Source organism: Varanus komodoensis, unplaced genomic scaffold (assembly GCF_004798865.1).
Source record: "Varanus komodoensis strain SLA01 unplaced genomic scaffold, ASM479886v1 scaffold18_3, whole genome shotgun sequence".
Lineage (NCBI taxonomy): Eukaryota > Metazoa > Chordata > Lepidosauria > Squamata > Varanidae > Varanus > Varanus komodoensis.
This window is the reverse complement of record NW_025335549.1, coordinates 9,597,180-9,653,464: the sequence shown is the minus strand read 5'-3', so window position 1 is coordinate 9,653,464 and position 56,285 is coordinate 9,597,180. Positions and strand designations below refer to the sequence as shown.

The 56,285-nt window shown below is 49.0% G+C and overlaps 3 protein-coding genes across 10 annotated transcripts; 2 read left to right on the top strand and 1 right to left on the bottom strand.

The window, feature by feature from the left end:
- Window positions 1-3,087: 3,087 nt before the first annotated feature.
- Window positions 3,088-22,560, bottom strand: CSTF2 (cleavage stimulation factor subunit 2). 3 transcript variants are annotated; one of them, XM_044427249.1, is made up of 16 exons: window positions 22,483-22,560; window positions 22,054-22,329; window positions 17,643-17,721; window positions 16,756-16,925; window positions 16,496-16,632; window positions 15,592-15,711; window positions 15,318-15,479; window positions 13,214-13,337; window positions 13,016-13,060; window positions 10,891-10,950; window positions 8,795-8,936; window positions 7,285-7,454; window positions 5,472-5,896; window positions 4,305-4,430; window positions 3,484-3,620; window positions 3,088-3,283 (listed from the first exon to the last, which is right to left on the bottom strand). In XM_044427249.1, the coding sequence occupies exons 2-15, from the start codon at window positions 22,109-22,111 to the stop codon at window positions 3,498-3,500; spliced, it is 1,941 nt and encodes a 646-aa protein (XP_044283184.1). In that variant the 5' UTR covers window positions 22,112-22,329; window positions 22,483-22,560; the 3' UTR covers window positions 3,088-3,283; window positions 3,484-3,497. The 3 variants fall into 3 exon arrangements, with proteins under 3 accessions (XP_044283184.1, XP_044283187.1, XP_044283186.1); XM_044427252.1 differs by lacking the exon at window positions 10,891-10,950 and having other exon boundaries at window positions 22,483-22,559; XM_044427251.1 differs by lacking the exon at window positions 22,483-22,560 and having other exon boundaries at window positions 22,054-22,452.
- Window positions 22,561-22,674: 114 nt separating this feature from the next.
- Window positions 22,675-31,048, top strand: TRMT12 (tRNA methyltransferase 12 homolog). 3 transcript variants are annotated; one of them, XM_044427253.1, is made up of 8 exons: window positions 22,675-22,732; window positions 24,295-24,395; window positions 25,411-25,579; window positions 26,250-26,448; window positions 27,995-28,145; window positions 28,939-29,048; window positions 29,567-29,724; window positions 30,189-31,048. In XM_044427253.1, the coding sequence occupies exons 2-8, from the start codon at window positions 24,322-24,324 to the stop codon at window positions 30,807-30,809; spliced, it is 1,482 nt and encodes a 493-aa protein (XP_044283188.1). In that variant the 5' UTR covers window positions 22,675-22,732; window positions 24,295-24,321; the 3' UTR covers window positions 30,810-31,048. The 3 variants fall into 3 exon arrangements, with proteins under 3 accessions (XP_044283188.1, XP_044283189.1, XP_044283191.1); XM_044427254.1 differs by lacking the exon at window positions 22,675-22,732 and adding an exon at window positions 22,745-22,815; XM_044427256.1 differs by lacking the exon at window positions 22,675-22,732 and adding an exon at window positions 22,781-22,798.
- Window positions 31,049-31,137: 89 nt separating this feature from the next.
- SYTL4 (synaptotagmin like 4) lies at window positions 31,138-55,599 on the top strand. Of its 4 annotated transcripts, XM_044427246.1 has the most exons (20): window positions 31,138-31,341; window positions 31,450-31,560; window positions 33,032-33,281; window positions 36,553-36,607; window positions 38,727-38,893; window positions 40,019-40,234; window positions 40,873-40,982; window positions 41,756-41,870; window positions 42,808-42,927; window positions 44,300-44,405; window positions 44,947-45,025; window positions 45,876-45,979; window positions 46,896-46,985; window positions 47,807-47,985; window positions 49,690-49,792; window positions 51,503-51,664; window positions 53,536-53,641; window positions 53,949-54,048; window positions 54,565-54,773; window positions 55,025-55,599. In XM_044427246.1, the coding sequence occupies exons 5-20, from the start codon at window positions 38,787-38,789 to the stop codon at window positions 55,165-55,167; spliced, it is 2,049 nt and encodes a 682-aa protein (XP_044283181.1). In that variant the 5' UTR covers window positions 31,138-31,341; window positions 31,450-31,560; window positions 33,032-33,281; window positions 36,553-36,607; window positions 38,727-38,786; the 3' UTR covers window positions 55,168-55,599. The 4 variants fall into 4 exon arrangements, with proteins under 4 accessions (XP_044283181.1, XP_044283180.1, XP_044283183.1 ...); XM_044427245.1 differs by having other exon boundaries at window positions 31,138-31,560; XM_044427248.1 differs by lacking the exons at window positions 31,138-31,341; window positions 31,450-31,560; window positions 33,032-33,281 and adding an exon at window positions 35,400-35,496.
- The last annotated feature ends 686 nt before the right edge of the window (window positions 55,600-56,285 follow it).

Sequence of the window (56,285 nt, the reverse complement as noted above, 5' to 3'; positions counted from 1 at the left end):
CCTTGACTGTTGTACTCATCAGGAGATACCCGCCTCCTGGTACTCAAAATTTTGAAGGTTGGTAATATTATGGCTCAAAATGGATCCTTAGCATCATAGTGCCCCCTTCTCTGGGAGACCTTAAGTGCTGCAAATTAAGGAAGCATCAACCCTTCAGGGTTTTCAGTGCCTGCTAAATGTTACAAAGTTTTGTCTAACTATATCTTTAGTGGAACTGGAAGCTTTAAAACCTTTTCATCATACCCACAGAATATTTGTATAGAATTCTGTAATAGTGGTACCTAACTTCAGTGAAGCTGAATTGTACAGATAACAAATATTCCAACTTAGGTTGTAGATGTGGTTGAGAAGTGGGTACATCTGAATATATAAGGAAGTTTTGGAAAGAGGTTTTTAAAGAGAGTAGTAAAATACTAAGTTTAATATAGAAATATGTCCTGAAATCACCAACTTTCAGTATTTGATAAGAAACAAGTGTTGGAATAATAAGGAATTATTAACAAATTTAATAACTGCTATGATATTAATCACAGCTAAGAACTGGAAAGGAAAATATTAGCAATTGTGTGATTGGCACAGAGAAGTTTGGAATTTAGCTATTAACAATACATTAACCTGTGATATTAAAGTGAGACAAGGGCATATAAAGGAAAACAAATTAAATGAAATTCGTGGCATGTTTATTCAAAATGTGAATAAGATTTGGGGCACATTTATTCTTTTTGAATGTCTCCCACACTGGAGACATTCAAAAAACCTGGACAGCCATCTGAGTGGGATGGTATAATGTAGTGTCCTGCAACAGCAGGGGGTTGGACTTGATGGCCTTCGTGGCCCCTTCCAACTCTTCTATTCTGATTCTATTGAGTATGGTGTTTAAAAAAGGGAAAGGATCTGAGCCATCAAAAGAATCACTGCCATTCTTGAAGGGGGAAATGTCCTGAAATGATGTTTGAGTGAGTTTTTATATGTGTAACGCATATCCTATGGTCCTGGTGAGCACAGTATTTTTAAGAATTATTTTAATTGCTTGTTTTTTATGTTTTTATTTTAGTTGTATTTTTGGTTACATTTTACATGAAAAAGTAATTTTTAAAAAATTAAGACATTTTTCTGTCTAAACATGCACAGGCACGTACCTTTAGCAGCTTTTCAACTGGTTATTTCCCCCTCCACATAATGGGTTTACCTAATGGCTGTTGACTATTCCAGCACTAAAAGCATGCCATTTGAACAAACCTTCCCAGGAAGGCAATCTTGTTCTCTACATATGGGTTAGAGATGTGCTTAATAGAACCAATTAGTATGTAAGATAGATGAACTATAATCGTTCATCTATACTGGGAGATAGATGAACTATTAACATGACTAGAGTTAATCTAAGGCACAAATCACCAAAACTAATTGGCAAACCTACCTTCACTATGACCAGGATTAGACAATTACTTTGAGAATGAAGAAAAAATCTGCAGTAGAGATTCTGGGGCAGTTTCTTTTTCTGTGCTTTTCTTGCACCTGCACAAGGACTGGCAAATACTTTTAGTCTGTTTGCCAGAAACTGCACTGAGGACTTTCCCAGAAAGAAATACACCTGAACTATAAAAGGAGATTGAATAATACCCAATCTATTGATAATGAAGTCAGATATTGGATACCACACCCTGCAAGTTAACAAGCTCTGAGTAAGTCTATTCTTGGTCATGAGTAAATATTTACTTGTGAGGAATCCCATTTCCTTAAGTGGGCCCTTCTGTATCAGGCAGCTAACTGAAGCTGAACTTTTAGAACCTTGCGTTTCCAGGGGGCCAGTGCCTTCCTCCAAGACTTGGAGGGGGTTAATCCTATGTTGAAGGTTGGGGTCTTTCCAAAGGGCCCAAGAGCTCCCTGATCTACCTCAAGGTCCCCAGACATGGGTAATAATTTGATCTGGGAGTACCTGATCATCTTCTGAAGAGGGAGTCCTGCAGAGGGGGCATGACAGTACGCCTCATATACCTAATCTGCTACATAACAGGAGAGGATAAGTTGCCCAGATCTTGGATGGGCAGGTATGGGATCTACAGATGCACACCCCCATCCTATGTAACCCTCCGCATGTCCCTGTGTGGCAGGGGGCAGTGGACGCCCACAGCTCTGCACCATGTTGCATCCAACTGAGAGGCTCGCATGTGGGAGAAACAGTTGCACCATACAGCTGCAAATGCGCTCCTCTCGATACGCATTAAGGCGGGGAGGGTGCACAGTGCAGCGTGCTTAGTGGCTGTGGAAATTTCAGCCATGGCGTTCACTTTCACAAAACGCAGCAAGGGCAACCAACTTGGAGGGATTTAAAAAGAGGTTAGGCAACTTGATGGCCGAGAAGGCTATTGATGGCTACTAGTTCTGGCGCATCTCCCTTTGCTCCAGGAGGAGGCAGTATGTCTCCCAGTGCCGGCTGGTGGAGACGATGAACAGAAGGGCACTGCTGCACTCGTGTCCTGTTCCAGGGCTTCCCACAGGTACTTGGTTGGCCACTGCGGGAACAGAATGCTGGGCGAGGCAGGCCTTCAAGCACTTTCGTGCAAAGGAAGTGCGCGGTTTAAAGCCACAACAGGACTTTCAGATCCAATTTATGTACTCACAAGAGACCTTCTGGTGCTACATGCTGGCTGGCAACTATACTGAAGAAACAAATATACCACCGACATCATCTTGTCCTTCTCCCGGATTTCCCTCTTGATTTTCCTCTTGATCAAGCACCGTTTACACAACAGGAGGGTGCTAGATTCTGCTCATGGCTAGGCTCCAGGAGGATTTCCCTTGGTATCTGTTCGGACACTGTGGGAAGAGGATGCTGGAGCAGGCAGGCCTATTGTTCAATTGAGCACAGCTCTCCTTATGCCCTTAAACTCACCTTCCAAAGTGCAGTAAGCTTCTTGCCTGGGGCAACTTTTGCCTTTTGTGATTAGGCAACAGGAGAATTTCAATCTAAAGGAATTTTTAAAGGAAATGTAAACACTGGCAGGGAATGCCCCCAGGCATCTCAGCTGAACTTCGCCCAGAGAGAGAAGAAGCCAGGTAGTATAAGGCAGATTCATGCTGCAGTGGTTTACTCAATCCAAGATAGTTTTATTTGAAACATGAGGAGGAACAAAATGAGGGGAGAATGAAAATGAACAATCTGGGCTGGGGGAAAGGGAGAACCTTCCCCTTGCTGCTGTTGTGGCTCAGACAAGGAAAGGGCATGTAAGCTGCCTTCAGTGCTATCTCCAAGGAGCTGAATTCCTTCAGAGGACTGTCCAACCTAAGAAAACAAGGGGACACCATTAAGAAGAGAGATGGGCCACCTGACCTCAGTTCCTTGCAGAGAACGAATCAGCAAGCTAACTAACTGGGAGCCCAGACAGAAGCAAATGTCCCCCCTCTCCAGCTGGGCTTGGAAAGATCTGATGCTATTGCACAGAGCTGACTGCAATTTCACCATCCTCTTCGCTTGCATGTTACCCAAAGAATGCAGATCATGGGGCACCGGTGGACTTCTGTATCTGCTCTTTCAGGATCAGAATGCTCTGCCTTTGCTCTGGGGGCAACATAGCTATCTGGTCTGCTGTCAGTTGGAGGACCTGCATGATGAGCGCAGCCTAGGAAGAGATGGAAGAAAACGGTACAGATGCATCCAGGTTTCAATGGATTTTTAAAAAGTCTGAAAAACAAATGGTCTTCTGTACAGAACATCCAGTCCTCTAGAATGTTCCCTTTCCTTGGATGTTTCAGAAGTTTTCTCCTTTGAACACTTCTGGCTTCTTATTTCTTCTGCCTGCTCATCCATATATGGGATGCATTGCTGTAGACCAATTCAGCCCAAAGTAAAAGGTGGAGAGTGTTAACCACAGTCATGGTTAACTGAGATGTTCTCACTGAAATCAGTAGGGAAAATCCCAGTCCATTTATTTGCGATTGCATTTAAGAACTCCTACCCTACCTAGTTTCACACTGAGGGTGACTAACAATCAGCACAAAAAAGTGACCATAGAAATCAAGCAACAATAAAAATGATGCGCTAGAACAATAGCAAACCACCAAGACCAGCATATTACATGCTAAAGCAGAACAGAGGACGCTTAAAGCAGATTTTCCTGGAAGGATCTGTCAGGGATGCTCTCCCACACCACACCACAGGTCAACCTGAACCAGAAGTTCGAGCCCCAGACTCCGGTCCTGACTGCTCCCAGCCTTCTCCAGTCTGGTGGGGGTCACCAGGCTGGGGAAGGTCGCTGTAGCCAAAGGAATGCCAAGAACACCCTCCATAACAAGGCCTTTCTTACCTTTTCATGATCCTGGGGTGTTACTTGGTTTTGGCCAGGGCTAAAACCCCCAGGCTGGGCAGCTGCTTGTACACTTGCTCCAGGAATGCCTCCAGCCTGCATTGCTGTTCCAGGCATGTTTGGAACCTGTGGATGTTAAAGGAGACCTAGTCAACTTTATTGTCCCCCTCCCATCAAGTAGATGCAACTGCCTACATGCCCACGGCGTCTGCAAATAGCTCCAGAAGCGACTGCTGCGTTAGCCCTGCACTCTCAAGGCAGTCATGTGGGTTCTTTGGCCCTGGAGGGCACGCTAGGTGGTGCCATGGGCCCGTGCATGCAGGCGCTCTTCCATACACGTGAAACACAAGCCTGAGCTTTCTTTTGGCAGCACTACCAAGGGGAAGCCAGCAATTGCAAGGGAACCATTTATACAGAATTGATGAGAGAATTTTGCCAGTTATCCCAGGAGCAGCAGCAATCTGCTAAATCCAGCCAATTTAATTTCTGATCTCAGTGTTGAATGAAATTAGTCATTCCGTCCCGCCTGACTCTCTGATCAGTGTTTTTCCCAGCTCCTTACTTGAACAGGATAACTAGGGTTTTAGTGCTATTCCCACTGCTGTTGTTATTGTTGTGTTGCACTTATACCTTGCCTTTTTTTCCTCTTGGGGCTTACATAGCTCCATTCTATCTTCGTAACAGCCACTGGTGAAGCAGGTTAGGTTGAGAGTGGGTCACTGGCCGAAAGTCACCCAAGTGAGCTTCCAGGCTGAGAAGGGACAAGAACCCCGATCTCCCCAGTCCCCATTCCAACGCCAACCACCACACCACACAGGCTAATGCCTGGCAAAAGCTGGGTAGAATACCAGGAAGCCAAGATAAAAGAAGACACAAGGCTGGCCCACAGGCAAGGATATGAAGTTTCTACGGTCACCACCCCACCTGAAAGAATGGTGTCTCCTCCAGCTGAGCTTCGATCTCGGTACCATGAGGGACAGGGACCTGAGGCACACTTGCCATTCTCTAGCAGAGGCCGCACCAGGCGTGCCAATCTCTCACAGGAACCAGTGAGAATCATCCCACCAGTGCTCTTGGCAGGACCAGCAGGGCTCTGCAAACGCTGCTCAAGGGTCTGCGCTAGAGGCCCTTGGGGGAAATGCAATCCTGAGGAGGAGGTTCACTCACCTGCCGAGGCCCCTGAGGGCCAGCTGCTCCCATGCTAAGAGGCCCAGGGCCTTGCATTCCTCCACTCATGGGACCTCTGGGGCTGGGGCCGGGCCCCCTTGGTTCCAGGACTCTGGATTCCAGGCCCCGGGGCTCCATGCCTCGTGTGTCCATGCCCCTTGGCGGTTCCATCCCTCGGGGCTCCATTCCCCGAGGGGGCTCCATCCCTCGGGGCTCCATGCCTCGAGGGGGCTCCATCCCCCTGGGCTCCATGCCCCGAGGGGGCTCCATGCCCCGAGGTTCCATGCCACGAGGTTCCATCACTCTGGGCTCCATGCCTCGTGGCTCCATGCCCCGTGGCTCCATGCCCCTGGCATCCATCACTCTGGGTTCCATGCCTCTGGGTTCCATGCCTCTGGGTTCCATGCCCCTTGGATCTCTCCCACCTGTGTTGGAAACAAACACAACTTGCAGTCCATTCTATAGTTAGAGAAACACAACTGGAAGTTACCTCACTGAGATCATACAAAGAACTCAGGATTACTACCCAGTCCTTCCAGATCGAAGACTGGCTCTCTGTCGCATGATTCTCATTTCCTTAATTCTGAGCACATTCAATTTGTTTGCTTTCACTTAAACCTGATAGCTGGGTTTTTGCAGGACACGCAGAATCTGTAACAAAGACTGGCGTGAAGGTAAGAGGAGGAATCAGGAAGGTGGCGGGAAATGTTGCCACTTGTTTTGTACCTATACTTGGGAGTAAACTATTAACAATAGTAATGAATTGTTATTCTCCAATGTCATGAAGTTCAGAAGTGCAGAATTCCAGGCCTAGATAGGCACCGTTTGAAGTGGAACCCCTGTATAATCTGGCATATATCTACCCCACCAAGACTTGTAATAGACAGAGATGGTAGCAGAGACAGCAATTACAATAATGGCTTTGTTTGTAAGCCGTCCAGGGATGCATAGTGATTGGACAGGCTAGAAATCTCCCAAATAAATAAATAAATAAATACATACATACATACATAATAGGAATAACAATTCCCTTTGTCAGTGGGTACGTTTACATCTTTTAAAATGGCTTGACATGCATTATGTCTAGATAGGCTATACAGACTGGTTAACTTTACTGTATTTTGAGTTCAGGCAGTTACAGAGAGTTCAAATATGCTTATCTCTCTCTCTCTCTCTCTCTCTCTCTCTCTCTCTCTTTTTTAAAGATTTTAGGCTTGATTTTCCGGGCTCTATGGTTCCTTAATAGGGAGACTTTTTAAAAGTTTTTTACTTTCACTGTACCTATTTCAGAGGGCTGTATAAACAGAGAGGAGAGAGGCCATTCTATCAGGCTACTTCATTTTTAACTCTTCCCTTCCATTTTTTCTCATGTATTGTGTCTTTTAAGTTTCTAAGTCTATGAACAAAGAATGTCTCATTTTATAAATCACACATAAGCTGCTTTGGGAGTCCTTTGGGCTGAGGAATGGGATAAAAATACATCACATACTTACCTACTTCCTTTTACTTTTGGAGAGGGGTACAATTTTGTTTTAAACATTTCTATTTTTGTACATACATACAAACAATATATACATACTGTATACATAAAACAATATATCATTTTGTATATTTCTTTTGTAAAATGTTTGCCTCTTATATCATACTATCTTATGTGTATGAAGAAAAGATATTTCAACACTGTCATTAATCTTAACTCCTTATTTGTATTTTTTAAAAGATGAACAATTCCCTGAAGGATCGCTTCCCCTGCTGTGGTTTACGCTTTCTGCACTACTGTGTTTAGTTTTGCTTGGCTGATACCTGCGCTTACCTCGGCCATCCATCAAGGGTCCCCGAGGCTCTCCCATCAAGGGTCTGGGCTCTCCCATTGGCCCGCCTCTCATTTCGTGGGGGGGTATCCCACGGCTGTCATGGCCAGGGATATGGTGCATGGGAGGTCCCTGGTGCGGTGGCCCCTGGTGGGGTGGTCCAAGGTAGCCTCTGCAGATGGGGGAAGAGAGAAGAGAGAAAGTTGTCGGACCCCAGGATGAAACCCACATCCAGTCATCCCAGCCAGCCAATCTAGTTTACTGAATGTGACACACTGAGGGCCAGTGTGGTGAAGTGATTAAAGCACTGGACTGGGGCTGGGGAGATCCACGTTCTAGTCCTCAGTCAGCCATGAAGTTCACTGTGTGATGCTGGGCCAAATGCTGACTCTCAGCCTAGGCCACCTCACAGGGTTGTACTGAGGATTAAATGAGAGGAGGAAGGGAATGGTTCCGTAAGCCATCTAGGGATCCTTGCAGGAGAAAGGTGGGGTATAAATTTAATACATAAGCAAATAAAAATCTGTGTCTGGACTTACCATTCCAAGCAACTGGAGGAAACTCGTATTACACAACATACTTCCATGCAAAAACTAAACCGACATCCTGCACTTTGGGTGGAAGAGCGCTCCGGCAGCCAGGCACCCAACAAGCTACTTTATGCTTCATTTGTGGGAAAGGATTCAACTGCGGGAATGGCTCTGCTTCCGCTCTTGGTGACGCCATCTAGACACCTCTGCTAAGAAGCACTGCAGCTAGAAATGGGATCCCTCTGCTCTGTGTTGGGCTGCCCCAGACCGCAAGCCACCAGCGCTGCAGTTTGGAGCCCCTCCCAGGACAATTAATTATTTCCAGGCTTTGAACTGGGCCTGCCAGCCCCTGAAAATGATTGACCTGCAAATATGTCCATTAGTCTGCTAGGAATTCTGGCAGAAGGATGTCTGACATCTGTGCTCTGCTCACCTTGCAGCCGTCAGCTGCTGGGTGTGGAAAAGTGGGACTGCCTGCTCCGGCAGCCCACTTGGCTACAGGGGAGGGATGGGGTGCTCCACCCTCCTCTGCCAGCCTGGTCAATCACCTGCATGGCACTGCTGACTACCGGGAGAGAGCTTAAATACAAAGCTGAAACCTTCCGGTTCGGGGTAGGCCTCTGCTTCCAGGCTTCCCTGTTTGGAGTACGTTTTAGCTGGATCAACAACTCAGTTCCTTGCTCTGACTCTTTGGCACCACTCCTGATGGGCCAAGCATGGCAGCTGAAGAGCATGTCAGCCCTCACTTGAGTGACAAGTGGCACAGTCTGGAGACACAGCTGCACTGAGCAAGAAAGAGGCCACACTAAGATTGGACCACACTAAGATGACGCTGCCACCTCACTCCTGCAACAAAGAGGGGAAGAGGGAGGAGGAGGAAGACACACCTTGCCCCCCACGTGTATTTTCAGACTCACTGCAAGGACTCTGGCTCTGCCAGGTGGAACCTGCAGCTGCACAGACTCTGCTCCATTCTGCTTACCTGGGCTCCACTTCTCCGGTGACTGAGAGTAAAGTCCCTCCACGGGGGTCATTGGGGGCATCTCCCAGAAGGCCTCGAGGGGGTGGCCCGCTAGCTGGCATTGGCCCACGCTGCATGGGAGCCCGTGGGTCTGGCATGGGCACTGTCAGGAAGGCAAAAACAAGGCCATAAGAGCTTCAGGAAGAAATGTCAGGAAAACCAACAGGTTATCACCACTGAGGTGGAAGTACGTTCCTTTTGCACCCGCTTTACTGGGCAACAGCAGGCATTAGGATGAAGCCACAGAGTGGCTAGACCGAAAATGCTGGCTCCAGTGCTCTCTTCCCCCACGAGGCCACGGTCCGTCTGCTCAGGGAGAGACAGAATCAAGTAAAGCAGAACACACACACAAAAGGCAGGAGCTGGGGATGCTTCTTGCAAGATGTGCTGCACTTTAATACAGAATAAGAGACAACATGGCTACCACATCACCTTGGAGGGGATGACAAGTCCCTTTAAAATTCATGCAAACAGCAACTGACAAGGACCAAGGTTCTACCTGCGTGTGTTTGAAAGAGAAAGTTATGATGTGTATGTATGCACACCCGTCTTAGTGGCATACGTTTTAAGTTATTGATTTAAATGCATGCTGCTCTTCCAGAGAGATTCTCAAGTGTTGATTCTGTGCAGCAGGTCCCACAGAAATTCTCCTCAGAACGTCCCTAGAACATTTTGTATTGCATGAGTCCCTAAGCAACAACGAATGGATGCTGCGTGCAAATGCAGGGAGGCAAATGCGGCATTTCACAGTTACCGCTGAGCACTTGTAAGTGCAGCAGGCCAAGTTCTTTGGGCTGCTGAATTTATTCATGTGCTGTCCTCAATATTTATGTATTTATTACTTCTGGTTTATTACTGAAATTTAAAGAATGTATGGGAAGTACAAAGCTGCCTTATGTGCCAAGTTGTGAGAGAAAGGTAGCAGTACAAATAAAATAAATCAATTCTCATTCTTATTTTTTTCAAGTATTTAAAAAAATCTATATATAACATTTACATCTCATTAAGTTTGCCTTAACTTGTCATCAAATATTTCAGTCCAAATATTGGGGGGGGGGGTGTTCAGGGATGAAAAAATCACATTTAACCCTACCCCTTCCCCCTCTAAATTTGATCATTCTCATTTTCGTCTTACCGGCATTCCTAACCATTGGCCACACAGGCATGGGCTTCTGAGATACCTACAGCATCTATTACATTAGGACGCTGTGTTTTATTCTATTTTGTCTTATTGTTCAACTGTTCCGAGACTATGGGGTAAGGGACAGTCTAGAAAAGTTTTAAATAAATAATGTAATAAAGAAATACATAAATAAATAAATATTTACTTTCTGGATATCTACTTTCTGCTTATCCCTATTTTAGGGCTTCAGAAAATGTTCTTATGCAAACTAAAATGGTACAGATTAAAAAATTTCCAGAACGGCCCACATCATTAAGTCTGGTGTCCTATTAATCACATGGCACCAACAATGTACATAGTAAAGAAATAAATGAAAACTGACTGAAACCGAAAGAAAAGAAATGAAACAAGGAAAAGAAAAGATGACAAGGCATAGGTTCCTGCCTCAAGGAGTTCACAATTCAAATGTTAACATTAAAGTGGGGAGAGAACAACAGGACGTGGGAAGGCATGGAGTAAGGCTTAAGAGGAAGTCAGGATACACAAGTACAGCTTCATACACTTCGGATTAGCTTCAAAAGCTTTTGGCTCCATAATGGTAGCCAGACACAAAAATGTCTCGAGAGATGAGGCCCTGATCTTGGCTAAGAGCTTGGCTAGCAGGAGGCAGCCAAAAGCTAGCAAATGATCTTGTTCATCTACCATGAAGCACCTCCTCTCGGGACAGCTGGCCACAGACAATTCCTGCACGCAGAAAAGCGTTCCTTCTTCGCTTCCCTTCCAGTTCCTGCCCACACATTTTGTCTTCCACTTCATCTGCCAAGCTACGGAGCCTTGCATTCCTAAGCAGCAGTGGGAGACAGGGTACCGTATCTCACACTTCCCACACTGAGCAGCAAGGGCAAGGCATAGGTCCAACAGCAGCAATAGGTACCTTGAACTCGCTCAATAGAGGCAGGCCTGGCAGGTCCCACGGGAGAGAGCTGCAGGTTCCCTGACCGAGCAGCAGGAAGAGAGGGAGAAAGACCAGTCACATCAGGAGATGCACTTCACACACTCACGCACACCTGGCTAGAGCATCCCTTCCTTCCGCTCATCTCTGCAGAAGCTTCCCCAGCTCAACAAGGAACAGGAGTTAGCTTTCCTTCAGAATATGATTCCATCAACTTCAACCTAGAATTTCATTAGGAGTTTATCTTGACCTCCGACACAAAAACCAGTGGATCCACCCGAGGGCCAATTTCCACTTCAGAAAAGTTATTGGGAGGCCATGTTCTAAAGCGGCGGGGTCAAAGTCACAGAGGTGGAGCCAAAATACCAGCATCTTTTAGCTGAAGGCACAATTTAAAGAGCTGCTTTTCGCCGTGTAAAGCCCCAAATGGCATGGAACGATGACATCTGAAGGACAGCCTCCTCCCATTTGAACCAACCTAAGTATTAAGATTGTCTATGGAGGTCTGAAGGACTCTTTCTCTTTGGAAGATGGGGAGCTTCCAAGGGTGGGATCCTCTCTGTGGTGGCATCTGGACTGTAGGGACACATCTGGAGGGTGACACTTGGCGAAGGCTGCAGTAGCCACTGCATAGCACCAGTTTCCTATTTAAGCCATTTTAAAGAAGGGGTGAGCAAACTTCAACCCTGCAGGCTCTAATTTGCTGCTTTGCCTTTACTAGAATCCTAAGATCTTCAAAAGCAAAAAGTGGTGCAGGTAACTTACACACAGAATTAAAACTGGGATGGGCAAGTTATGGCACTCCAGAGGTTTTGGCCTATAACACCTGTCACCCCTATGCTGGCCAGGGTTCTTGGGAGCAGTAGGCCAAAACCTCTGGAGGACCACAACTTGCCCACCCCTGCAATCGACCAATTCTGATCCCAGGAAGATGTTTATAGTACAGGGTACCAGAAGGGGGTGATTTTGTGGCTGTTGATGTTGAACTACTGGAAGTCAGAAACCAGTGCTGGTCTGTGGCAAATTGCCCAGAGACCTACCAGTATGATCTTGTCTCTACCCCTGCTTTAAGGACACAGTCCATAGAAGACTCTCCTCCCCTCCCCAAACACAACACAATAACAACACAACAACTGCAATGAAAACAGACCAGGGCCCCACACCTAATGTGCCTGGAGACATTTGGGGTATGACAACAGAGATGTGAATGACCCAGATGCAAACCCCCGCTCAGCAATGAAACTCACTAAGGCTGCATTTCTTAGCTTAGTTGCTGAAGACCAAGCCACGCCAAACTCAGTGGGGCTTCCTATGGGGTAAGCATGCACAGGATTAGGCTGCAAGTTCCTCTTTCTCAGTAAGCTATTATTGAGAATAAATAAAGGCTAACAGCAACTCTGCAAATCGCCCTCGGAGAACGGGCAGGGGAGAAAGCTAAATAAATACATCAAGACATCTGTGTTTGCATATGATGGCCATCAGCATCATGTCCTGCTTCCCAGGTATCTGTTCTCAGGGCCTAAGGGGGGAAATGGGACTTTGGCTTAATCTGGCAAGCAAATTTTGAAGGGTTTTGCTCCTGGGCAGAACTAGAGATGCATTTCAGTGCAACTGGGTGGAAAAACATGCAGCAACATCTCCAGACACACACCTCCTTGGCCTCCATCACTAGAACAAAGCAAGCCCCAGTTACCTTGCGCGAAATTAAAATGAAAGCGCGTTTCAAGGGGTGGTGACACCCTCTGCTGGCTAAACTAAAGAAAGCAGGCGGAACGCAGCTCAAGTGCTACCCAACCAGACCGTGGAGCCCAACCAAGGGGTGGTTTGTTCCTGTTTTCTGCAGTGCATGCAAAGTACCTGATGGAGCATTACTGGGGAAAGCCGCACTCTCATTGTCCACTAAGCGCAAAGAGAAACGGAGGGACAGAGTTACAGGGAGCCTGGGAGAGCGTCAGACGCCATTAGCTAGTTGTGTGGTGGGAGGCTTTATTTTCTCAGGGGATCCCCCAGTCAGGACACCCTCACCACCACAAGTGTCAGCGCCCCAGCACGGGAAGTCTCCTAGGTACCTGCTGCGTCACCAGAAATTACTGAGCATTCCATTTACCTTGCCCACGTTCCAAGAGCATTGGGCCACCACCTGGCATGCCACCTGTGGAGGAAAAAGGCCATGGTGATGTTTTTCTCGAGCACGGGAAACAACAGGGGACCCAGGAGCCTTGCACAGCCTCAAGCCAATGTCTACGGCTGACACGTTTGGGGCACATGCTCAAAGAACCATACGGATCCACGCTGGCAAACTCACCTCCTGGAGCCAGGGGGCCGGGGCCAGGGCCGGGCACGGAGGTAGGCATCTGGCCTGGCGCTGGCACGCCTCCTTGCATGGGTGGCTGCATCAGGGGAGGGGCTCCATTCACATGCATGCCCCCCTGCTCAGAGAAAGGAAGCAAGCCGTCAGGGTGGGAAAGACCGGACGCCACTCTGCACCAAAACCTTAATGCAGCCCCTGCACAAGACGGTGTCAGGGAGAGGCATGGTAGAACACCTGCCAAGTGCCTGTAACCCAGAGGGGGCCCACTGAGAAGACCCCTTGGGGTTGCTCTTCCTCTTCACCATCATGATCTGCTTGTTCTCCTCTCTCTCATTCTGGCCCAGGCAGTGGAGGCGCAGAGGAGGACCCTCTGCCCGTTTGCTCTCTCCCTGTCAAGCCAGCAGCAGCAGAGATGAAAAAGAGGACAAAGAGCAATTGCAGCTGGCAACAGTGGTGGTGAGAAGGCTGATTCATTTCCATGCCCCAAGTAACCGCGTGTACCTCTCTGCTTCGAGAGATCCATATGCAGAAAGATTCCCCAAATTCCCAAGAACCGCCCGTGACAAGTAACATGCTATTTATCAGTGATCTGTTCGAATTTTTTTCCTAGGAGTTCTTTTTCTTGAAATGCGGTTCATTAGCAACCATGAGCAGGGCCAGCTGCAAATACAGTATTATGCAAACCTGTCGGTATCGTGCGGCTAACATTTATTAGGGTGCAATCCAACTGAGATACCCATGAGCCTCCAAGCTTGATGCAGGCATCCTATGCAGGGCGGCAGAAGTGGCAGAGCCACCTGCGTCTCCCCGCTCCTTCCACCCTGCAAGTCAGCAAGATGGCCGGCTTTTTGCAGTGCTTCAGCTGGGGAAGGAAGTTGGAGCAGCACCAAGATACAGCATATGCTGGCTCTCTTCTCTCTCCCCGAATGCCCCCTTTACTCCTTCTCCAAGGCTGCTGTCATAACCGTAGAGAAGCAGCCGCTGTGGTACTTTCTACATGGATCCCTGGCTCTGAGTTGGAACTGGGAGTCCAACAAATCTTATCACTCTCTCAAAACTGTACATGGGCTACAGAATTGCTATTCCCATCTCTCAATGGTTTTCAGTACAACTGATTCTTTCCTAATTTTAAAACAATAGAAGGGAAACACATGTGCAGGCTTTACGATTTTACAAATATTCCAGGATTAAAAATCTATATGGTATAAAGTTTAAATCATGTTGTTAGCTTTAATTTTTTTCCTTTAATCTTTCAAATACTTTTGGTGTACTGGGACAAAATGTTAACATGGTTATTTGTTTTTAGCTTTGTCATTTACTAGCTATAAATGAAATGAATATGCTAAAATAAATCACTAGGGCATCAGAAATTTTTTTTAATGCAAACAGAACACTTTCCAATGCAAACTGCTCCATGTAAATTAGGGTAATTTGCATAAGCTAATTTCCATCAGCGCACATTTAGCCTGCATTGGAAACTTTTCTCATGCCCCAGAGAATTATATAATTTAGCATGTTTCAGATAATTCTCTGGAACATGCCTTCCCATGCTTAAATGGGAATGCTTTCACATTTAAAGTTTCTGGAGAGTCCACATCACTTCTGTATGCTCAAGAACATTCTGTGCTGGGAAAACAGAACACAGACTCCAGTGTCCCTATGTACACCAGAGGGACATGAGGCCACCCTTCCTCCCAAATGCCCATAAACTCTTGAGTGTTCTATTAACTTTTTCCTGATATGCTAATATACTCAACAACTTTACCATGTTTCTATCTGTGGTAGAAAAGTAATGTAACAATACCTTTGAGCTTTTTAGTTTATAATATCATATCTAATTCATCTAACCCAATAAACGTACACATTAAAGTATAAGTAAGTAAGAATATCCCTTCAATATTCACAAATCGTAATATCTATGACAACCAGCAGATCCTTTCAGGCAAGAGAGAGAGAGAGGGAGGGAGGGAGGGAGGGAGGGAGGGAGGGAGAGAGAGAGAGAGAGAGAGAGAGAGAGAGAGAGAGAGAGAGAGAGAGAGGGAGAGAGTAGGAACACGCAACAAGTGGAACAATTCAGCCCTAGACAACAGCCTCTTACAATTGGTTGTGGCTGAGAAGAGGGGACATTTGGCTGGTTCATCTGTGCATTCGGACCAGGGACAGGTCCCGCTCCTGGCCCAGCACCTGGTCCAGGCCCCGGACCTGCTTGTGGGTTGCCTGGAATCAGAGACGGGACAGTGGTCTGCCGATGCAGAATTTTCTAGGGGTAGGAAAGACAGAAGGTGAGTGCGCCAAGACCATAACTGTACCAAGCAGAGGGCGCTGTCCCCCCATCCAACCACACCCCGAGGCAGGAGAGGGGGCAAGCGCACCAAAGCGATCTCCGGGTCCACGATCCGCATCACCACCTGGGCCTGCAGCAGGGCGTAGGCGAGCTGAGGGTTCTGCAGCAGCATGCTTCGTGCCTCTTGGGGGCTGTTCTGGACACACAGCTGGAGGGCGAGAGGTGCGGACAGCTAAATGGTCATCCGCCAGCTTTTAGAACAGGGGTGGGCAGCATTATCCCCCTGCCAGTCTTGTCTGCAGCTTCCACCACCAAATTTACCACTAACATTTGGGGGCGGGGGGATAGTGAAAAGACTGTACACTGACTCTGCAGCATGCCCAGCCACTACGGAACGGGGGGGGGGGGGGGTAGAAGGGACTCCTCCTGCCCCTTCTGTCCAGTAAGCTACTAGAATCTAACTCTCCTCATGACTAGCTCATTGCAGCGGTTCCTTGCAGTCTCAGTGCAGGGCCTTCCCCAGCCTTCTCACAGATCGTTCAGCTGGAAGGATTAGGGACTGAGCCAAGAGCCTCAGATGCTTTCATATATTAGGCACACTGAACACAAACAATTACTATCCCACCCCCTTCTAGCAGTCTGTTAAGAGGCTAAGAAGCATAATTTCTCATGCCAGCTATAAAGAAAGAAAACCTCCTACCACCTCAGAAATAGAGGCCAGTATGAGTAGCCTCTTAGTAGGTGAGGAAAGAAAACAGCAGATTGGCATTTCACTCTCTTCTTCATGCACCGCTTTGCCTTCTGTGCTGGTCGTAAAGCAAAGGGATCCCCTTCCTCTGCAACTAGCACAGAAATCGGGTGGACTGGCAGAGGGTGGAAAGCGAGCTCTTTCCGTCTTCTACTAGCCCATGCACCGGCCTGCACGGAATTCCTGGTCAGCAGCGGCAAGCAAGCAAAGGATCAAAGACAAGGCTGGCCTGTCGTCCACCAACCTTCATCTGCTTCATTAATTCAAACATCTGCTCAGGAGGAAGGCTGGCCACAGCCCTGCTGATGGACTCGGGAGCGTCTTCAGGGTTCACAGGGTCTCCGTATGGTGATTCTATGATGGGCGCCCCAGTGCCCAGGCCTGACAGAGAAAGGAAGAACCTTAGAATCAGAGATTTTTGCCTCAGCACATACACCCTCATCAGCAACAGATTACAGCTGCTGCCTTCTGCTTGCCACCTGCTGCGAGGCATTCAGACTCAACTCTTTAGCTCTTCCTTGTTCTTTTCACTAGCTGCGTTGTCCACACGTAGTGCTCTCCCACTGAACTCGCGGCCGTTTAGATTCCTCATGGCGCTGAGTGCCGTTTCCTGATCTTGATACTCACAGAAGCCATAGCCTTTGGGCTTGCCGGTCTCTCTGTCATATACCAATCTGATTGGCAGAACACAGATAACCACAACTGTTACATACAGGGAGACAATGGAGGTGCAGAAAAAGCAGTTAGGCTAACTGCCTGTATTGCCCTAATTAAGAAGATGCTTTATACCACACCCACAAACATACATCAAACCCAGCGGTATGCACTCCAAGGGGGAAGAATCTCTTTCAGCCTGAAGCCCCAAATCCATATTAGAGGACCTCTCGGAGGCTATGTTCTAATGGATGGTGGGGCTAAAGGCAAAGCGGGCAGTGCCAAATCATGACATGGTGTAGCTTAAAGTGCTTATTGCCCATAACTGTATCTTAGGAGAGACATTTCAAACTTTTGGAATGGGGGAAAAACTGCAGACAAGCCAGAAAACCACCAAACAATAGGTGGTTGGGGAAAGCGGGGGGTGGGGGGGTTATCCATTTAACTCTTAGGGTCAGACTGGAAGCTCAAGTGAATTGGATTTGGCCTCCGTACTCTTGCTGTCCTCCCACAGGGGTTTTTCCCATCCTTGCTACCTGGTTTTTTTAACAAGGGATGCTGGAAATAGAAACTGGAAAGAAACACCTGCACACAAAGCAGGAGTTCCAGAATTCAGCTAAAATCCTCCCCAATTCTTCTGAATCTTTTCCAAAGCCTCATACTGTTCTCACCCACTATTTCAACCTTTTAGGAATAGGCTCCCCAATTCAGGAAATCTTAACAGGGACATTTCTCACCGGAAACTGACGACAGGGCCGACCTCTGAAAAAATGTCCTTTAACTGCTCTTCTGTAGCTTCATAAGGGATATTCCCCACTGCATGAAAGAGAGAGGTGTGGAGCATCAGCACCAGCAGGCACCGCTGGAATAAACAGCTTTTCAGACACAGGTGATGGCAGAATTATTCAATCAGGAGTTTTGAAATGGAGCTGGCTTCATTGTTGATTTTACACTTGTTACACAGTTGTTTTATTTTTTTTTTTAATACACACATTACCTTGTACTCAGCAGTTGAAACATGCTGGATAAATACTGCAGAAGATGGCAACAAAGAAAGGGATTTTAAGATGCTAAGGGGCAACAGAATGAGAATATGAACAAAACCCTTTAGCAAACAGAACTACTTCTTTCATGTCATGGTTTCCAGAGCCTGGGAAGGACTCTCTCTCATTTTTCCCCACAATGAAACCCCCACACTTCTTAGGTGGTATTCAAAAGTAGCCATACTTCAGCATAGAGATGGTCTACAATGCACTCCCTGACCCAAAGACTAAGACCAATGGAATAGCTTTGGACGAGACAACTCACAACAGGGACCTCCTATGCTTGCTTACTCGGGCAGAACTTTAGCCCTGTGTTGTGCTGGACTCGCTCCTGCATGCATGACTTCAGGCAAAGCTCTTGGTGCAGAGCCGGCTCCAGCCAGAAGGGGCATTTGAGGGGTCTGCTCCGCACTGATTTCCCACTGTTTTGATTCGAAGCACCATGTTATGGAAACAGCTAGCAAATAACTGTTTATCTACAAGGAGATCACCTCACAAGGAATCCTGGAAAGGGGAATGCATTCATAAGAGATCAAAAGGCTAAACAAACAATTTTCCTGCCCTAACTTTACCAGAACCCCAGGAATCGGCTGCAAAACCTGATACTGTGCTGAATATTCTCTACTCTGCATCTATTGCACAGGTTGCTGAGTGAGGGTAGATAGTGATACTGGGATTGGAACTGAGAGGGATTACCAGAACTGTGCTTATGAAACTCACACAGGGTCAAAAATCCCAAAATCCATACAGAGAGGTGTGTGCAAAGCCTCCCCCCCGCCCCGCCGAAAACACCCATAGCTTAAATAAGGCTGTATGCCATACACTTGAAGGAGGAACATTCCTCTCCAGTCAGTTGTTTCCTGGATTCATTTCTCTAATTCAACATTTCGCAACTTGCGGCCCGCCAGAGGTTTTAGCTGGCAAATACCATTGTCCCTCACCACTGGCTACATTGGCTAATGCTGCAAGGAGATGCAGGCCACGAAAATCCAGGCCACCAGTTGTTCATTCCTGCTTTACAGAAGCCACCAGCAGGAACCAAGATTTGTGCTCCTACTAATATGCATGAGTTACATCCCCAGGCACTTCTGTGAAGGTGTAGCACACCAGTCTTAAGTAGCAGCACATTTTTTGAGAAACAACACACTTAAAAGACCAAGAGAACAACACAAGCACATTTTATCTCCCTTGTCTCTGCATGGTGGTACCCTTGCTGGTCAAAACGGAAACAATGCCTTGTTTTCGAAGGAGGCGATTAAGATGATTTGGCAGGTAGGAAAGTGAGGGTTGTCAAGCTGAAGATGGTGCCCCTGAAATTGCATTTGTTTACAGCCAGTCTTCAGTAGAAGTTTACTTTGTCTTTGCAGCTGTTGTCAAACTCCCTTTCATTGCAATGGAAAGGTGGTCTGCAGACAGCTATTTTACAAGCACACCTCGAAGAAGTGATTATTTCTCTACTTATTACCCAGACTAGGGGCGTAAGCAAGCATCCACCAAGTTCACAGTCCTTGTGCTAGGTCGACATGATGGTTTGGTCACAGGATGCAATGCAATAAACCCTGCTGCAGTGAAGGGGGCTTGTTTTTCCACATGTGTGCCTGCAACAGAGCAGCCTTCCCCAGTGTGGTGCTTTCCAGACGTTTCGGACTACAACGGCAATCACTCCCAACCACTGGCCATGCTGACTGGGGCTGGCAGAGATGTAGTCCTCACATCCCATAAGCAACCAGTTGGGGAAGGCTGTGACAGGATTAGCAACCTTGAGGGCCCTTCTGGATCTGTACCCAAAGTTCATTTAGCCCATCTTGTCCCGCTTTTTGGAAGCCCAGTCAGGGCACCTGGGCAAAAACATCCTTGTCTAACCTACTTGCTGCTATCTTTTATGGTTCTTCCAGGCCCCAAATTGCCACCCAGACCACAAAAAGGTAGTAAAATGTGGACTGGTTCTGCAGGTAGTGAGGCAGTAACACAAAGTGGCTGCGGGAAACACTTGGGACGACTAACAGACCGTTAGTTGGTCCAGTTAATCTAAATTAAGGGTAGGCAACTTGGGGCACTCTGGATGTTCAGACAAGAACTCCTCTAATTCATCACCATCAGATACACTGGGTAGGGCTGTTGGAGTTGTAAGCCAAAGCACTTAGAGGGCCACAAGTTGCTCATTCCTAATTTAGATGAAAGAAGCAATTAACACTAAAATCAAGAGTGCAATTCTATACATGTTTAGAAAGAAAGAAAAAGGCTTACAACTCCCAGCATGCCCCAGCTAGTAAAGATGGTCTGGGCATGTTGGGAGTTGAAGGCCTTTGCTCTCTCTCTCTCTCAACATGCATGGTTGTGCCCTTAAGCTATTGTCACATTAGAAGCAGTGCAAACACAGTCAGCTTCAGAGTCCCTGCTTACAGAGGCAATGACAGAGCACAGAGTTTTGAAGCGTTTTATTTAGCACCCCCATTCTCCAGAGATGAGCAACAGACACAAGGCAATACCCAACTGTTGGACCACTGTGTGTTACTATATAAAATATCTGTGGCGAGAGATGTCTGATGATGCATTTGTTAAGACAGGAGATAAGAGGGATTTGAAAAACATGAATTGATACTAATCACTTAAGATCCTCAATTCCTTTGTTTTTTTCCATACAAGAGGTTTTAAAACTGACAATGAGGGAATCCTGGGATTAGCTGGAATTCCATTATAGATTCCTCAATAAAAATCATGGCCATGGAGGACAAGTGTCACTGAATGGCAAACTAGAACTCTCTTTATCCCCAGCCAACATGGGTATGTTGGGGATGGCTGTTTTAGCTAATGCATGCTTCAAACTTCCGAATTCATCTGCTGCTATCTCCTGTGGCTTGAAGAGGATACTGTATAACAATAAATGTTTACTAGGTTACCAAGGTCTGCTCTATCAGCGACTGTATTGTGAATAGTGACTGTGAATACCAAGTGTTACTATCTGTACTGTCTGCATTTCCTTTTCTCCTGACTTGACTGTTTACTTCTCCCCCATCCCCACCTCAAAGACAGAAAAGCCATGCTTAATCAGACCAAAGGCCTGTCTAGTCCACCATTCAGTTTACATAATGTCCAGCCAGCTGCCACTGGGTTAGGTACAGGTACTCAAGTAGGACACGAGTGCAACGGCACCCCTCCGACCCATGTTCCCCAGCAACTTGTGCATCAGGCTTACTGCTTCTGAAAGTGGAGTTATGGCTATCACAACTACTAGCCAATAACAGCTTTATTATGACATTGCTTTTATAGCCTTTCTTTTTCTTCATGCAAGGAACCCAAAGTGATTTACATGGTCCCCTCCTCCCCTTCATTTTATCACAACTCTGTGAAGTAAGTGGGGCTGAGTCAGTGATGGGTTCAAAATCACCCAGCGGACTTCATGACTAAGTGGGGGCCAAAAACTCAGACCTCCCAAGTTCCAGCCCAATATTCTCACCAGTCTTCTCCACAGGCTCATCTCATCTCCCTGTTTGAAAGTGATCGAGTTTAGCAACCATCGCTACATGGCAGCAAATAACAACTTCACTCTGAGCTGTGCAAAAAAATATTTCCTTTCCTTTTACTTGAATCACCGAAAGCTACAAAATCTCTTTCAGCTACAGCTAAGTGTAACGCTTCATGCACCTAGTGAAGTGTAACAGAGCCTCAAAACCTCACGCCACGATGCATTCAGTAAGTCTTCTGAGGTGCCACAAATCTCTTCGTTTTTTGAAGCTACAAAAAATGAATATGGCATCTTGTCTGGAAAGGATCGCTTTTGCTCACCCTTCTAATTCTGTACACAAGGCCTTTGAGACCGTTCTCGCAAGCGCTGGGCACGAGAGACAGAAGATAGTATACAAAGGGACACGGGTCCCCCACAGGCACCGCTCCGCCTGCCCTGCGGCAACCCCAAGCCCGCGCGCCGCGTCCCGCAGGGAGCGGCGGGACAAGAGCGGAGCGTTGAGCCTCCGCGCAGCCCGAGCAGGCGGCGGCGCGGGAGGGAGAAGCGCCGGGAGCCCTCGCCCCGCTCTTCCCGCTCCTCCTGCCGCGAGCCCTGGGCCGCGCGTGCACGCGAGGGGCCCTCTTCCCTCTCCGCCCTCACCGAACACGGAGCGCAAGGACCGGTCCACCGCGGGGTCCCGCACCGACAGCCCCGCCATCTTCCCGCTGCTTCTCCGGCTCCTTCGCAGCAGCCACTTCGGCGGCTCCTCGCGCCGCTACTTCCGGTCCTGCGCGTAAACGTTCCTGGGCTTCCTTTCTACTTCCGGTTCTACTTCTTTTCCCTCACGGTCAGAAACAAGACTCCCTCCCGTAGCACTTCACTTTTTTCGTTTTCTCGTCCTTTTTCTTTCTCCTTTCCTCTTCTCTTTGTCAGAGCCTGGAAGACGGAGTTGCTGTTACGCTATGAACTACTTCCCCCAGTTCCAAACCTCCCCGCTATTATAAAGCAACGCCCGAAGCAGCGATACATCAAAACTCGCAGCGACTTTTTCTGCGGCGAGGGCGATTTCCCTAATCGCTGCGATCTTACACTCTGCCCGGTGCATGCTGGGCGTCGCCTGTTCTTTTTTCTGTTTCAAGATGCATGGCATGGTGCCTGTTACGGGGGCTCCGAGAACATCCGCCAAAGTTCGTCTAAACCCGCTTGAAAAATCGCACTGGGCCTTTTGCCCTCAGCAAACATGTCGGCCCTAGGACCTCAGTAAAAGGAGGCGGAAGTAGTGGCTCACCAAAGAGTCCTGAGGGATAGAGGGGCCCCAGTTTCTGCTTGCGGCTGTGCAGTGAGTTAGTCCGAAAAGCGAGATTTTAGGGGAATGTTACAGAGTGGTGCGGCAGCTTAGCTTGAAGTAGGGGAGGAATTTGGGTGAATCGCTTCAATCATGTCTTTTGGGAAGGAAGAGAAGGGTCCCGGGAATTGGGGAGGAGAAAGCAGACGAGGAGCGCTGCGGGTTGAGAAGGTTTAAGAGCAAGTTGGCTGCTCCCCTGCGTGTATTGACAGTGGGAGGTTCGCCTGGCACCGAGACTGAGGGTCGGCTTCTCGGTGCCAGGCTCAGCCCTTTGTGTTTGTACATGCCTTTCAAAACAAATACTAGAAAATTTAGCGTTTAGCCCGTATTTCAGCCAAGCAAAGTATTTTGCTTGGCTGAAATATCTTACATCTGTAAGTAGTATTGTTACTTAGGTTTTAGGTAGTGTGTGCACATATTTTTAATTGTGTGGTGTTCAGGTGGTTTTTTAACGTATGCTTTTAGGATGTTGTAGGTGTGCCATCCTTAAATCTGTGGTATAAGGGCTTGACTTATAAACAAATTAAATAATGGGAGGTGTAATCCTAGAGGCATGTTTTGGCTGAGAAAACTTCTACAATTCCCATTCTGCCTCATCTGGCCAAGCAATTGTGAATGTTGTGTTGTAATCATAACCCGCTCATCTTCAGCCTGTGAAATGAAGCTAAATGAGGATAAACATCCCCATGGCCTTTTTCTGTTGGGTTGCCATCATAATGGCTTTAAAATGGCATCATCCTGGTAAAACTTTTCCGGAGGGGTAGCTGTGTTAGCAAAAAAGACAGTTAAGTGTCCTTAACAAATGTGCTGCAAATATTTTGTTCTATGTATTTATTTAAAATATTTGTTGACTGCCTTTCAGGACAGAAGTCCTCCTGAGGTGATATACAACAGTAAAACACATAAAACCAGAATAATGCTAAGAACAATAAAAGCAATAAGGATATAATATAGTAACTGCTGAAGAAAACCCAGACCTGCTGAAAAAAAGGCCCTTTAAGGTTGCATTACTTCACTGATGCTTGTGGGCAGGACAATAGAGCAGATAGATTAATATTGTAAATACATCTCACTTGCACTTCCACAATATACAAAACTGGAAGAATTCTGGGTGGTGTTTTGTTTGAGCTCTTGGAATCATAGAATAGTAGAGTTGGAAGTGGTCATTGGGTCCAACCCCCTACTCCAAGCTAAACCATCCCTCTCAGATAGCTGTCCGTTATAGCACTGTACTGTTATATTGGAATTTACTTCAAACTCTGGTCCCAGAAATAAAGTCAGTTTAAGACTTTAGGTTACAGTTATATACATGCTTACCTTATGAAGAGAGTTGCATCATAGGTTTAGGCTCTAAGAATTCATCTCTACATACAGTTTGTAGTATGATTGTTCCTCTGTTGTGAACAGCCTCAACAAAGAGGAGTTAATATTAAACATTTCAGAAGTTTTCAGTTTCTTAATGGTTGTGCAGAAAAATCCACATTGTAGGGAGGGTCAGCTAAGATGATGCTTCCTGGTTCTGTTTTAGGCAAACATCTTTTTTCCTCTCTTTTAAGGCAAACATCTTCTTTTTCCTTAATGAGATGGATGCAGAGGAGTTGTGTTCCTGTGGTACTGCAGCTCTCATTACTGAGCCACAGTTTACTCAGCTATTCAGGTATAGTTACAGACAAGCAAGAGGTAGCTATGCTCTCTCTCTCAGCACTTGACATGAGCATTAAGGAAATCCATGCACACAAATGCACAGGCAAATGGGGATGGGGCATTTATAGAAGGCTACTTCTCTGTGCCCATATAGAATCTTCTTCCACACTTGGCAAGGATGTGGCAGGTTGGTGGGGACAGGATAGGGCTCTTGGTTCCTCTTCCACCAGCTCTGGGAAGCTAGTGTAGCTGTATTTACATGGCTGCTCTCATGTGACCAGTAAACTGGAGGTAGCTTGCGGAGGAAATACTGGGGTAGTGTAGCTATGAAGAGACTTGCTTTTCAGTGACTAGGCCTGCCAGGGGCAAAGGGTAAGGGTTAGCTCACATCCAAGTTTGATCTCTAAGGGTGCCTTTTTACTTCAGTACAGAGACTTGCCCTTCTTATGGCTAGAAAAGTACATTTCAGGATTTGCAGACACTTGCAGAGAGGATGCTGTCCTGCGGATGGGCAGCCAAGCCCCCATCGTTAACAGAGAACTTCAGGGAAAGTTTGGGACAGGAAGAGGCAGGCAGAAAAATGTGCACACACTTACACACCTGAAGGTACATACTTGCCTAATTCAGGTGTGCAGAACCTCTTTCAACCCAAGGTCCCAATTCTATTCCACAGAAGCTGAATGGGTGGTGGGTTGGGCCACAAGCAAAAGAAGCAGAGCTGAAAATGCCAACACATTTTTGTGTGAAGCTTATGAAGCCAGTAACTAATTCTTAGGCGAGGCCTTTCAAAGTGGAGGGAATCACACAGTTGTGGCACCATCTGGGCTGACACAGATGGAGGCACACAGCCATCAATACTTGGAGACAGTTGTGGGACCATCTGGGCAGCCCTGCAGGATTGGACTGGGATTCCAGGAGGGCTGATAGTTCCTGCACTCCGCATGGGCCTTCTCCCCTGCAGGCCATGAATGCCAGTAAGTGCAGCAAGTAGCCTTTTCGGGCTCCTCATTTATTTGTTGGGCTTGCAGAAAATGCTTGCAGAGAGAGGGGATCCTGGACAGGCGTTACAATGTGCAGAAACTGCCCAACGGCACCATGGCATTGCCTGTGCTGGGCCGAAGCCTCACTGCACAGCGCTTACAGCAGTTAAAGGAAAGCATCCCCCCTGGAAGAACCTGTGCTCTGACATGGATCCAGGTGAGCTGAATTTTTTTTGGCTTTTCTGCCATGACGTACAAAGAGACTCTTACTGCACTTGGCCAAGAGTATTGTCAAACCAGCTTCTCTCTGTAGTAGTTTGTCCTCTCCTGCCCCTTGCATTCTTGACAGCGCCACTGGTTGGTCTTCTCGGATGCTGCCGTGGTTTGGTGTTGGTAGCAGTACTATAATTGGCTCACTTATTTGTCATAGAACATCTGGCCTGGCCTGGCTGGGCTTGAGTGAGGCAGCTGTGTGCTTTGGGGACTAATCCAGAGCTGGCATGGCGTATGATTAGAGTGCTAGGCTGGCACTCAGGAGACTGGAGTTTTAGTTTCCACTTGGCCATGAAGCTTGGTGAGTGACTTTGGGCCACACAGTGACCCTTAGCCCAACCTACAACAAGAGAGGGCTTTTGAGAGGATCAGATGGAGAGGAAGACTGTATAGGTTGTATACAGTTTCTTCCAAGAAGAAAAAAAGATGGAATATAAATGTGGTAAACTTTAAATATGAACACCTTGCGGAAGCTGATCCAGAAGTAACATTTGAGCCTCTCTTTATCAAGTTGCTTTTGTTGCTAATAGGTTTCAATACAACTTGAAGATGGAGAATGCAGCCTTGTGTGCATGAAGGAGGAAATTGGATGACCATTTGCTTTCCCTTCCCAGAATCCCATTCCCTCAAAAGTGACCAGGATCCAGCTACCCCATCAGAAACTGTGGAATGAAGTACAAAACCTGATGAAGATCCATGGGATCCCCTGGTCCGAAGAGCTGGAGAGAGATCTGCCATGCTCCTGGCAGCGGCATGGTGATCTGATTCTGCTGAGTGAAGACAGCTTCAGGGCAACGCTCTGGGGAAAACTGGGTAAATTGGAAACTGCATTGTATGCAATACCACCCTGCCTGCCTGCCTTCCTCACCTGACCCATTCTACCTTCGTTCCTTCGCCAGCCTTGAATAAAGCAACTTTGAAGGGGAAACTCCAGGGTGGAAGGTGCAAGGGGTTCAGTCCTATGTATTTGTATCTAATGATAGCTTTTTCTGCCACCATTTATTTCTTAACATTTGTATAGTTCCTAATTTGTGCAAAAGCGGTTGAGATGGTACACAGCAACTGAGAAGTCTAGCAGTATTTTTGTACATAGTACTTTATAAGAATAGGTGTGACCGGCCCCTATGCCGAGGGACATGCATTCTAAAATAGGCACAAGGAAGCAACAGAGGAAAGGGGAAATGCAGACATGAGGAAGCAGAAGAAGAACGTGTGATCATATCCATTATGCGTTCTTTGCCTTAGATATAATAAGGTTTAGGGACCGGGGAGGATCCAAAGGCTTCCCAGAGAAGGTGAATTTTTAGGATGGCCTTCAGAGAACTAAGGGAGTTGGGTCATATGGAGGCATTCAGAGAGGCAGTTTCTGGCATAAGGGACAGCAAGGGAAAGCAGATGATTGCTTCAAGGTGCAAGCTGGCATTTAGCTGGTATTTAGGATGAGCACCGAAAGGGATGTGTTGGGTTGGAGGATGGTCCTAGAAGTAAATGCCTTTGTGGAAGGTCAACTGCACTTATTTTACAAACATCTAAGCTCTAAAGCAGGGAGCGCAGAACCTCCAGTGTGGACCCTCGTTTGATCCACTGGCAATGCCCCCCTCTGTTGGCCTCTCTCCTTTTCCCTGAGCACTGATCATTTGATGGTTTTCTGGGTTTTGTGCAGCTTTTTTCCCATTCCAAAAGGTCAGTGCACTTTTTACTAAGACTTTGTTACTGTGGTAAGAGCTTTAGACTAAAATATCTGGCATTTTGTCCTCGCATCTCTTGCCCTGCCTCATAGAACCATAGAATTGTAGAGTTGGAAGGGGCCACGAAGGCCATCAAATCCAACCCCCTGCTGTTGCAGGACACCAGTTACACCACCCCACTCAGAGGGCTGCCCAGTTTCTCCTTTTGTCTTCTCTCCCATCCACTGCTGGAACATGACCCTGCCACTTCCTTGAGAATTATTATGATGTTACATTTCTATACCACCCTTAGCCCAAGCTCTCTAGGCAGTTAACAACATTTAAGTTACGCATCCAGGTTTCAACCAGGCTGGACCCTGCTTGGCTTCTTAGGCTGTATGATAGAATTCAGAAAGAGGTTCTGCAGCCCCATTCCGATGGAATTGTTACTTTTCCATTCTGCTGTCATTTAAGTTCCAACTCGCATAGATTTTTTTCCTTTCAGTGCAGCCCGTATGTGCTTATATCTGCCAACTGAGGATTTCATTTGTAGATGAGAATCCTAGTTCATGTACATTTCTGCTGTAATAAATTGGTTAGTGTTTAAGATACCATAAGAATCTGTTAGTTTTGCTGTAGCAGGATACTATGGCTTCCCCTGTGGAAAGCATCACATTTATGCTCCCTTTTAGGACAGGAGCTCTGGAAGGTGGTCGCTAGTGCTCTGGGGGCCCGGCGTTTAGCCAAACGTGGGCGCGTGCAATCGGATTTATTTCGATCCCCAACAGTGACCCTACTTCTGGGGCAAGATGGCTGGGTTGAACACGTGGACAATGGCATCCGGTAAGATTCAGTTCTCCCTGCACCTTGTTGAAATTTTTCTTTAAACATGATGTAATCTGATCTTTCCAGAAAGTCCAGACAGTTTGTAATCCGATGCTCTCATTTCCTATTCCTTGTATATATTTTAAATTTGTTCTGTATTTGGAACCCGTTCTTTTTTATTTTTGTTGGTCACCCTAAGAGTCCTATTGAAGGGCAGTATATAAATGGCCATAATAAAAATAAGGATATTCTCCTTTGTTTAAAGAAGGTTCTGTATTTGCTCCAGTTCACCTCAGCTTGTGACTTTTGTTGGAATGCCCCAATGAAGAAGAATTCATTCAGAATTATGATTTATTTATTTAAAACATTTCTATGCCTCCCCATTCGCCGAAGCCTCGGGGCGGCTCACAACATAAAATTAAAGTATAATACATTCAAAATATAAAACAAATTAACAATATAAAATAAGTCGCCCTGGCCAGATAAAATAACCAAATAATATTAACAATTAAAATTATGCTTGAATAAAAAGGTCTCTGCCTGGCGCCGAAAAACAAATAACGGCGGCGCCAGGCGGACCTCTCTGGGGAGCACATTCCATAGATTGGGCGCCACCACAGAGAAAGCCCTCCTCGGAGTACTCACCCTCCTCATTTCCTTCACGGAGAGTTCCCGGAGGAGGGCCTCTCCCGCAGGTCTCACGGCTGGTTGGGCCTTACAGCCAGGTGATTCTTGCCTAAGACAGATATGATTCTTATCCTTGGGCAAATTAGCTTCCTCCAGGTTTTCTGAAACTGTTTTCCTTTCACAGGTACATGTTTGATGTGACCCAGTGCATGCTGTCTCCAGGAAACATCACTGAGAAGCTGCGGATAGCATCTCTGCAGTGCGCTGAGGAAGTGGTGGTAGATCTGTATGCTGGTAAATAGCACGCTGGGTAGCAGTAAAGAAAGGGAAGTCTCTTCCTGCTGGCTAAGGACATCTGTAGAGCATCAGGTTGCAGGAGGCTGATCTAAGGCGTCCCTGGACCCTGTTAAGCCGGGAAGGTTGCTTGGTTCACATGGGAAGCTAGCATAAACAGTGCGTCCCGATTCCTTGGCTTTCTCTCTCTTTTCATTATCCACTCTTTCCAGAAAGCAGTTGCATGAGAATGTTTAAGCCACTGGTGGGCCATTTATGGTCCTTCAGACGTCTGGGCCCAGAATTCCCATCACCCCTAACCATTGGCTTGCCAGTTGGGGCTGATGGGTGGTGTAGACCAAAACATCTGGAGAGCAACACGCTGCCCATCCCGATTCAAGCAGAGCCTGGACAGCTACCTGTCAGGGATGCTGTGGTTGCCTCCCGCGCTGAGTAGTGGTTGGACTCCCCAGCCCTGTGATCGTCTGCTTCTAACACTGGAGCTTGCACCCAGCTGCTTCCCTTTCTCCTGTCCTCAGGCATCGGCTATTTCACCCTGCCTTACCTAGTCCATGCCGGTGCCGCCTTTGTCCATGCCTGTGAGTGGAACCCCCATGCTGCGGAAGCCCTGCGGAAGAACTTGCAGCTGAATGGTGTGGCGGATCGGTGCCAGGTCCACCAGGGAGATAACAAGAAGGCAAGTGGAGAGGGAAATGTAAAGGGAGTGAGGAAGGGTCGTCGTCATTACAGAGCTTTGTGCAGTCAGGACCAAGGTCAAAGGAAGATCTCTGCCTGAGATTTTCCAAGATCCTTTCTTGCAAAAAAACATCCCTCACTGGCCTCTTTTCCTGCAAGAAGCCCCATCTCTTCTTTCAAATCAATTAACCTTTAACTTCAAAGTTGGAGAATCAAATACAGATGCAATCCTCAGGATGGTTGGTGGTCACATAGCATTCAGTAGCCCAGGAGTAAGCTCTGCTGGCTTTAATTATGCTTACTCACCAGTCAGTATGCAAATTTGTCTTTTTGTGTGTTCATTGGTCCACATTTTTTTGAAGAATTGCTTCCTATCCAAGTGGGCAATATTGGGCTCAGTGAACAAATACCTGACCTGGTATAATTCAGCTTCTGATATTCTATGTGTTCTCCCCCAAACTGCAGCTGGAATTGAGGGACGTGGCTGACAGGGTGAATCTGGGGCTGATCCCCTCCTCAGAGGAAGGCTGGCCAGTCGCCTGCTGGGTTTTGCGGAAGGACGTTGGAGGCATCCTTCATATTCACCAGAATGTGGAATCCTTTCCTGCAAAGGCCCCGAACTCACGTCAGAAGCCAGAGCAGGTTCAGCCGCATGAGCACGGACTGGGGCAAACGGCATACAGCACGCAAGAGGCCAGAGTGGCCCATGAAGCCCACCCAGTTCTACAGGATGCTGGAAAGAAGGAACCAACCCGTGCGGCCCGGTGTGCGTGGCAGAGGTGGGCAGAAGCCACCAGGACCCGCATCAGGACTTTGCTGGAGGAGTTGGATGGGAAGCCATGGAGGACCCAAATCCTGCACATCGAGCGAGTGAAATCTTATGCCCCTCATGTGCATCATCTCGTTTTGGATTTGAAGTGCCAGCCGGCTGCGCAGCACACTGAGGAATCAGTCTCTGCTGCAGGAGTAGCCCTGGAGGGTGGCTTCACTCTTGGACAGGAAACCTCCGAGCAAACAATATTGGGTGCAAATAGCAGGGTTCAGAGTCTGTCTCAGAATGGCACACTAGGTCCCTCTGCTCAGTAGACATGAAATAAGCCATCAACAACAACAATTAAATACTAGAGAGAAGGAACATAAGTTGCTTGGACCAGAAAGTCTGTCTAGCTGTTCCTAGAGAAGCCTTTGGGAAAGTCCACAAACAGGGCATGTCCTGCGCATAGGTGCATCGATTATGGATGTCCTGATGCAGGTTTAAAAAGATACTTCATTTGTATGTGCTTGAACAATAATGTGTTTTTTAAAATAAATAGATGATGCAATAATGTGCTTTTTTCCATATGACTTTCCATGTTGAATGACAGCAAATTTGAACTGGAACTCGGGGCTCGTGTCCTCCTCCTCGTGGGCCGCAGCAGCCTGTTCTGTGATGGCAGCTGGAGGCTCAGCCCAAATCTCCAAGCCTGAAGTCGGCTTGGCCCGGCCCTTACACTGTCTGGCACCAGAGATCACCAGGGCTTCCAACAGAGCGGTCCTTCCCAGCCCTATGCGGGGGACTCAACCTGGAAGCTTCCACGTGCCACACAGTTGCTCTGTCCCAGAGCTGTGACCGCACCAGGTAGTGGAGGGCCCTTGGCAAAAACACCTTGGGCTGGACCCCTCCCTCCATGGCTCTCGTGTCTCACCAGCTGCCCCTTCTCTGCCTCCTTCCTTTCTTTCTTGGCAGGCAAAGAGCCAGTGAGCCAGGAAGCAACAGGGACCGCTTCTCTTCCTTGTCTCTTGTCTGTGCCCAGGTCAGAGGCAGGGGACAAACAGGTCGCAATGGCAAAAAGGCGAGGTGAGTCTAGGTGGCTTTTGTCGGGACTCCTGCAGGGAATTGGGCCTTTGGCACGTGCCCAGGCATTCTTGTCAACGCTGCCCCTGGCTAGGCTCTCCTCCGTAATGCTCAGCACATTCTAAAGGCTGCAATACAGAATATCTTTACTTGAGAGTAAGCTCCATCAGACAGTGTGTGTGCAGTGGTTTGAGTGCTGGACTGGAACTGGGCAGGCCAGGGCTGTGAGTCCCACTTGGGCATGAAGCTCCCTTGGTGGTGGAGGGCCAGTCACTTTCAGCCTAGTCTACCTCACAGGGTGGTTGTGGGGATAAAATGCAGACGGACCATGTGACACACCTTGTATTCAATTGTGGGAAAAGGGTGTGGTATAAATATTTATTTATTTAAAACTTTTGTATACCGTCCCGTCACTGACGTCTTGGGACGGTTCACAAGAACACCAATAAAATAGGATAAAGAGAAAAAGTAGCACAGCATCCAATAATAAATATAAAACCACAAATTAAGGCAATTTAAATAGTGGGAAAATAAGGTTTTCACCAGGCGCCGAAAGGGAAAAAAGCATTGGCCCTGAGCGAACCTCTCCCCATGGGACCTACATCTGAGGAAGCACAGGTCACAGGTCTGTTTGTTTTTGTGTGAGCAGAGCCAGAGCAGGGCTGGTGATGCTCCATCCGTGTGACCGCCTTGTGCTTATAGGCTTTGGCTTTGGCTTAGTCAGGGATGCACAGCCTTTGCCCAGTGGCTTCAATGTAATCTAATCTGCTTGCAGGATAACAGGCAGAGCTGCGGAACTCCCAGCCTGGGCAGAGCCAAAAGGAGGGCTTGCTCTTCTTTGTTAGCCTGTCTCAGCCCAGAGGCAATGAAGGGTGCGTTATGCTGGCAGCCTTCCATTTCTTCTGAAATGCGTCTCTTTGCCGCTCTTTTCTTCAAAGGGGTGTAGTTAGCCAAGTCTCCAAGTCAGCAGCAAGAAGCTCGGAAGCTGTCACGTTAATAGGAAATGCTTCATAAATATGGAAGCATTCACAGACCACAAGCATGAAGGTTCTGTTGGCTGGCTGTATGCCGGAGGCCTCTGCAAACCGGTCTGGTCTGGCTCCACCCAGATTATCTCCTCCTAGGCTGTGTGTGTATTCTTGGGGAAGAGCTCCAGCACCTTACTAGATCACCTGTGCACACTTTGGAACACGACACCTCCTCACACACTTTTGCACTGTTTCCCAAAGCAGTGCTGAATTTGACAAAGGGGCTGTGTGGTCCTGTGCAAAGCAGAATGTGGGTTAAGTGAACCTTTGCTGCTACCTAGTTGGCAGGGGTGTTCCTGGGCACTTAAAATGCGGGGGAGTGGTCTTTCTGTTGGCACCAGTGAAAAATCCATTCCTCTGCTTGGCACACCCTCCAGCAGACGGAAGCTCCAGTTCTGTATCTTTGCTGGCAGTGTCAGACCATCTGTTCACATGGTCCTTTCCAGATACATCCATTGAATTCTGAGGTCCCACCACACACCTAAGACTCCATGGATGGTTGCCAGTACTGAAGCAGTGTACCAAGAGATAGGAAGCTGCCTTCTGCTGAGCCCGATGTTGATCCTAGCTAAGGGATGGGCATGAGTGTTCTCCAGATGATCCTGGACTGCAGCTGTCACCATCCCTCACTGTTGGCTGGCCAGGGCTGAAGAGAGTTGCATTTGGAGGGCCTCAGGTTGCCCACTCCAGTTGCAGGTTAGATTGTCCAAGGAGGGTTGAAACCCAAAGAGGGCTGGGTGGGGTGTTTGTTGCAGTAGTTTCCAACTAGCTGTCCAGGGCTGCTGCTTTTTTCGGTGTCCGGTTTTAACACATCTTCCACGCTGGTTGGCTGACCCAAATAAGATAGTGGGAAAAATAATTGCTTGTCACATTGAACAGACATGACTGAGAGCGTCTCTGGCCTGTCTCAGATCTCTCCACGTTATACCTACAAGTATGCCTTTTCCAACTAAAATTGGTATGGGCACTGATATACACAGCTGGGAAAATGTTGGCCTGCCAGATGTGGACTTCAACTCCCACCAGCATGGATGATGGGGGCTGAAGTGCAACGAAAGGCACCCACTTTATGGAATGTTCTCTCCATTCCATTCAGGTGTGGAGGCTTCTGCAGCAAGTCACATCTGTTTGCCCAGGCGTTTCCCCGGACTGTTGGCATCACCAGCTACCTCTGGTTATTACATTTATTGCTTTATTATTGCTTTATTGAGTGCTTTTATGGCACTCGGTCATTATCTTGGGAAGTACTCATATTTTTTCTATAAATGAAAGGTTGCATAGACATTTTCTGAAATGAACACAATATTGGGGAGCTGCAGGTCCTGTCCCCACCCGCTTCACTGCAAATAATTGGCCCACTCTACATACAACCTCCTGGAATGGTGGGGAAGTTCACAGGAGACCTCATCTGAGCTTGCCAAATTGCTGGCCTTTTGTAGACTTATGTATGATTCACCAGGTCCTGATGTTTTGAGGATGTGCATTTATGAATGGGAACATGTGGAGACATCTTACCTGAGCATCATATAGAGATGCTCCAAGGCTTTCTGGAGGCCAGTCTTTATAAAAATACAGAAGTCCATGCTGTGGGTACATCAAGGGACCAGTCACTTACCATTCACTCCAAACTCCTGGCTTACTAGGGGTATCTATATGGCCACTGATCCGTTTTCATGGTTACTTCTACATACTGGAAACAGTCGATCTGTCAGCAATGGGATTTGAGGGCTGACGGCAGATCCCTCCTTTTTCTACCTCTTCCTCTTATTAAATGGTCCATTATAAAACATATGGTTTGGAAGAGTAATTTTAAAGTGGAGGCTGCAGTCTGACATTCACTTGTCCCATGGAAGCCCATTCCATACCCTAGGACTCCTAAATGTTAGGAAGTACTTCCTGGCATCCACCCTAAATCTTGGTTCCCTGAGCTTGGCTCCTTTGGAACTTGTCCTGCCCTCTGTTGCAGGGGAAAAATGGCCGTGACCCACCTCTGCGTGACTTTCCAAAAGTTTCACGTTCACTCATTTTTACCCTTCCTCCTTTTGAATCGACCATCTTAAGTATAATAACGAGGAAATGTAATAATTAATGTATTTTTAAAAAATAAGAACAGCAGGTAAAAGCTGCCCTAACCAAAACAAGTCCATCCTGGAGTGCGTTTTTAAGCCTCGCAAAGGATGGAATTGATGAACAGTAAAAACAAGACTTAAAGGTTTATATATTTATTTGGCACAAGCTTTTGGGAATTACAGCACTCATGAGAGACAGAGAGCATTAGGGTAAGATTCATGTTTGCATACTGTATCTATCTCTGGGATAAGAGGAAGAACAGTAAACATAAGGTCAGGCAGAGACTAAACGCAGAAACCGAGCACTCCGTTATTCACAGCGAGAACTTGTGGCGCGGTTGTTGCTGGCAACACAAACGTCCCGGTACCAGCTAAGCCAGCCATTCAAGACCCGCGCGCGGAGCAAAGCAGGCCGGCATCCTTCATCCCGATTCGTGCCCCCGGCGATGGAATCAAGCGGAGGATGAATGCAGGCCTTTCCGCGGCACCACGGCCATGTTCAGCCCGGGCAAGGAGGGACCCGGGAGGACGCCCGTTTCCCGCGCTGCTTCCCGAGTGCTGCCATTTCTGGCGCCGGGGCCGCCCGCCGTCGCCCATCTCCCCAGCCTGGCCCGTTGCCCCGGGGCAGGAGGGCAAGCAGCGGTGCCACGTGGTGCGCCTGCCCTCCCTCGCGGTGCGGGGCAGGAGCGCGGCCCTTCCCCGCCCCGCCGGCGAAAGGGCGCGGCGCCTTTAAGCCGGCGGCTCCGCCCCGGGTCCGGGAAAGTTTGCGGCTTCCTCGGCCGCGGCGGCGGTGGCCGGTCGGAGGCTGCGACGGGAGCCGGAGCCGGGAGCGCGTCGCGCAGGTAACACCGCCCTCCGCCCGGGGGGGGGGCACGGGGGCAGGGGAGGGGGCCAGCGCGTCGCCTTCCCCCCGCGCTCCCTCCCCAGGAACAGGGATCGCCTGCTGCTTGCGATCCTTGCTTTCCCTCCCAGTTGTCAGCCCAGAGCCTTCCTCCTCCCCGCCCAAGGAACACCTTTTACAAGCTGCTTGTCCTCTCCCCGACTGGAGTCCGAGCGGCATTTTTCTGGCGTCCGCGCCTCTGTGCGCATACAGAGTGCTGTCCCAAATGAGTCATCTAGAGAAGGATTAGGTAACTGCTTCAAGGGGACGTGCCAGGTGTTCTGGCCCCGCGGTGCGGGGAACAGCCTGCCAGATGTTTTGGAAAGCAACTCCCAGAATGCCTGACCATTGGGTATGCTGGGGAGGGCTTATGGGAGTTGTAGTCCGAATCTCCTGGAGCACTCCAGGTTATCTGCTGCTGCTTAAATCGGGTCAGTTGCATGGTTGGCTGTGCATATGCTCAAGTGGACAAGCTCCAGGTGATTACTGCTCAGGTTTATCTGGAACCTGAGCGAAGTTTTTCTGGCGATGTCCTGCTTAGGGATTCCCGGATCTATGTCCAGGGGTCTCTGGGTAGATGGAGGGGTGTTGCTGAGCTCACCCCAGCCAGTCTCAGGCTCCGTGTGCCCTGATTACTTTTTCTTTACCATATTTTCTTGGCTTTGTTCTGGCTTGTAAGCAGTACTGTGGATTATAGATGCCTGGGTTTGTCTGTGTTGCAGAAGGCACGGCCCTTGTTATTCACTCCAGATGCTTACGGTGACTACTTCTGGAGCCAGTTTGGAAGGTGTGTGCAAGTTGTTATGTTTGCTTATGCATTTATTTGCAATATTTCCATGCTGCCTTTTGCATGGTTATGCCTGCTGATGTAAGCAAGAGCCTGGACAGTATTCCTGTCAGTTGAACAGGTAACATGAAATAGGAAATAACCTTATTTGAAACCTCTACAGAACACAAGTGATCAGTACCATAACCTGGACACACAAATCTCACTACTCCACAATGTTTTCTTCTCCAGTTGGAAGACAACATTCCGCATAAATCCTTCAAGTCCACACGTACAAGGATAACAGGTACCTGTGAAATTGTGTACAGTTGAGTGTGTGTTTGTACATATTTCTATGGCCAGATGTAGTCACAGGCACCAACCTGGGTGGATTTAAAAGGGAATCAGCCCAACCCATGCAGGCATGGGTCAGGGGGCTACTAGTCCTGGGAGCCATAGGCTACCACCAGTGTCTGTCAAGGGAATATGCTTCTATACATTAGGTGCTGAGGAATGTGGACAGGAGGGCATTATTCTGCTCAGAGGCATCTGCTTGAGCACTGTGGAAGCAGATGAGCTTGGAAATTAACAGGCGGCCAGTGCAGATAAAAGAGATAATGGCATAATAGGACCACTGTCCCAGGAAGCTGTCTAACTGTCTGCTTTGGACTAACTAAATGTTTGGACCATTTTCAAGAGAAACCCCCACCTGTAACCTTTGCAGTCACCTCAATGGGAGCTCACCAGAGCGTGATTGACTGTTGCGAGACTGTATCCGCACTAAGATCTTTGCGAAATCAAAAGTGCCAGCCTGACACCGTTGCTTTCCACCCAGCACCGTGCTCGATCCGGGCTGTTAACAGAATAGCACTCAGACAGCAGGCTGGGAGGAGAGAATGACTGGTATGTGGCTTATCCCCGATGGAGGGCAGAGAAACCAGGCTGCTGACCAGTCAGAGCGGTTTGCAGAGAGATAGCGGCCCGTGGAAAATATGCCCCAGTGTGCTTGCTGACTTCCACCCAAGTCGCCAAGAGCCAAAGAATGAAGATGAACCAGCTGCCAGAGCCTTTTGCTTCTGGCTGAGTCAGTGGATGCTAAGGCTGCTCCACTCTCATCGCCCAGGGACTATCAAGCGTGGAACAAGTGACCTGCTTTCCACTCAGTAAGGTGACTGGCCTAAGGGAGTGGGGCTTCTGCCTAGCCCCTAGGCTTCTGCAGTGGTTGAGTAATGAGTGAGCATGCCCAGTGGCCACAGAGTGTCTGTTTGGATCGGAATGGAATCTCTTGGAAAAACAAGGCAGCTGCAGGTTACACCCTGCTTGTTCACCACCTTTATTTGCAGAGCTAGAGCAAGCTTAATGGTTAAGCGAGTCAGGTAGTCTTTAGTTTGACGCTTGCCTCAAGCCCCAGGCTTTCTCGGCTCCTTTCTGCGCTTCCTCCTGTGGCATCATGTTTCCGTTTTCATACTAAGGCATTTACAACTATTAAATGTTTAAGGTATTGCCCTAAACAGCTTGGGACCTGGTTACTTGAAGGACGGCCTTTTCCAACCTACTCCCACCTGACCCTGGGATCTGGGAATGAGGTCCTTCTGAAAGAGCCATCCCTAAAGGAAGTAAAAGGGAAGGCAATTAGAAGAAGGGCCTTCTGAGTGGCTACCCCCCACCTTTGGACCAGGCTTCCTAAAGAGGTCTGCCTGGCGCCGTCACTACTTTCATTTCAGCACCAAGCAAAAGCTTTTGCAGATATTTCGAGATTCTGACACCGGATTATAGAGCTCGCTCTGCTCCAGCAGGTTTTCCCTCCTCCCCTCCCCCTGTGCTTGTAATTTAATTGTACTGCCTAATTAATTATATTAATTGATTGTATTTTTAAGATGTTGCTAGCTGCTTAGAAAGCCCTGTTGGGCTACTCGTGGTGTATAAATTTGAGGGGGAAAAAAACCCGCAGCAAAACAATGCAAAGAACTTGCCTGGTTTTAAAACATCTAGGCTTGGCTTAGGTCAGTGGTGTTGAAACCCAGGCCCAGAGGTTCCGCAGATGACCCCCCGCCCCCTCACCCCTTTCCTTTGGCCTCCAACATTTGGTGACTTTTGTGTGTTGTCAGTTTTCCACCCTTCCTGAGAGATCAAAACGCCACCTGTGAGGCTAAGTTACAGTCAGTAAGAGCTCTAGGTGAGGATATGCTGGTACCTTTGGTATTTTTGCCCTGCCCACCTCTGGAATTCTTCACAGAGATCTTCTCTAAAATTGAATTCAGCCCCTGGGCTGAAAGAAGCTGGAAACCTCTAGTTTAACTAATCTAGCAGGTCAGTTGCTTTCAGAGGTAATGACTAGTTTAGGGTCTGGTGAACTGAGGGTTAGATCAGTGGGTTGGATGAAGCTGTAGTGTCTTGCCATTACAACCCTTAATTTTCTTTTCCAGTTTTGGGAAGCTGCAGCTGCACCCAGGGAAGGAGAAGCTGATTTCCAGGCAGAGGTCAAGATGGAGGCTGTTGATCTGTCGTTCCTTTCGGATGCTGAGAGGGATTTGATCCTCCAGGTCCTCCAGCGAGATGAAGAGCTGCGGAAGGCGGAAGAGAGGAGAATTAGGTGAGAATGCAATCGGGAGGTGTCTGTGCTCGGCAAGGCTGAGTATTTGCCAAAGCTATCAGGCTAATAAAAGGCCAAGAGGAGCCCAAAGTGTTGCAAATCTCTTTTGACATCCTGGTAAAGTACAGATGTATCCCAGAAGGACCCCAACTTCTATCAGCTCTGGTCAACTTGACTGATACTCACAGATTATTTATTTATACACGTATTTATAGACTGCCTATAACTGTTGAGACCTTCCTAGGTGGCTTACAATACATTTGTTTTATATGGTTTGTTGTATCCAAGTATTGAGGGTGCCTGTGGTCATATACCTCTCCTTTAGGGTGTTGACTTTCTGTTTAGCAAGTAGAAATGGAATGGAGTCTCTTGGAAAGGAGCATGGCTGGCTAGCCAGCTGGCTGCTGGAATACTTTTTTTTTAATAGCTCCACTGGGGAAAGGAATTGAATGGGTTAAGAAATGCCCTTTGGGGAGCAAAGTGTCCAATTCATTGCCTGTCAAGTAAAATGGATTTCTAAGTGCTGTGTGGCAGGGCCCTTCCTAAAGCAGCTGGCGACCAACCAGGCATGATCTCTGCCCAGTCGGGGTGCTGCCTCCTGCTTGAGACGGCAAAATCGAAGTGGTTGTTGAAGACCCCATGGGCTGCATGTGGCTCTGGGGGTGCTCAAGTCATGCAGGCCTGCTTGGTGGTTTCAGGAGAGGGCCTTCGGGGGAACGTGCAAGAGCCCTGCTCGATGGACTGAGCCAGAGGCCCTCCACATGCTGCACGGTCGGCTCACTGCATGTGGAAGTTGCACGCCAGGGTCACTAATGTGATGCTCATGATATACCTCCGCAGATTTGCATACATCTGCAGGACAGAATAGATCTGAAATGCATACCACGTTTTAGCTATTGCACTTTTTTGTTGTTGTTGTTAGTCGCAACATTGTGCCCGACCCGTCACAACCCCATGGAGCTATTACACACAGGCTTTAGCCTAACATAGCCTCCGACCTAATATCCATTTGAAGGTGGCGTCTGCGGGTTTGGGACACTTGTGGTGAGCTGCGTGGGGATTCAGGGCCACCTCCTTGCATGGACCGTCTTAACTCCTTTTCCAACCTCTCGCTCCACCCAACAGGCGCTTAAAGAAGGAGCTTCTGGAGATCCGCAGAAAGGGAGCCAAGAGGGGCAGCCAGCGCTACAGCGAGCGGACGTGCGCCCGCTGCCAGCAGAGCCTGGGCCGGATCAGCCTCAAGGCGAACACCTGCCATGGCTGCAATCACCTGGTGTGCCGGGACTGCCGCTCCTACAGTGCCAACAGCTCCTGGTGCTGCAAAGTCTGTGCCAAGGAGGCGTAAGTCTTGGGGTTGCTGGTTGCCTCTGGATTCACGTGGGTGGCCTGATCGTTGATGTGCGGCTTAGGATCTCTGCTCTTTCATGTTAAGGGAAACATGCAGGCTTCTAGTTCTCAAGGCTTATGCATGATAATGCAGGAGCTGCTCAACAATCCAGTCCTCCTTGCATTCTTCTTTTGCCTTCCAGGCAAGTGGGGGCAGATGTGGCCGCCGCAGCTCAATTAATGTTGCCAAGGCTGTGCGACTAGCAATGGATCAAAGGGGGTGGGGGGAACATGGTTGCTTTTAAGGAAGCAATGGGGGGCACCATTTGAATAGGCACCCTAGGGTACTACCTAGGATAGGTGGAACTTAGTTCCTACTGCTTCCATCATGAGACTGTATCTGCAGAATCCCAAAGTATGCAAGAACAAATAACAGCTTTGGCATAAAGTGTGCATTTTATGCAAACTTATGTGGAACTTACATTTTTGTTTTTGCTTAAGTAATGAGTTCCTTGTAGATGAAGAGGCAGCGCTTGCATGGTTGATTCACCAAGCAGACATAACACCCTGACTTGAGGGGCTGAATTGCTACAAGCCCCCTCATGCAGCCCTTTTCCCTCCTTGTCCTCCCCGCACCCCCCACACCCCTCCAGGGACCTGAAGAAATCCACGGGTGACTGGTTCTATGACCAAAGAGTAAATCGGTTTGCTAACAGGCTGGGCAGTGACATCATCCGAATGTCCCTTCGGCACAAACCGCTGGGTATGGTTTCTCGATGGCCCTCTTTAAAGGAAAGGAAGTACAAAATCTAGTCAGTGACTGGTCCCCTTGCAGAATCTGTGCTTCCTATTTTCAAATTAAAAGTCGTGGTTACTCATAATGAAGCATATTAAGCCACCCCAGTAACTTTTCCGCTGCAGTCCAAGTCCTGTGAACTCTCTCCATTGGGTTGTGCAGGGTCCCCCACTCCTATTCTAAGGGGTTGAAGTGCCTTTCAAAGACTTGGATATGGGCAGCAAGAGCTTGAAGGCTGAAGCTGAAATGCTTTCGGTGTTCTTGAACCTGCCTCTTTTGCCCCCGCCGACTGCATGCCGGACTGCTGTCCCCCGGTGGGTCTCTGAAGCAGAGCTTGGCCCCCAGGCTGGAAGAGGCTCTGCAACCCACCTCTGCCTTGTCAGCACTTTCCCTCCCCACTTTCCCATCTAACTGGGCTTGCTTGCTTGAGCTATCTCGGATCACTTTGCTCCTGTCGGGCCATTAGGGGCACCTCTGCCATCCGCACAATTTCTGTCATCTGGAAGCCATGTGCCTCCAAACCAAGCAGTGGGGAGAAAGAGGAGGATGAAGGCTTTTCATGCTTTCTTTGGCCCTTCCCAGAGCATCTGGCTGGCTACCCTGCTGGGTGCAGGAGGAGCCTTGGCTTGGCCGCACTGAGGCTCTGGACTTGGTGTTGCTGCGTGAATTGATGGGTGTCGGTTGCCTCCAGGGTCTGTGAACTGTAAAAAAGTTTGTTTCCCCCACCCCTGTTTTTCAAGCCAGCAAAAGGGAGACGGCCGGGCAAGCCTTACTTGAGAAGGCCCAGCTCAGCAATCCCCAGAGCGGCCCCAAGACTGCACAGATGAGTCCTCAGCGGCCGCGCAAGGAGCCCAGGTGACGCTCTTCATCCCCCGGGACTCTTGGGCCAGGCGGAGTCATGAACCTGCCAGGGCCCACCCCCAGCGGGGACCCCTAGGAGGAGCTCCCTGCCAGCGTTGCTCCTCCTCTTCACCAGGGCAACCTGCTCATTCATGGCCTCTTGCTCTGGCCAGGAAAATGGAGGTGGTGAGGAAGAAAAGCAGGAGGTGCCCCGGCCTCCTCGCTCCTGGCTCTCCGCCTCTCCCACAGGCCCGTGAAAGCAGTGAAGAGAGAGGCCATGAGGCGGGACAGCGAGCCCTCCACAGCCGGGAGTGGGCTCTGATCCACCGAGCCCCTCTTCCAGCCCTTCCCCACACTGCTCCTCTCTTGGCTGCAGGCGGAAACTGGGCTTGGGTGATGCCTGCCCATGGGGGCAGTTTGGGGGCTGGGGGCTGCTGGCACCTTGGAAGCAGCTCAGGCTAGGATGGGGGGTGAATGTGCCCACCCCCAGGACTCAGACCACCAGCTGGGTTGGGTGGGGCTGGTGGGATTGGTGACCCAGCCATACCTGGGGGGCCACACATCGCCCATCCCTGGGTTGGGGGAAGAAGGTGGTTCTATGGGGAAGCAACTGCACAGGGGGAGAGTGAGTGAGTAGAAGAGGATCCTTCCACTTCGCTTTCTCTCTTGGAACAGAAGATGTGATGCATTCCAGGCCACAACTCCTACAGTCCCCGGCTGGCAACGATAGGAGTTGTAAACACCTATCCAGCAATCTGAGGGCTGAAGGCTGAGGAAAGCCCCTTTAGCCCCAGGCTGTGCTCCCTTACCGGTCCTGGGTTCTGTGGAGGTTGTTTGGACATCAAACTGGAGCTGCCACAGACCAAAACTGGGCCAGCGGCCTTTGAAGCGTGGCGCCTCTCTCACCACCATGGGCCCCCATGGCTCACCTGACTGGGCTGTTTCCTTCCAGCTTGACTCCAGAGCCCCTGGAGCCACGGGATGCAAAGAGCGACACGGAGTCGACCGAGAACATGAGCCTGGATGGCTTCCGTCCCGCCTCTGCTCCCAGTGCCACACCTGCTGGGCCCAGGTTAGAACGACCAGCTCCCATTCCAGTGGAAGAGGATGAGGCGGCTCTTCTTGTTGCTCTGTGTGTGTCCTGCCATTTTTCCTCCTGCATGGAATCTAAGACAGCATGCATCCTCTTCCTCCTTTGAGCCTTAGATCAGCTGTGAGGTAGGACAGATGGAGGGTCAGAGCAGGGACTGGAACCGAGATCTGCTGACACTCCAGCTGCTACACCATGCAGGCTCGCCAATGTTGTCTTTGCTGCACCACTTGGCATTGGAGTGTGCAGGAGGTGGGTTGCCCACCATACTGGATTTCAGCTTCCAGCATTCCTGACCTTTGGAGATGGTGGTGGGGGCTTCTGGGAGTTGTAGTCAACAGGTTCCGCATTCTGCCTCTCCCCATCCCTGCCTCTTTGGAACGCTGGAAGCTGGAGCATCCTTGGAGCATTCTGGGCAGTTAAGTCGGTTGAGTCCAGCTGAGGCAGAGCGAGGGGACCGGGGAGCGAGTGGGGTGAGTGTGAGCGGCCAGCCAGCCGGCCATTAGGGACATTCGTCTCCAGTACGTAGGCTGGAGTGTGCCCACAGGTCTAACCTGCATGGGATGCCTCAGACAAGAAGCCAGCATGCACATGCCTGGCCGGGACCCTTAGTCTATAACCTACCTCACAGGGTGGTTGTGAAGATAAAACAGAGAGGAAGAGAACCTTATAAGGTGCTGTAAATTCCTTGTAAGAGGAAAAAATGCAGGACATAAATACTGCTACTAATAACTTGTGAAGGCTGCTTGCTGTAAAATGTGATGGCAGCCAGCTTAGATGGCTTTAAAAGGAGATTAGATCAATCTGTGGAGGAGGCTGGGTTTATACATTGCAATTAATCTTGCTGGCTAAATGGAGGAAGTAGAGGTGTTTATTTATGGCATTCACAGCAGGGCTAGGCAATCTTTTTGGCCCCATGGGCACCACCACAAAATGGCTGCCATGGACAAGTCACAGAGGACAAGTGACCCAGACTCTAGGCTATATGTCTTCTTAAATTCTTCCATGATTCGCCACTGTGTTTAATGTTGTGTCTTTATTGTGTGTTTTGTTGGTTTGGGTTTTTAATGGAAGCCACCTTGAATCAGTGTTGCACTGGAGGCACAGGGGTCAAATATCAAAAAGAAACGAGCACACAAATGGAACTACAATGTCAGAGGCACAATGTTACTGAAAGCCGGTTTCAGGGATTTATCAGCAGGAATGCTAGAGTAGAGTTTTCTCTCATGCTCTGCATGTGGACTTTCTGGAAACATTTGGTCCCTCTGGGAAAACAGACACTGAACAAGAGAGACCTTTTGGCCTCCTCCAAAGCAGAGCTTTTCTTACTATCTCCTTCTGGGTTTTTTTGCAGCCCTCGCCAAGAGCGGACGAAAGCACTTGACCCTTCGGGGTCCCATTCATCCAGCCTGACCCTCCCAACCCACTTCAAGGAGGCTACCCCTTCTTTTTCTGGCACTGTAAGTCCTCGCTTCTGCCTCCTTTTGCAGGGTTCCTGTGCACTTGAGTGCTGCAATACTCTGAAAGGGTATGAATGCCTGGGAAAGGTGAGAACCCTTTTTTCCCAGGACTCCCCGACTCACAGGATGGGTGCCGTGGGAAAGACAGGGATCTCTTTTCCCAGGACTCCCCAACTCACAGGATGGGTGCCGTGGGAAAGACAGGGATCTCTTTTCCCAGGACACCCCAAGTTTCAGCAGGAGTGCTGTGGGACAGGCAGGAATCTCTTTTTTCATGACAACTGAACATTCGGCATGCATGGACCCAGCTTCTCTTGGCAGTGCACAGTATTCATGGGAGCCTCTGCCTCCCTGCACATCTGAACTTGCCAAGCTCGGACTTGCTCAAGTAGCACGGGGCCTTTCCCCAATCTGGAGCTGAGCGCATGTCTCCCTAGGAGCTGGATTCCCTGCTACTGCGCTTCACAATCTGATATTTGGAATTGGGGAGACGGGTTTTCTTTCTGCTCTGGTTCTGTGAAGTGGTCTCATTCTGTCCTAGGAAGCTCGTTTTGGGAGCTCAGCTGATGAGAACGAAACCCTATTCAAGAAGAATCCTCGAAGAGTTCAGAGGCCTTCAGGCAAGGGACCTTAAGATGTATCTATTGTGATGCTGTTATATCTACGGTGATGGCTTCAGTAGTCTGGGGGTGGGGGAGATTGCTGCACTGCGGTCTGGAGAGATCTGGGTTCAAATCCTGGCTCAGCCATGGAACGTTACTTGGAGTTGGGCCAGTCGCTCCCTCTCACCTTGACTTGTGTCACAGAGCTGTTGAGATGATGAAGTGGTAGAGGGTGGGGCTGTTGAAGGTGTGAGTGTGTGTTTTTTTGGGGGGGGGCAGGGCAGCATAACTATAATGTATTGAATTGTCCATGCGTCTGCCTGCTTTTAAGGGCTCGGATCCTTTGTTCTAGCCCTGTTAGCATAACACCTTTAAGTGGGCAAATGTGGGAGGTCCGGGGTCCTTGGTGCCCCCGGTTTCCCCACTGGACTCCACAGGGTGCTCCACAGTCCACCAGGTGGCCCCCCTGCAGTTGCTGGTTTGCCAACAAACAGAATCAGGCAATTTTGGCTCTCGGTACTTTCCACAGATGCTGCTTTTTTCACTTGGGGGTGCAGCCAGGTGCCCATCCTCCTTTCACAGAATTAATGAGGGAAGGACTGCAAAGGGCTGGCAAATGTTTCAGCTGATTCTGTGTGCAGCTCAGCATGGAAGGAGCCTGACAAAGACCGCCTGGGGCCTCCTTCCTTGGGGGCCATCTTGAAAGGATGTGTGGCTCAGCATCAGGATGCAGGATGCTGTTGTGCAACAGGGTGATCCTGTGGCAGGAGAAAGTGCTGGATTTGCATGGCAGTCTGGTCTCCTGCCTCCAGCTCTGTGATACTGAAATGAGTGGCTTGGGTGACTCTCCTTCTCCTGTCTGTCACAGAGTACACCAAATCGGTGATCGACCTGCGGCCTGAGGAGCCTGGCAGCGAAAGTGGGCTTCTGGGCGACAGAAGCAAGTCAGTTCCAGGCCTCAGTGTGGAAATGGTGAGCCTTCAAGAGAGAAGGGACTTTGGAGTTCTGGGCAAAGCCTGTGAGCTGCTTTCTGCATGCCAAGAGGTTCCAGCTTGGTGTATGGATGGTATTAAAGTTCCTGAAGTCCAAGCAACTGGAGGCCTTTGATGGACCAAATCAAATGCCAGGCATTCCGATCTGGCTCACTGACTGTGCCTCCTTTCTCCGTCCACCCCCCATGCTTCAGCTGTGAAATGCTTGCTGTTTTCCACTTTTGCACAGTGTCTCCCTCTTTTGAAAGGCTGGTGAGCCTCTCCTAAGGCTTATTTATCACCAGCAAGAGCTGGAAGCTGAAATTCGCTAATACTTTTGGACTCGCCCCGTTTCCCTTACGTTCCACCCGCCACCCGGATGTGGCTCTTGAGAGCTGCTCTGACATTGCCTTCAGTCCCAGGGCTGGAAAAGCTTTGATGCTCCTGACCTCAGAGGTGGTGATGAGACAGATGGGAAGAAGTGGTCTCCTCGGCAAGGCTGGCCCCACTGCACGGGCGTGCGAGGCGAGCTGGGACACCTCCCGTGGCTACTTGGCTGTCTTAGTGAAGAGCCCTGTCTGGCTTTTGGGGAGGTGCGTGGAGGCAACTTAGCAGCACATAGGCTGTGGGGGCGGATCCCCAGCATTGCAGGGAATGCAGTTTCAGCAGAGGGCAGGCTTCTGAGGCACAGAATCCTAGTAAAAGGCATGAACAAAACTCATCGTGGAATTTTGGCCAGCTTGAGGGGCGATAAGATGCAAGGGGGGAAGTCAGCATTTGAGTTTTGCAGGGCGGGTTGGGCTGAAGCCATTTAGGATGTTACAGAGGTCTCTCTCTCTCTCTCTCTCTCTCTCTCTCTCTCTCTCTCTCTCTCTCTCTCTGCACGCATATGCACACACATGTGCTTCCTCCCCTAGGAGGAGGAGGAGGAGGAAGACATAGATAACCTGGTGGAGATTCACCGGAGAAGGGCGGCCAGGAGAAGCATGCGCAGCGACGCATCTTCGGTAGGTCCTGCTTTTGGTGTCTGCTGACCCAGATAAAGCGATTGAGCTTTACTGGTAGAGGACAAGGTGGGTGATCCAGGGCAGGGGTCAGCAGAGAGGAGACTGCAGATATTTTGGACTTCAGCTCCCAGCACTCCTGACAATTGGCCACACTAGCAGCGACTTCTGGGTGTCAAACCCCCAGACATCTGGAGATCTATCTTTTGCCCACCCCTGATTTAGGGCATGGCTGGGCAAACTTCAGACTTGTGGGGTTTTCACAGTTGTTACTAGAACCTTGTGGTCCAAGAGAACTTGGAGCTGAGCCTCTGCGCACGTGCTCAGCCCAGGAATTATGGTCAGTGCTGGAAATGGGCTCATGGATCCTTGCAGACACAGCCTATCCCTGACTTTTCCCAAAGTGTCCTTTCTCAGCAACCCAGTTTGTATGTCTGTCTGTCGGGGGGATGCAGAGTGCTTTTTATGAGCTGCTGTTCTAAGATGATCGGGAGTCCAAATTGCTGGTGCAAAAATAGTCCAGAAGGCTACGGGAACCTGTTTTTTTTTTAAATGGGGAGGGAAGGGCTGCTTTTAACGCTGCCATTCTCTGAAATGGCAACTCTTCTTATCAACAGATGGTGGAAAGAGTGGTAGGTTTTAGTGGCAGGAACGGAGGTGGAACATCTTGGCGCAAACCTTCTTATGTGTAGCAGTTGATCAACATACCTAGTACAATCATATGGTGACATGGGTGAAGATTTGGCCTGAAATTTGAAAGCGCCAGAAGATGGGGATCAATGTGTTCTTCCTTTTTCTCCTCTCCCCCACCCCCCACATCCCAGAGCACTTTGGGAAGCATGGTTAGTATCTACAGCGAAGCAGGTGATTTTGGCAATGTCTGTGTGACCGGGGAGATCGCCTTCTCACTCAGCTACGAGCAGAAGACTCAGGCCCTGTTTGTCCACGTGAAGGAGTGCCACCACCTGGCGTATGCTGACCAGGCCAAGAAGCGCTCCAGCCCGTGAGTGTCTCTTGGCAGGGTGTCCCAGTGCGGGGCTGGGCCGGCTTCTGAGGGCGGAGGGACGTGTGCCGCTGCTGGTGGGCGGGACCAAAGTGAAGAAAGTCATTTTCCCCTGATGAACCATCAGCGAGGGTCAGTCGCTTGGGTTCTAGCAGAGAGGCACAAGAGGACCAAAAATAGAGAGCCAGCCCCGGTCAAGAAGGTCGTAATTTGCAAAGCTAAGTCTGGGAGCAGACGTTTTTATGCCAGAAGTCCTGAAGAGTGGTGTGGGTCAAGATAACCATGCACAAAATGTAGCCAAATGTTTCCTGCTGATTATATTTTCCCTTTTGGAGGGTTGTGTCCTGCTTTTGTTGGGTAATGCTTCCTGCTGTGACTTTTTTTGTCGTGAGTCAGAGCAGAAAGTTAAACATGCACTAGCTATGCGTGATGACTATGGCAGCTGGTCCTGGCTGGAGGTGGGCTCCCTCCATGTTGTTACTGAGCACCTAGAAAACACTCTTTTTTAAATGTATCAGACAATGTGGTGGTGTTGCCTGTCTCTTTCACAGTCAGACAATGAACACAATTGATTTTTTTTTGTTCTCCCCAAAAGCAGGGAGTGGTCAGCGCCCCCTCCCCCGCCCCCAGAAGCCACTACACCGAGAGCCACTGTACTGTTGTAAATTGCCCAGAGAACTTTGGCTTTTGGGTGGTATGCATGTGAAATAATCTGTCGTCAGCACCATCATCCTCTTCGTCATCAAGACAGGAGGGCTGAGTATGAAACTAGACAAGTTGCTGTGAACTATGGATTTTCCTGCTCCTCGTTTGGAAGCCCAAGCCATGGGCTGCATTCTGAGATTAGGGTCAATGGGAACCATACCTTGGATGGGATGTCCGAACCGATCCAGTGTGCACACGTGTCTGTGCCCCAGAAAGCACGGGGAGGTGTGGCCGTTCCTAATCGCACCAGTCACACAGCAAAGTGCCGCTGGGTTCGGTCTGCGTTGGGGCTGCCTTGCAGGGCCCCAGATGTGCGGGACAGGCACTCCCGTCCTTCCCAGCCAGCGGCCCACTGCATCTGGGGGGCACCCGACTGGGGAACTGCTAAAATGTCCTGCTTCCAAAACCAAACAGTCGCACATCTAGTGCAGGAAGTCATAGTGCTGTGATTTTTATTTCTTAAAAATACTTTTAATAATGTTACCTTTTCAGTTATTTTACATTTTGCTTTTTACCTTATCTTTTACAATGTTGCAATATTGTACTCCGTTTTCTTGGTGGACTACATGGGCCTCCTTCTGCACCCGTTTTGCAAGTCGTTTGTGAAGCGGATTAGGCTGAAAGGAGGTGGCGGGCCGCAGATGGCCCAGCAAACTTTAGTGGCCGGGAAAGGATTTGGAGTGGGATGTTCCCAGACCTGGTTTGCCACACCACAAACGTGCAGAGGTCTTCAGCCTGGCTGCCTGTTGAAATATCCACCCGCAAGCCTATGCGTGGTCTGCATGCGGCCTAGGGCAGTGTGGCAGAGCACACGGGCATGTTCGGCAGCCCCTCGGTGCCGCTGCACAGCTGCCTCGCGCTGGGCTCCCTGGCTGGTCGGACGGGTCCCCTCATCCTTTGAGAAGGGACAGTGCCGGCACACCCGTTCCTGTCCAAGGCTGCCGAAGGGCAGGGCGCGAGCTGGCCGACGTGTGACTCCTGTCATCTTGTCTCCTGCAGCTACGTGAAGACGTACCTTCTCCCGGACAAGTCCCGCCAAGGGAAGCGCAAGACCTCCATCAAGCGGAACACCATCAACCCCCTGTACAACGAGGTGCTCAAGGTACACAACTGTCTGCTGGCGAGCCCATGCGCCAGCGCTGCTCCCCAGCACAGGCTCGTGCATTCTGAGGTTGCTGTTCCCTCTCCCCTTTTAAGAAGTCGGATTTCTGGCTCTGGTGCTTCTGAAGCGAAACGAAGCAGGGATGAATGAGAGACGGGGCCTTCTGGAGGGTCACGCGCCCGTGTTCCCCACATTGCAGGGCTCGTGCAACACTGGAAAGGCGTGTGTGTCTCTCTGTCTGTGTTTGAGCCTGCTTGTGTGCCGTAATTGCTGGTGGCACCAAGCTGAACGGTGTCAGCACCAGGGGGCAGAAGACTCCGCGAGGCACGGCTGAGCTGGCATGCTTGCAGTGAGCCAGCCTGCCCCGCACTCCTCGGCTCCTTCTCTCCCCCTCCCCACCCGCTCTTCTCCCGGAGGAAAGGGCCTGGAACTTGGATTAAGGCAGCCACTGCCAGGGGCAAGAAGACACATTTCCGTCCTTGCATCCATGGCTCTCCCATCTGTTGTACTTCTTTGTGCAGGAGATCAATTGTTGCCAGATGCTTAGGGAGCCCATCTTGGCTGAAAAGCCAGATGTGTGTTTAACTAAGCGGAGCTGGGTCTTGGCAAGGTTCTCCCATTTTTGCTTGGAGGACGACGACAGGCAGCAACAAACAGCTTCCTCCAGGTTCCTCTGGATGCTGGACTTGCAGAAACCCCTTTGCTCCTGGTGGGGAGGGTCCTGACTTAGCTTTTCCCAGCCTCCCCCAGGGAGCCGGGGCTGCCTCTGTCTCTCCAAATTCATGGGCCTGGAGGGGTGGGGAAGCCTTTCTTCTTTTCCTGCGAGTCAAAAGCCCTTACTGGGACATCTCCAGCAGGGACAGAAGATAATGATGAGTGGAATGAGATGGGGTGGGTGGAGCCACTGGTGGAAGTGGGTGGGGCTTGCAGCAGCGCAGGATTGTAAATATCCCATTCTCTCCCTGTGTCACACCCTCTTGGTGGGTCACATGAAATGAGGGGGGTATCAGTCTAGGCTGAGGGCCCCTTCCGCCCCACAGGTGTCGGTCTCCCCACCTCTGAGTTACCCATTTTAAAAAAGAGTGAAAAGTCATAGATCTTGGTGAGTGTTTGGCAACATGCAGTGAAGGTCCGCATCCACCTTGTCCAGCCTTCCAGGTGTGCTGGGCTATGCCTCTTCTCACCCCTGGCCAGCCTGGCTGCCCCCGTTCCAGCCACAGAGCCCCTGCCGATTTTCCCGCGTGGGTACAGTGTTCCCCCCTTTCCCAGAGACTGAAAGACTTTTGCTAAAGCGAGGTTATGGGCAGGTGGAGCTTTAAGCTGAAACATGTTGGCGGTTTTTCCTCTGACCTCACCCGTTACAGAAAAGCAGCCCCCCCACCTCACCCCCCAGAGCTTTTCTGAAATGGAATTTGGCCTTTGAGATGGATGAAGCTCTGGATCCCACACGGAGAGGGACATGCACACACCGCGTCTATTATTTGCAAGGACAAAGCCCACAGTCCTCCCGCTCGGGTGGCGCATCAAGAGGAGGCGCTGTGGCTAAGTGGGAGAGTCCCTGCTTTGACTGTGGAAGGACCCAGGGTCAAGCCTCTGTCCGTGTTGACTGTACTGGGCTTGATGGGCCAAAGGGCTGACGGTGGTGGCACCTTCTGCGCCTTGCGCACTGCTTGGCCAAAAGCTCTTCCTCTCTTCTGATTGTGTTCGCAGTACGAGATCAGCCAGCCCCTCCTCCTGACCAGAACCCTGCAGTTCTCCGTCTGGCATCACGATCGTTTTGGCCGCAATACGTTCCTGGGAGAGGCGGAGGTTCTGATGAACTCCTGGAACTTCGAGAGCCAGTTTGAAGAGTGCCTCCCCTTGCACGGCAAGGTCTGTCTTGTGCCGGCGCTCAGTCCTTTAACCTGCTGCTAGCACAGTCTCAGCAAAACGGGGGTGTTGGATAATGCTCCAGCAAAGCCCTGTGCATTTCTTGTAGACTGAGTGGTGTATGCATTTCAGCTAAACTAATTCATCTTCAGGATCCTAGTTCCTCAAAAGCACCTATGTATTAGGTTGCAGGGTTGATTTAGCCAATGCAAATGTTAATTATTACAAAATAATGTTAACAAAAGAGCCACTGGCCTTTAAACAGAAATGGGTCAGTTTCCCCTTTATAACTAAGTGGCTCAGTAAGTTATAGTAAATTACCAGAGAGCCAGTGCAGTGTTAAGCGTGTGAGCCTGGGACTTGGGGCGAACTGGGTTCTAGTCCCTGCTCAGCCAGCTGGGCAGGGGGAGCCAGTCACAGACTCTCAGCCCAACCTACCTCGCAGGGTTGTTGTTGTGGGGGCAAGATTGAGAGCAGGAAGAAAAGAATGATTTGAGTGCATCGTAAGAAAAAAGTGGGAAAGAAACCTAACTAATTAAATCTAGTTAGATGAGCAAGCTCTTTTCATGCTGGGAAACTCCCATTCAGAAGTAGCCATGTTTATGCAGCTGATTAGAGGAGGCAGTACGTGGCGCGACATAGCCTGAAAGCTCTAAAGATGCATTTATCATACTCTGACAGCTTGGTTGTGATTATTTCTGGAGGAGAGGCCATGGTAAGCTGCTTCCGCAACCCCTCTTCCCAAAGGTCGCGTGGCTTCCTTTATTTACACATTTATTCTGGCATGAGCTTATGGTACCATAATAAATGCTCGTTTCGATGGAAGCACAAGATTCTTAGCTAATTTGGGCTGTCATTTGTAATTTTGTTGTGTCATTTTTCAAAAAATCAACACAGGCACACACAGCCTGGCCCAGTTTTGTTCTTGCTTCGTAATATATGCTGTAAAGCAAGCCTATGTGAACGTAGAATAAGAGCAGCAGTGTAACGCACAAATGCCAATAATATATCTGAAGGGCAACGAATAATGCTGAAACTGCAGAACAGTCTGTGGTTCTGTCAAGCCTTAACTATTGCTATTGTGGTAGGAAATGGCATTTTTCACCAGTTTCGTCAAACCAAAACTTTTTAGCTGGGAATCTTTTTACCTGGCTTATTTCGATAGGCTACTCAACCCCCCCGCCCCCAAATGAAGAGCATTCATATTTTCAGTCTTTCTAGTTGTACTGTGAGTTCTGACTGCACTTTGTCTTACTGCTGTTTTCAGATGTTCTGTGCATGCTACATTTTTTATTTTTGATGCTAATTTAGATTCTTGGCACTGAGGGGCAGAGCGTACATCTTACGGGAAAGAAATGCCACCCATATGCTCTGAATCACTCCTTTCACAGCCGCTTCCTGTGTTCCCAATCCCATCAGAAGTGCGTTGGGCCTGTCTTAGAGCAGCCCCCTCCTCTGTAGCTGTGCCCCTTCCTCCTCCGTGCCCTTGCTCTGATCACCGGTGGCATAATGCTCGTGGTGCTTTCATGGTTCCAGCTGTTTTGCTCCCCACCAGGAGCAAGGCTTTTCATGGATCTTAATCCCCAGGTCAAGGACAGGCCAGTGCAAAGTTTTTTGCATTAAGCCAGGAAGCAAGTTATTGTCACTGGGAAAATTCCTTTGCCAGGGAAGATGGAAAATGGACTTCTGAAGGAGGTGGCAGGTGTTGTCAGCCTGCTTGCTATTAAAAAGGCCTTTGCCTTGACCTCGTGAGCCCTGGTTTCCCTGCACCACTGCTGCCAGTGAATTCTGCAAGAACCGGGCCGGTTTCAGCAGCCTCAAGTTCACAAAATGCCGACGTTGTCCTGATACATCCTTGCACCTTTGTGTTCCAGAGTGCGGCAGACTCGGCTGCCTCTCCTCAATATAAAGGCGAGTTGGTGGTTTCGTTGAAGTTCATTCCCCCGGTCAAGCATCTCAGTGCAGGCAATGGAAAAAAAGGTGACGATTCAGCTTGTTTTAAGCCATTGCTCTCCAAATGCAACCCAAGTCACGTTGGCAGTAGCTCTCCGGTTTTCTTGTTCAGTCTTGTTTACTCCTATATGCATCTTTCTTTTCCATGTGGTCCAAAAATGTGTCTTGCATTTTGTTAAGAAAAGCAGAAACTCGCAATGCTTGGGTTTTAGGTTCTGCTTCATGGCATTAGTGAGGGGCTTTGAAGTCGTCCTCTTCAATAAGCCTTTGGGGGAAGTTGGGTCCTCATTTCAGGTTTCTGCCATTCATCTACATCACAAGAGTTTCTTGTTAGGTAAAAGGGAAGAAGGAGGTGAACTTCAGGTCTGGATCAAAGAGGCCAAAAACTTGACGGCAGCCAAATCTGGAGGGACCTCTGACAGCTTTGTCAAAGGGTGAGCAAACCAGAACCATTTTTCAGCTGTGCGGTGGGTGGAAAAGAAATTGGAGAGCTGATGGATTGCAGCTCAGATCACCCTGTAGGATCCTGGTGTGTGTGTCTCAGACAATAGGAGTTTCCTTGTACCTTATCTGGTGCTGTGTATGATTGAAACATTACAGGAGTGTGTTCGGTGTTGGGAAGCAATCGTATGTAGGACTGTATAAATGCTGGTGTGCCTGATGTGGCAAAAGCAAAAGCAAAACAATCCCTCTGCATAAAAACCGAGCACTCTGACCTTGTATGTGTCGTAGATTTTATCTGATTTTATTCTTCTTTGCTAGTCATGGGGGAAAGGATTGTGCTCTTTGGACCAGTGAGAATCCTCTTTGTGGCCTTTTAAAAGCAAAAAGCTGGTTTGATTACACGCAGAGATTCTCATGGTGATCAACTCGAGCCCGCACACCTTTTCCCCCACATACCGATTCCTGCAAGTTCGAATTAAAGATAGCCAGCCCTTCCTTGCCCGCAGATACTTATTACCTTTGAGGAACAAGGCCACAAAAAGGAAGACGCCGGTCGTGAAGAAGAGTCTGAATCCCCACTACAACCACACCCTGGTTTACAACAACATCAGCGTGGAGGAGCTGCCCCACATCTGCCTGGAGCTCACGGTGTGGGACCGGGAGCCCCTTTCCAGCAATGACTTCTTGGGCGGCGTCCGGCTCGGAGTGGGGACTGGTGAGGAAACGGCTTTGTGGTGGGGCGGGGTGTGTGTGCGTGTGCGCGCTCCTTATCTTAGTGTGGCTTACCTGTGGATGGATGCCTCCTCTGGCTTGCTGTGCAAATGCAGCCATGGCAGGCTGTGCCTATTGAAGGAGCGCCCACCTAGTTCCAGTTCGGCCTGGGATTTGCCCAGCATTCTCAAGCGGTGTGGACTGGGAATCCCTCCTTACCTCTCCAACTCCCTCCCCCACTCTCTCCCCCTTCAGGCATGAGTAACGGCCAGGTGGCGGACTGGATGGATTCGACAGGTGAGGAAATAAACCTCTGGCAGAAGATGCGCAAGTACCCGGGGTCCTGGGCAGAGGGGACCCTTCCCCTCCGTGCCACGATGGCCAGGCCAAAGCCGTAGCTTTGCTCCTGCCTGTTTTCGAGACTGAGCCCTGGAGGCAGGGGAAGGCGGGACTTGTTGCCCTGGAGCACCTGAGCAAGATTTCCAGGTTTCTTGTGCATGTTGGTGATGCAGCTAACCTTGCAGTGGCCTTTGAAGCTGTGTGTAGAAGCCATGTTCTCGGCAGCCTGCTTTATTTAAAGGATCTTGGTTTTGTCACTTTGTCCAAATTGAATTTTTCTCAGAGGCGCAGGAGAGGAGGGTCCCAAAGTGCCTTTTAAAAACTTTGTTTGCTGCATTCTCTTTTCTCCTGCCAGTCCTTTCTTACGTCTTTGTTGTTGTTTTTAAAAGCCTTCAGAAGACTGCATTTCTACACCCTGTTCCTGTTTTAAATGGCATTGCCTTCTATGTATGGAGGGGAAAGGGACACTGAAATAAAGTTCAAATGCATGAGCTGGAGGCTGCAGGAATTCAATTATCCGTGAAAATCTCTCTCTCTCTCAAACAGGGTATTTCAAAGCTGAACAAGGTGTGTAAAACTGCAACCAAAATACTCCTCGAATCATAAAATGGTAGAGTTGGAAGGGGCCATGAAAGCCATTGGGTCCAACACGAATTTTTACAATCATACTCAAATGGCCGTCCTGTTTCTTTCTGAATATCTCTAGTGTGGGAGACATTAATCCCTACGCCACACTGGCTCTCCATATGTACTCTTTTCTTTGGTATTTTTGACATATAAGAGCATCGAGTCATGTGTGCTCTCACTTAAAGTCTGAAGTGGTGCGGTTAGATTCAGAACTAGTGCCTTTGTGGAAGTTAGGCCTAGAAATAAAGCTGAGATCTGTACTGCTTCCTGTCAAGTCATGAGGGGCTAGAATAGACTGCCTTCAGACAAAGATCAGCTTTTTGAATGCTGCCTCCCTCCCATATGACAATCCCCCCACCCCCAGTAGAAAACTAGCTCAACAGGGAAAGAACCTGGCCCTGATGTTCCAGCTTTTTATCGTTTTGGAATTTTAAGGTTTAATTTTAAGGTAGTGGAGCTCTCCAAATGGTCTCCCCAACTCCCAGCAGTTGAATCGCAAAACACCTGTGAAGAAAGTACTGCTTTATTTTGGGAATTGGAAGCAGCTCAA

Coding starts and splice junctions, on each gene's coding strand:
- CSTF2 (XM_044427249.1), bottom strand. CDS start 22,111: ATGGCGGGGCTGTCGGTGCGGGACCCCGCGGTGGACCGGTCCTTGCGC. Junction 15,480..15,591: donor TGGACCCGGAGATCGCTTTG/GTGCGCTTGCCC, acceptor TCCTACCCCTAG/AAAATTCTGCATCGGCAGAC. Junction 10,951..13,015: donor GCTCTTGGAACGTGGGCAAG/GTAAATGGAATG, acceptor CTGCTCGGTCAG/GGAACCTGCAGCTCTCTCCC.
- TRMT12 (XM_044427253.1), top strand. CDS start 24,322: ATGGATGCAGAGGAGTTGTGTTCCTGTGGTACTGCAGCTCTCATTACT. Junction 25,580..26,249: donor GTGCTCTGACATGGATCCAG/GTGAGCTGAATT, acceptor TTCCCTTCCCAG/AATCCCATTCCCTCAAAAGT. Junction 26,449..27,994: donor AACGCTCTGGGGAAAACTGG/GTAAATTGGAAA, acceptor GCTCCCTTTTAG/GACAGGAGCTCTGGAAGGTG.
- SYTL4 (XM_044427246.1), top strand. CDS start 38,787: ATGGAGGCTGTTGATCTGTCGTTCCTTTCGGATGCTGAGAGGGATTTG. Junction 38,894..40,018: donor GCGGAAGAGAGGAGAATTAG/GTGAGAATGCAA, acceptor TCCACCCAACAG/GCGCTTAAAGAAGGAGCTTC. Junction 46,986..47,806: donor TGCGCAGCGACGCATCTTCG/GTAGGTCCTGCT, acceptor CCCACATCCCAG/AGCACTTTGGGAAGCATGGT.